Source organism: Quercus robur, chromosome 6, assembly GCF_932294415.1.
Source record: "Quercus robur chromosome 6, dhQueRobu3.1, whole genome shotgun sequence".
In the NCBI taxonomy this organism is placed as follows: domain Eukaryota; kingdom Viridiplantae; phylum Streptophyta; class Magnoliopsida; order Fagales; family Fagaceae; genus Quercus; species Quercus robur.
In genome coordinates, this window is record NC_065539.1 from 31876447 (window position 1) to 31948535 (window position 72089).

Below are 72089 nucleotides of genomic sequence, written 5' to 3' on the forward strand. Positions count from 1 at the left end.
TCTTATAACTAAAGCACATCCGCATCACCAATCTGATTTGACTATATTCTCCCCCAAAAAGGAGGGATAATTTTCAACTTCAATCCATAAATCAATCAGTTGAAAATTTCATTCACATGAAATGTCAATGACTAAAAATCTTATTCACATTAGTGTCTATGAAAAGTTGTATATATACACCTAACAAACACACATAACCATATTTTTAAATATCGAACGGGACTAGCCAATCCAAACAGGTTTACTGTAGATCAATGCCTAGGCCAATTTGGTGTTAAATAAAAACTAGTCAATTTAGGGGAAAAAAAAAAAAAAAAAACTGGTGAAAACCGATCAAACCCTATAGAACCGATACCAGGTTTTTTATAACATACATTAATAATAATAATAATAATATCTTTATTCCTATTATAATAAAAATAAGAATAAATGAATTAAAATGTTCATTTGACTTGAGGATTCTAGACTCGATAAAAGTCAGCTCATGCATTCAATATTTAAAATTATTTGAAGGATTTTTTTTTTTTTTTTTGATGATGAAATATTTGAAGGATTCTACTATTTTTAGATGCAAGAGTATAATGTATTTGTTTATCTTTCCAATGTGAGAATTATAAAACTTCTTGTTAAAAGTTAAAACCTCTCCCTTATTTATCAAGGAAGAATCATAGGTTGTTCCTTCATCCTTTCAATATATATGGGACTTGCAGCACTTATTTTTAAAACATTTCCTCCCATTTTGTCAATAGGGGGCATGGTTGCAATTGTGGATCTCAGGACAGTGGACAAAATACTTATTTGTGAAAAGTTTGCATCATATTTATGTATTATTTTGCCAAACATCTAGCATATATTTATGTTCTTCATTAAATTTCCTTCTCTTTTGGCTATAAGAATTTTCATTTTTATACCTTTTTTCAGGAAAATATTGGCTTTTGCCTCTTTCAAAAAAACAATCCAGTATTTTGCCATATTTCCCAAATTAATTAGGGAAATGTCCCTCTTTTGAAACTCGATTTTCTCAAAATCGAGTTAAGCCCTATAGTGACGTTTTTAAGGATCCTATAGTGACGTTTTAAGGACCTATAGTGGCGTTTTGTAATCCGATTTCCATGAAGTCGAGTTATAGGTAAAAAAAAAAGAAAAAAAATTGCATGTAACTCGATTTCATGGAGATCGGATTACAAAACGCCACTATAGGTCCTTAAAACGTCACTATAGGGCTACAATTTTTTTTTTTTTTTTTATAACTCGATTTTGAGAAAATCGAGTTTCAAAAGAGGGGCATTTCCCTAATTAGTTTGGGAAAGGGGGCAAAATGCTAGATTTTTTTTTTTGAAAGGGGCATTTGCCCATTTTCTCCCCTTTTTTCATAATGGGGGGTTGAAGTAAAAGGATGCATGGTTCGTGCCTTCCTTGTCACCAGAAAGAAGAACACAAATGAACTTCCACTCAACTATTGGAGGATGGCTGGTTTCCATCAAGACAATTCTGGCCTCACCAAGATGAAACATGGATTGAAAATAACACTTCATTGCATTTTCCTTTTTTTGGGGACGTTGGTTTTCCCCATCATTAGAGAATGGAAAAGGAAAAGTGAAAACCAACAAAGGGTGCGGGTCTACTGTTTATATAATTTATATAAATATGATACAAGAATGAATGAAAGCAAATGGTAGATTCAAAAGTAATAAAATAAAAAACAACAAAAAGTTTTATAACTCAACGAACATTTTTTGATGTTCCTAATTGGAAATGCCCATAACATTTATATAAAATAATAATAAAAATTTTAATATAGTATTTAATTTCTATATTTTCTAACATTTTCAACAAAAAAAAAAAAAAAAAATCTATATTGTTTTATGCTCCTCTATAATTTACTCTTCCCATTTTATCTATTTATTTATTTTTGAGGAACATCTATTTATTTATTTATTTATTTTTGTTGAATAAAAAAGATGATCTCTAGTATGGACTTATCAACCCCATGCTACATGACGGTAAAGTAAACCACTCAATTTCTGTCAAGTATCATGTAAGGCAAACCACTTGACGATGGTTTTCTATTTTATTTTTTTATGAAGTCCCACTAAAATGAGCTAGTGTAAACCCATAATTTTCAAATTCCAACACCTACAAAGGTCAAAAACGTAATATTGTTCTTTCTAAAGGTGGAAAATTTACTACTATAAAGTAAAAACTGGCTGATGATATTTGATTCCATACGCTTCTACAATGGCTTAAGTTCCAAACTTCAAAGGATGCATCGTTCAAACAATAAAAAAATTCGAAGAGCATTTATAGATTTATAGAAAGAGAACATTAGTTATATTACAAATATTATTATGCGTCCGCTTGGATTGAACTTATTTTTGCTGAAACTAAAAACTGAAAACACTGTAACAAAATAATTTTTAAATGTATGAATAGTGCTGTGGGACCCATTTTTAATATTTTTAAATGCGTGAACAGTGCTACTATAATATGTGAACAGTAATTTTTGTCTCCTACACAGTAAAATCATGTGATTTTACTGTTCATGCGCTAAAAAAAAATGCTGAATGCAGACGCGCAAAACGCGCAATCCAAACGGGTACCATATAACCTTTATAAATTAATGAATCACTTGAAAAAGTAATTCAAATATTTATTTATTATGTTTGAATAAGTCCATTGACACAATAAATTTCATGATATTTTTTATAATTGTTGAGATGTTAAGTTATAATTGATGTACAATAAAAGTAATATCAATAATGATTCCATTAAAAGTAATATTGAGGGAAAAATAGTAGAATACCAATTATTGTTGAACTATTCAACAAAATACCATTGTTTCCAAAGTATTTGGTAAAATACCACTCTTTCGAAACTCAATATTGTGAAAATCGAGTTCTGTCTATAACTTGATATTAGTAATATTGAGTTCCATGTGTGTTTTGCCACAGTAGCAGGCGTTGATATGGCTATTTTGAACAAAAAATGTCACTAGAACTTGATATTAAAAAATCAAGTTTTGCACAATTTTAAGTGGAACTCGCTATCACTAGTATCGAGTTCTTTGCAAAAACAATTTTAAAAATAAAGTGGAACTCAATATCTATAATATTGAGTTCCATGTAAACTAAAATTAAACTAATAGTCTCCTCTAATTCGAGTTCTGGAAAAAAAAATAATTAAATGCATCTCGATTTTTGTATTATCGAGTTCCTTGCACATTTTTTTTAATAAAAAAATGGCAAATTACAATTTACCCACCTGTGATTTGGCCGAAATTTAAGTTGCTTACCTGTGGTTTGAAATTTAACAATTTACCCATCTGAGGTTAGTTTAGTTAGAGTTTCGTAACCCATTTTTGTTAAAAACAATGCTAAATATGTAATTTTGCTCCACTTTTATGCCTCTCTCCTCCAAAAACACAAAAATATAAGATCAAATAAGATAAAAAATAATCTAGCGGAACACTTGTATCATGGGATTTCAAACCATAGGTAGACAACTTAAATTTCAGTCAAATCTCAGATGGGCAAAATGTTAAATTTCAAACCAAAGGTAGACAACTTAAATTTTGGTCAAATTACAAGTAGGTAATTTGTAATTTACCTTTAAAAAGAAAATAAAATGGAACTTTCATTGAATCAAATTTGAGTGTCCAAGAAATAAATCTGCATTCAACTTGTCAAATATGAGATGCTTCACCAAAGACAATGTAAGAAGTTTCTGATCTCACACAAGCTAAGCAAACTAAAAAAAGATTAGACCAATGCCAGGATTGATATAGTAATATATACCAATATTAGTGGTGACCAGCTTGACATTATTTTTCTTTACTTTGGTTAGGTTGCTTGACATCATTTTTCTGTATTTTGGTAGAGTTGTTAAACAACTCATTTTCAGTTTTTAAACAACATTATACGTATTTTCACACACTTTTTCACCCACACGTATTTCAAAAAAATACAAACAACATTACTCAAACTCCTCTACCAAAACGGCCTAGAATCTTTAACATTCTACATAATTAAGTTGGAAAGCATGAAAAGAAGACATGAACAAATATAGGTTTCACTTAAAAAAAAAAAAAAAACCCTAAGGGGTTTCCAATAAAAATTGCAAGAGGATTACAGAGAGAGAGAGAGAGAAATAGAGAGCTGTGTGAAAACAGCTTAGCAATATGCCAGCCAGGTCAGATTCTTCAAAGATTAATTAAACAAGATGAACATCTCAGCTTGTATATTAGGAGTAACTGAAAGTATATAACCATTAAAATAAATAGAACTGAACATATATTGCTGCTATGGATCTAAGTATCAAGAGAAGGAATAATTTAGAATCGTAGAATTTCCATTGGAAGACTTAAAATTATAAACAATTGGAAGATACTAAAATTTTAAGAAAGTACCATGACGAATATGCTCAAATCTTGGATGACCAATCCATTTTTTTTAAGATTGTCCTTTGATCCAGTGAAGTGGTTATCAACAACAATTACCTGAGTAGAAAAAATTGTGAACATAGTCATCTTCAGTGTTTTATGTGATACAAATGAAATTAGTAGTTGTCATATGAAACATACCATTACACATTTACACTTTGATCCTAAAGCCACAAGATTTAATTTTAAAAGCTAAACTTATTGGCTATTGCCTGAGATCATTCTGGAATCTAAGACATCACACCGTTATCCAAGAGCTATTTGTGTGACACTGCAGTCATGCACTTTTTCAAACCCTCTCCCCCTCCCTCGTCATCTTCAAGATCAAATAAAGTAATTTTGAAAATTGTTTCAATGTTGTGAGAGGGGTGTTTGAGAGAGAGAGAGAGAGAGAGCAGATTGAATCTTACTAGGATGGTTTTGATTTCCTCGATGAGGAGAGTGAAGGAGATCAATCAGATAAAGAGAGGAGAGTGAAGGAGAGAGAGAGAGAGCAACAACAGATTGTACCTTACTGGGTTGTATTTGGGGTTTTGTGTTTCAACATAACTCGATATCCCTAATGTCGAGTTCTACTTTATTTTTATTTTTTAAATTCCATATAACTTGATATTATGAAATTTGAGTTCCACTTCAAAAATAATTGTACATAACTCGATTTTATAAATATCGAGTGCCACATGGTCTTTTTTTATTGAAAAAAGCCACATCAGTGATTGCTACCATAGCCACACAAGCATGGAACTCGATTTTAGTATTATCGAGTTTTACACTGAACTCGATTTTCAGAATATCGAGTTCCAAAAGAGTGATATTTTGTTGAATAGTTTGAAAATAAGTGGTATTTAGCCATTTTGTCTAGTAGTATTACACTAATCACAATTTACCACCAGACTTAGGTGGGGGCCTAGGCCCCACGGATCCAATTTTCTTTTTTCTTTTTTTACTTATATATATATATATATATATATATATATATATATTTGTAATTGTCTCTCTTCCAACACTGTAGGCCCCCTCCAACTAGCGACTATCCAACCCAAAAACTTAACAATAATAATAAAAACATTCACAATGATGATTTTATTTTAGCAAAAAAACTATTTTACCACTAAAAAACCAAAAAACCATGTGTTATTGGAAAAGCTAAAGCTAATTTTTTTGCAACTACATTAAATTGGTATAAAGACCAGTTTTCTGTAGTAAGTTGTTAAAAATAAAATACAATATTTTATTAAGATTATCTCTCTACCTTCAATTAAAAACTCAAATTCTTTGTCTCAAAAAAAAAAAAAAACTCAAATTATCTCTCTTCCTTTATTATTTTAATGAGTTGTTTATATTATTTTAAATGAAGTGTTAAAAAAAAATGTACATTTGATGTTGGGTGTATTGTAAAGTGAGGTGGTAAAAAAAAATACATTTGATGTTGGGTGTATTGTAAAGTAATGTAGTAAAATAGATAAATTAGTTTTTTGAGTTGCTAAAAGTTAAATTTTTTAGCATCACTATTGTAAATGCTCTAACTTAAAAAAAAAAAAAAAAAAAAAAAATCATTGCCAGCATAATATTAAAGAAAACATTATTTTTTTATTTTTTGTCTTTCTTGGTAGATGAATGCATCTTAATGTATTAAAAAAAAAAAAAATTGTGTATTTATAATTTGTTAATACTATATGGATGCTTATTTGAAGTTTTTTTTTTTCTTATTCTCTGGCTCCCTCTAGTTTGAAATCCTGGGTCCGTCCCTGTTTTCCACCTCAACAAGTTGTGAATTTTATTGTGCTTGTAGCATCATTGATTATGTTTTTAAAATACATTAATCACATTTGTTGTTATATCAGTTTGTCAAGCATATCTAATAAAATTTATAATATCTTTAATATTTCCCCTTAAAAAAATAGTCAGTCTTGCAAACTATTGAAGTTCAACGCTATATCCCAACCTCATGATTTTTTTCATGGGACAAAACTTAAGTACAGTACCTTAGGTGTTGTTCCTTAGATTCATCTTTTAAGATTTAGGCATGTGGTTAGTTAATTAAAAAATACACTTCCATCCTATGAGAAAAAATCCATGTGGCAGAATTTTAAGATAAGAATTTAAGGAAAAGCACCTAAGTACTGTACCTAAGTCTTTCTATTTTCATGACCGGAAATAAACTAACTCACTATTGAAGAAAAAAAAAACCCTACAACCTCCATTTCTTAATTCTCATCACTTCAAGATGAAACCAATCTCCTTAAATGCCAAAGAATACCACATAAGAATCTATGTCCAAAACATCAAAATCCAAGCTTTGAATTCCAAGGGGAAACTATTGAACCATTCGAAGTTGCTTGCTATTATGTAGCACATTTGACGTTTTTTTGGGAATAAAGGAAAATCGTTAGTGTCCATTAACCTAATTAGAAAAGTCTCTTAATATTCAAACATATATTTATTATGTAGTTAAAAGTCCACTAATTACATTCATTTATTAAATTAGTTTGTAAGTTTTATGTAGTAAAATTTGGAGTTGTGCATTTTCCTAAAGTGAGCTAGTAGGCAGTAGCACCTAAAGGTAAACTATAAAGTATAACACTCTGTTTGTTTCAACATTAACGTTTTCTGGAAAATAATTAATTTTTCAGAGAGTATTTTTTAGAAAACTATAATCCAGTGCAAATAGTTTGATAAATATACCAAAAATTGTTATAGAACCGTTGACCAATCTGTGTGGAGAAAAAAAAAAAAAAAAAAACCTTATTAAAGAATGGTGTAATAGAGGGGAGAAGAAATAGGGAGAAAAAAAGAGAAGAAAGGCAAATAGAGAGAGAATATGTGGGAAGAGAAGAGGCCAGAGGGGATGATAGCGAGGGTGTGAGAAGAGAGAAAAAACAAAAGGAGGAGAAAAAGTGAGAGAGTTTATTGTGAGAAAGGCTGAATGAGTAAAAGAAAATATTTTTTCTTAGGTCAGAAGAAGATAATATTTATAGGAGCTATGCACTGTGTGAGAGAGAAATTGTTTTCCAATTTTTTTTTTTTTTTTTTGGAAAACAACATATAAAAAATAAGCCTAATTTTTATAAGAATTTTCCGTTGACTAAAGATAATTTTCCGTTGACCAATATTTTTTTATGCTACCAAATAATGAAAAATGCGGAAAACTATCTTTATAGAAAGTTTTCCAACGAAACAAACAGAGCGTAAATTGTATTTTGCCTTAAATAAATAAAAAGAAAAAAAAATTAGTGGAGACAACTATTGTGCCACAACTTTAATATTATGGAGAATGAAACTATTATTTTTTCAAACAAGTCGTAATCTTAAAATAACTCAAAATAAACAAATGAGGAGTCATATTTGACAGGCTACTCGTCTGTGACTATAGTATGAGCCACCCACCCACCCCAATTTTCTTGACGTACAGAATGATATATTAAATTTTTTAAAAAAAAAAGAAAAAAAAAAAAAGAAGAGATTATAGCTAGTATTGACTTTTGCATACCATGGTGCCATTACTGACGAGGGTGGGGTGATGACATAGATGGAGATAGAGACCCTTCTTAGACATCAAATTCAAGGATGATGATTGGGAAATGAAATCCTCATAATCTGGAGGCAGAAACTTCTCCCACACAGCATTTGAACTTGAAGCAGACCTAAAAGCAGGAGAGACCGAGGCGGATCTGCATGCATCACGAGGACGAGGGGTTGTGAAGGATATGTAATATACGAAATGCACTCTGCAGGTAATAGGGAATCCATTTGATAATTTCCATCATTCTTTTGGATTGAGATCAGGTGCAATCGACACCTGGTTCAATAATAATAAATGGTTAAGATTGAAAGTTGATAAATTAAAAAATAGTTGAAATAAGTTAAATTAAGTTAAAGTTAAAAATAAGAAAAATAAAAATTTATATGAGAAAGTAGGGTAATTGCACCCAGTGCTAGGTATCGTACCGGATCAAATCCCCTTTTTTTTTTGCTATTTGGTAATTCTTCCTTGTATATACAGTGTGCGGCTTTGCTTGGCTTTTATATAGAGACAGGTCAGACAAGACAAGACAGGGCACTTTATTAGTTTAATTACACTTTATTATTATTATTTTTTTTTTTTTATAAAAAATACTATCTAACACACACACGTATAAGGGAATAGAATACACTCATACGCTAATAACAAAACTACACTTTAAGTTTACTGGACAAAGTACTAAAAAAAAAAAGTTTTAGAAGTTCTTGGGACCTCAAATCAGCAATTGGGTCGGTCCAATATAGTGACAAATGCTTTGGGCCTCAAATCATTTTACGGATCCAATACACATTTTTATGGGTCCAATTAATACAATTATAACTTCCTTAAACTCATGGACTTTTCATTTTGGAACTCCCATCTTAAAACCAAAAAAAAAAAATTTGTTGTAACTAGAAATTTTTTTTTTTTTGAGTCCAAATTTATTGTAACTAGATAATTGTTCTTTCTAATATTTTCTTTAAAAAATGTGTTTTGAATAGATGTATTTAAAATGTTTTGAAAGTCTGAAACAACAAAAAAAATCTATTTAGTTAGGACCAATAAAAACTAATAAATGTGGGACAAAACTTAATTACAGTAACTTAAGACAAAACTAACATATGAATTCAAATTTGATAAGTATACGGTGTAAATCCTTTGGTTTACACTCTCCAATATCCACCATGCCACCTCAGATTTTTTCAAATTTTCACAAACTAATGAATAGAGCAGGCCAACAAAATTATTTCTCAATATTTTCTTGTTTCAGAAAATCAACTCTCTGATAAAATTAAAACACACTTGCTAAGTACCATTGCCTCCAACCCTGCAAAGATGCCAGCAGAGATAATGCCAGAGCCGCCTTCATGTGGTGGTTATGACCATCAAACCCATCATTTATGTTAATACAAGAATCAAAACCCCCTTATTCAAACAATCCAAACCAATCGAGCCTGCAACCTGCCATAGACGTCACCTAGGAAGACGTCGAAGCCACTGCCGGAATCTGGAAAATGCTTGGGTGCCGCTGTTTGTGTTGTGGTCACTACCTAAACCCATTGATATAAAACCCAAAATCCAAAACAAAAGATAGAAAAAAAATGATAATAAATAAAAACCAAAAGAAGAGATCAAAAGAGAAAGATGATTACGCTTCAGATGTTGGGATAGAAATCATTTCTAGATGGCTTATTGGTGGCAGGAAAATTGCTATTTGGTGATGTGGGTAATAGGAAGGAAAAATACTCTTTGGCCCAAGGAATAATCTTTTTGAACATAACCAGTTCCTACTCTTTGCGTTTGGAGTCGTAGGCTGGTTTCAGATTTCTTGGTGGTTTCTCTAAGTATTTTCTAGATTTTTTTGGTTTCTAACCTCAATGATGAGCTTGACATATGTCAACTAAGGGTAATTAAAGGGTTCACAATAGTTTGGAAGTAATCACAACTGAAAAGTGCTTAAATCGCTTTGAAATCGTGCTCAGATTTCTTGGTGATTCAAGTATTTTCTAGATTCTGGTAATGACCCAAATGTAGACATCGCATTTTGTATCCATTAATAAATTTTGGTCCTAGGCCCCAATGATGAGCTTGACATATGTCAACCAAGGGTAATTAAATAGTTTACAATAGTTTGGAAGTAATCACGACCCAAAAGTGCTCAAATCGCTTTGAAATCGATACTAAAAAATGACACTTGCTCACTATTTTGATCATAACTTTTTATCCTCAAATTATTTCTGAGTGAGATTTGTTTCATTGGAAAGTAAATATCTTGTGCTTCAATTTGAGCACATATTTTGCCTAATTTGAACTTATATTAAGTAAGTTATGACCATTTGAAGTTGGCACAACTAGGCAGTCCGATTTTCTGGATTTTAAAACTTCATTTTAAGGGCCCAAAACATTATGCTTTAATGTGGGTTGGCCCATAGACCCTTGGAATGTCCAAAGAAAATTAAAAAGCCCCCATAATCCTAATTTTAACTTATAAATACTATCTTATGTCTCCAATCAAAATCCTAACTAAAGAGACTTATTTTCTAGCCTCCATCTTCTCTAAAACCCTAATTATCTTTTCTAAAACTCACACACAGCCCCTTAGCACATTTTTTACAAATTAAAAGCCTCTCTTTAGTTAGTTATAAGGCAGAATCTATTTTCCCAATTTGATTTCTCAAAACCTTTTTCAAAACTAATCTTGTTCTTGAGTTGTGATTATCAAAAACTATTGTATTCTTTAATTCTCTTGTTCTCTCAACTTAATCTTTGTGTTGTAGGCATTGAGGGGCCGGTTAAATATCAACCAAGTTGTGTTCTATAAGCAAGGTGAGTCTCTCTTAATGGCTCTTCCTTAATTTGAATTTTTTTTAACTTGTTTCTTGTTGTTCTTAATTTGATTTATTTGTTATACATGCTTAGAAATATGTTTTGCTTTGTTTGATTTTGTTTTGTTGTGTCTTACCATGTTTTGAATAAAAAGTTGAATTAATTAATTAGAAGCATGTTAGGTTTTGTTTGATTATTATTTGATTGTACTTTACAACTATGTTCCTGGGTGTGTATGCGTGCACATGCTTTATGCATGCATACTCGTGGCCAGAATGAAAATGTGTCTATTGGCCAAAATTGTGCTTATTGAATGAAAAATTTGCCTATTGACCGAAAACGTGCTTATTAAATGAAAATGTGTTTATTAACCAAAAAAGCATCCATTGAAAAATAAAAAGGTTCAACTGTTCGGTGTTTTTAAATGTATACGTGGTATTAATTTATGTAGTCATTTGGCGCAATAAGGAGCAGTCAACAAAAAGTCAAACGTTTCAGTTTTATATAATATATAGATATAGATGGGTTTTGATTTATTAACAAGGATTTATTTGGTGTGGCAGTACCTATCCGTTAGTTTGTGATTTGCTAATGTGGCATAGTAAGGGTGTAAAATATGAGATTTAGTTTGTGATTTGCTGATGTGGCATAGTAAGGGTGTAAAATATGAGATTTACACAGGGATAGACCCAAGTGGGGGCCCAAGGGAGCTGGGGCCCCCCTAGCCCAAAAAATAGAAAAATCTTATTAGTTATATTTAGACTTTTTTAGGGTTGGGTCACTCTCTTCCAAAACCTTGGCCCCCCTCCACTAACAACCCAGTCAGCCCAACCCAAAAAATTAAAAGCCCAATTCAACATTTAACCCACATTTACAACTTAACCTAATTTATAAAAATTAAAAAATTAAAAGGAGAGAGAGAGAGAGAGACCAAGGACTAGAGAAGAGAGCAACGGTGAGTGAATCATTCCACCAACCACACCACCACAGACGTCGAACACCCCTGCGAGACACACCTCGTTGCCATTGACCCATACTAGCTAATCAACCCGGTGAGACTAGAGAAGAGGATAACGAATGCCTCTAGTCACCGCTTGATCTACCCACCCCACCTCCAAGGCCAGCCGCTTCAGCCTCTAGCCTTCATCCCGAATCTCGTTCTACTTCAAGTATGTTTTTTTTTTTTTTCTCTCTTCTTCAACTTCAAAACCAAACATTGATTTTGATATGATTTTTATCTCTCCACCCCATAATGTTTGTGAATATGTGATTGTGGTGTTTTTTTTTTTTTTTTTTTTGGCTGAGGAGGGTGATTGTGAACTAAATTTGAACGTGTAAATTTGTGGGAGTCTCTGTATTATTTGTTTTTACAGTGAGAAGTGAGCTGTGAATAAAGTTATAATAGAGAGACAGAGAGTATGCAATGAATATATAAACTTTGACTGGTTATTGGTAGTGGGGCAACAATAGGGAACAAATGAAATGACAAACAGAGGTGAAAGAAGAAGAAGAAGGTAAAGTTAGAAAAAGTAGTGCATTATAATTTCATTGTAATGGGTTAATAGTGTATTTGGAGTTGTAGTGGGTTAATAGTGTGTTTGAGGTAGTGAGTGAGTGACAGTTTGACAGAGATAAAAGAGATAAAGAAAAAAAAATACATAATATAATAAAAATATCACACAAATTTAACAAAATAAAAGCGGGACTTGCCGACATTGCTAACTCATAATTCTATAACTAATATTTTTAAATTAGATAGTTTGTTAATAATATATGGATGTTTATTTGAATTTTTTTTTTCGCTTATCTTCTGCCCCCCTAGCTTTGGGTTCATCCCTGGATGTACACTTCCACTTTGGTCCCTACTTTTTTTTTTTACTGCTTTTAGTCCCCAAAATAAAAAACCGTTCCATTTTGGTCCTTACTTATCTCACTAACAGAAAATAGCCTATGTGCAAACGAAGTGCACTGTTGGCACACATAATGCTAACGTGGCTATTAAAATAATAATAAAAAATTTTATTTCACACTTAAAATTGCCACGTCAACATATAAAATTTTGGGTAAATTGCAAATTACACCCCTAAAGTTTGGGGTTGTTTGAATTTTACACCCCAAAATTTCAGAACTTTGATATTACACCTTGAAGTTTGGTTCCATTAGCAATTCACCCCCATGATTTGTTTCTGCTATTAGGTGACATATGTGCATGTTGACGTGTTTTATTTTTGCTAAATTAGCCCCAAACAGTTCCGTTTCAATAAAGACTAAGTGCAGACAACTATCCAAATGGTATCGTTTTGCCCAAAGCTAAATCACAAAACTCTAATCATAAACTACACTGTTTGAGCCAAATTCTAAAATCCCAAATCACTTGTATCGGCTTTTGCTCAAAAAAAAAAATCACTTGTATTAGCTACTCCCAAATTGCAGAGCAAGACCTCATCATGAAGTGTGAACCCATGGTTGATGTTGTTGGGCATACCAATATCAAATACATATGTGTAAAAGAAAGTCTATGTCTCCAACAAAAGAGTATAAGTTTATCCAAAAAAAAAAAACAAAAAAAACAAAAGAGTTTATGCAGAAACCCATGGCTGAAAGCAAAATCCAAAACTCAAAAATCATCTTGGATTTGTTGTCTATCTCTCTCATCTAGATAGAGCCCCATGTTTGAAAGCCTCAAAGGCTTGTGTTCTTCATCTTGTTCCTCACAATTTCTTCAGCCACAAAAGAGGAAGAGAGTTGGAGATAAAAGAAAGATAACTTATCGTCGCCGGCGCCTAGTGCCTTTGATGATGGAGTCAGTGGTCTAGGTTCACAAGCTGAGGATCTAGGTTCACACTAGCCAAGGAGTTGGGTTAGAGAGGTCTAGCCATCTCGGTTCACAAGAGCTAAAGTGCTGGGTTCGTGGGTCGTGTCTTTGATTTTTGATTCTGGCCGTCTGGGTTCACAGGAGCTAAAGGGTTTTTTTTTTTTTTTTTTTTTTTTTTTTTAAATCTAGGCAGTTGTAAGTTAGTTTTAAAAGTGCAATTACTTGGTTTTATTGTGGTGCAATTTTAATTTTGTTGACACAAAAGCAATATGGAATTTGTAGCCAAAGGTTTTGTTTTTTTCCATTAGTTTCTCAAATTTCCTACATGATTCCATTTACTCATAAAAAGAGACAAATTATCAAAAATATAAATCATGGATTGAGAATTATGAAAATAAATTAGTCATTCTCCATGCCTCTACTGTAACGGGACAAGACTAGAGCATATGATTCATATTAAAGCCAGAGGGTTTGTGTTTTAACTTTTGGATGAAACGGCAACATGTTAAAATGCAGGTCTACTCTTAGTTGGGTCTGATTTGGCAAAAATAAAACATGTCAACATGTACATGTGTCACTTAACAGCATAAATTAACCGTAAGGGGTGAATTGCTAAAGGAACTAAACTATAAAGTGTAAAATCAAAATTCTGAAACTTTAGGGTGTAAAATCCAAACATCCTCAAACTTCAAGGGTGTAATTCATGGTTTTGAAACCCGGACTGGACCGGACCGTACGGTCCGACTGGGAAAACCGTGAACCTCTCAGTTTTGTGGTTTTTTTAGCTTCAAGAACCGTTCTATGAGAAAAAAGCAGGGACCTGTGCGAACCATGGTCAAACCGTACGGTTCTGAGAACCGTGATTGGTTTTTGAGGTTCAGGCGGTTTCTTTTTGTTTCAGTTTTTTCGGTGAATTTTGGCCAATACACCGGTATGAAGTTATGATTAGATCTAGAAGAAATGAAAAAGAAATGAAAGAACACGAAGAAGAACAAAGATTGGAAGGAGATTTGATAATTTTTAGAGGTGCTTAAGCTTCACTGATTCACAATCTTCAAATCTGCTGCAGAGAGAGACAGAGACCTCAACACAAAAGAACATAAAGGAGACTGATTGAATAATGAATTATGGCTTCAGCGGCCAAAAGTAAAGAAATATAAGTGGTAGTAGGTGGGGTAGGTGGGAGAATATATTGGAGTTGCCACATTTTGCTTTGCTAGTGGTTGAAGTTTTTAACTTTTTATGTTTTGCTTTTTATTTTGGATTTTACTAAATAGGATACCATTTTTGAAAAAAAAAACTATTGGAAATTGAAAAAGTTATAAATTTTTTTCAAAAACGGATTTGTTAGTACCCTTTTATTTTAAAGAAAATAATTGATTCTTATATTCCTAGTGGGCCACCTTGTAGACATGCAATGCAATAAAAATATCATCCATCCGTTCATCACTTAAAAAAAAAAAATTTAATGCATTCATAATTTTATAAGTGCCACGTTGCGGACACGCAACACAATTGCACAAATACCATTATATATATTTTTTATTCTAATTGTTATTGATAGTGTATTATAATACACAACTCCAAACTCGTCCAATGCGGTCGTCTAAAGTAAACGAGGTGAACGAAATAAATGTACTCGTCCATGGTGAGGTCATCCATCCTAGGAATTACCTGGACGACCTTCCTGGATTCTAGATGTCTCTCCCCATGCAAGCTTAGGGCAAGCTTGTGACAGTCCGGAATGCAAAGGTCAAGGTACATCACCCTAGCCAGTTTCTAATGACAGTTATAGAAAATAAGCCCAAATAATGTAACTTTCATAGCAGTTATGAAAGTTACCTCCGAATCTTCTGAATTCCTAGATGATAGGGGAAGTTACTAAATAAGTAACTGCCCCATAAGGCGTGCTATATAAGCACTCATCAACAAGAGGGTAAGTCATTCAGACACTTCCATAAAAATTGGAATTCCAAAAATACTAACTTTACCATAGGAGGATTCTTGGCCGGTCTTCCTCGATCGCCTTTGATTTTGTGTTTACTTTTTCAGACTTTCAAGTGCTCTCTGATCATTAGCGCCCAAGACATTCAGCCACTGATTTCACTGTGTTCATCAGTTGGCGCCATCTGTGGGAAGAATTTGTCTTACGATTTGTCCTACGACAAAAGGTTGAATGGTTCGGACCAAATCGAGGGCTACCAGCCCAAGTCATCAGGAGAGTAGGGATGCTTCAAGTAATCCTCATCACGACTGTTAGTCAGCACCAGTCATGCAACCATCCTCTGTTCAACATGTGTAGTCCATGGCAACCGCCATGGCGGAGCTAACCCGTCAGAACCAGGAGTTGACCAGGGAGATTAATTCAAGAAGGCAACGGCATGAAGAATACATTGAAGGACAAGCCCAGAGTCAAGGAGGTAGAGAAAATGTTAAGCCCGAAAGCCAATCAAGAGGTACCACTTCACGAAAGGTGCCACATTTGGAAAGGGAAATGGACCAGATGAGGAAAGTTATGGACGAAATGAGGGAGAACATGAGAAGGGCAAACCCCTTAGAAGATTTAGTTCACCAAACAGACACCCCCTTCACGACTTCCATCAACGGTCACCCCTTGCCTCCAAAGTTCAAAATGCCTTCTTTGGATTCGTATGACGGAACGCATGACCCTTTTGATCACATTGCAACTTTTAAGACTACAATGCACCTTCAAGGGGTTCCAGACGAGATTATGTGTAGAGCCTTCCCTACCACTCTCAAAGGACCAGCGCGAGTGTGGTTCAGTAAGATCCCTCCTAACACAGTGAGTTCTTTCGAAGAGTTGAGTAAGTTGTTTGTCAATAATTTTATTGGAGGACAAAGGCATAAACGTTCCTCATCCAACTTGTTAACCATTGAACAAGGGGAGAATGAAAGCCTACGGTCCTTCATTACTCGTTTCAACAGGGAAGCCCTGACAGTGGACGAGATGGATGACAAGTTATTGTTGGCAACCTTCCATAATGGAGTTAACTCTGACTTATTCATCCACAAACTTTACGAGAAAGAGCCTCAAACCATGGCCGAACTCATCCATTCAGTCCAAAATTTTATGAATGCGGAAGACGCGATTATAGCCAAGAAGAGGAAAAGAGCCGAGAGAATGGAAACTGATCGTCCATGTCATCCAGAACAAGGTCCTTGTCCAAAGAAGGGATGGACGGGAGAAAAGAAAGATCAAGATAACAAGACAGGCCCGCCGATACGGAATCAGCAGTATACGCCCTTGAATACGCCGCTTGAACAGGTTCTTATGCAAATCGAGGACGATGCTTCTTTGAAGTGGCCGGAGAAAATGAAGGGAGATCCCAACAAGCGCAATAGGAACAAGTATTGTCGCTTCCACAGGGACCATGGGCATGACATGGATGAATGCTACGATCTGAAACAGCAGATTGAAAATCTCATCAGACAAGGAAAGTTGAGAAATTTCCTTGGATGAGAGCACAAGGATGAAAAGTTGAAAGGGAAGGTAGAGGAGTCGTTGCGATCCCCGCTTGGAGAAATAAGAGTTATTATAGGAGGAAGTTCAGCAGGTTAGTCATCCAAGTCCAGGAAGACATACCTGAAAGTAGTGCATAATGTTTAGCTCTCTGGACAATCACCGAGGACGAGAACCACAGACGAGAAAGCAATCACATTCATGGACGAGGATGTTGAAAGAGTTCACCACCCCCATGACGATGCCATCGTTATTACTTTGCTTATTGCTGACTATATAACTAGAAGGGTGTTGGTGGACAATGGAAGTTCAGCAGATATTTTATATTACCCTACCTTTCAGCAAATAAGGCTCGGATGAGACCAACTTCGTCCAGTAAACTCGCCTTTGGTAGGTTTTGGTGGAATGAAGGTGCAACCTGTGGGCACTGTTACATTACTTGTGGTGGTGGGGGCATATCCACAACAGGTAGCCAGGGACATGAATTTCTTGGTGGTAGATTCTTCATCCTCCTTCAACAGTATAATTGGAAAACCAACTTTAAATAGTTGGAAAGCAGTTACGTCTACTTACCACCTGTAAGTCAAATTTCCAACAGAGCATGGGATAAGACAAGTGCAGGGAGATCAGCTGATAGCAAGAGAGTGCTACCTGGCTATGTTGGCCATGGACGAGTAGGTTCAGACGATGAATATCGAGGAAAGGAGAATTGTCGCAAAGCCTACCGAAGCATTAGAGAATATTTCTTGGACGAGAATAACCCTGAACAGTGTACCAGGGTTGGAGTAGATGTAGAAGAAAAAGCCAAGCAGGATCTCGTCCGTTCTTTGACGAAAAGTATTGATGTGTTTGCTTGGAGTCATAAGGATATGCCGGGCATAGACCCTAGTGTCATTACCCACTGTCTGAATGTATATCCTTCCTCTAAGCCTGTACGATAGAAGAAAAGAGTATTTGCCTCTGAGAGAGACAATGCTATTAAGGAAGAGGTGCAGAAGTTGGCCACAACAAAGTTTATTCGAGAGGTTTATCATCCAGACTGGTTAGCCAATGTAGTAATGGTCAAAAAAGCAAATGGTAAGTGGAGAATGTGCGTAGATTTCACCGATCTAAACAAAGCTTGCCTCATGGATAGCTATCCGCTGCTGGGCATTGACCAGCTGGTAGATTCTACTGCAACTCATTAGGGCCCACTTTGTGGGGTAGTGTCTCCAAGCCCACACAGGGTTACCGGGCTAGCTCTGATACCATATGTAACGACCCAAGGAAAAGCGCTAGTCACATCTGCGCTATACCTCAAAAGGACTAGTCACAATTGAGGCTCCTTGTAGTTGTTAATAAAGCCCAGATCTACCTAGTAAATACCCGATATGGGACTTATCACACACCCACACACATCACACAATTAATCAAATTGGGGCATCACATAGGCAGTACAACATGAAGTTGAACCCCAGCAAATGCGCTTTTGGAGTATCGTCGGGGAAATTTCTTGGATTTATGGTTTCGCATAGGGGGATTGAAGCAAATCCTGATAAGATTCAAGCAATACTGGATATGAAGCCTCCGTGAAATATCAAAGAAGTTCAATCTCTCACTGGACGAGTTGCTGCCCTTAACAGGTTTGTCTCTAAAGCTACTGACAAATGTTTTCCATTTTTTAAGGTTCTTAAAAAAGCGTTTGAATGGACAGACGAGTGTTAGAAAGCTTTCCAAGATTTGAAGACGTATCTTACTACGGCACCTTTACTGAGTCCGTCCGTGTTGGGAGAAGAGTTGTATTTGTACTTGGCAATCACCCCGCATGCCGTAAGTTCAGCATTGGTGAGGGAGGAAGGAAAGGTGCAAAAGCCTGTGTACTATACAAGTAGAGCACTGAGGGGAGCAGAAGGACGATATCCATTAATAGAGAAGTTGGCTTTTGCATTAATAATAGCTTCCAAGAAGCTAAAGCATTACTTATCCAAGCTCATGTCATCAATGTCATGACGAACATCCACTTAAAAAATCAATGAACAAGTTGGAAGCCGCAAGACGATTGATCCAATAGGCTGTTGAGCTCAATGAGTTTGACATCAGGTACCAACCAAGGCATGCAATAAAGGCTCAAGCCCTGACAGATTTCATTGCGGAGTTCAAACCGAATTATGATGACTTAGGTGGAATGGAGGATAGTAAGAAGTGGGTCGTCCATGTGGATGACTCGTCTACACAATATGCAGGAGGAATAGGGGTGGTTTTACAATCCCCAGAAGGAGATAAACTGAAGCACAAGGTCCATTTGCAATATCAAACAACCAACAATGAAGTCGAGTATGAAGCCCTTCTCAAGGGGCTGGAGTTGGCTAAATCAGTGGAAGCCAAATCAATACTCGTCTTGGGAGATTCTCAGCTGGTCATGGGCCAAGTAAACGGAACATATGAGGCTAAGGAAGAACGAATGAAGAAGTACCTTGATAGGATGATAAGGCTTGTGAAGAGATTCAAGGAAGTTAATTTTGTTCAAATCCTAAAGGAAGAGAACGTAGAAGCAAATATTTTAGCAAAGGAAGCCTCAGCGAATGAAGCCATGGACGAGTTTGATGAAATTCAGTATATACCAAGCATAGATCTTCCAGAATTGTAGCAGGTAGAAAGCGAAGGAAATTGGATGACCCCAATAGTGTCATACCTGAAGGACGGGAAGCTTCTAGAGGAGAAAGAAAATGGCAAAAAGCTCAGAGTCAGATCAGCTAGATACATCCTTATGGACGAGGTATTATATAAAAGAGGTTGTTCTCAGCCTTATCTTAGGTGTTTAGCTCCAGACGAGGCGAACTATGTACTAAGGGAGGTTCATGAAGGAGCATGTGGTAATCACTCAAGAGCCAGATCACTTGTCCATAAGGTCATTCGTGCTGGATACTAATGGCCGACTATCCAAGCTGATGCCAAGGCATATGTCATGGTTTGCAATCAATGCCAACGATTTAGTAACGTCCCCAAACAGCCGTCAGAGTATCTCACCCCAATGACGGCCCCATGGCCCTTTGCACAATAGGGACTAGACATCTTGGGTCCCTTCCTACTAGGTACAAGACAGATGAAGTTTTTAGTGGTTGACATTGATTATTTCACTAAGTGGGTGGAAGTGGAACCCTTAGCAAATATCACACAGCAAAATGTCAAGAATTTCGTCTGGAAAAACATTGTGTGTAGATTTGGGGTGCCCAGAGTATTGATATCTGACAATGGACGACAATTTGATAACGCACTTTTCAAAGACTTCTGCAAACACTTCGGAATTCAAAATCATTACTCCTCATTTGCCCACCCGCAAGCAAACGGCTAGGCCAAAGTTGCAAACCGATCCTTGTTGAAGATCATTAAGACTCGGCTTGAAAGGGCAAAGGGAGTATGGCTAGACGAGCTACCAGGTGTTCTGTGGGCATATATGACGACGGTGAGAACCTTTACAGGGGAAACTCCTTTCAAGCTAGCCTATGGAAGTGAAGCAGTCATATCTGCAGAAGTGCATATGGCCAATCACAAGGTGATGACATATCAAGATAAGGATAATGAGGAGAAACTCCATTTAAGCCTTGATCTAATAGACGAGGTAAGAACAGATGCGAGCAAAGGACAGCAAGGTACAAAAACCTCATGGCTAGGCAGTATGATGCAATGGTGAAACCAAGACGGTTCAACATAGGAGATCTCGTCCTGAAAAGGGTTTCCTTGGCAACCAAGAACCCGGCTCATGGGAAATTGGGACCTAATTGGGAAGGACCCTACAGAGTTATCAACTGCAAAAGGTAAGGATCCTACTACTTGGAGGCCCTAGACGAGAGGAAATTGGAGCATCCTTGGAATGTTGAACACCTGAGACGGTATTATCAGTAAAATGCTAGCATGGACGAGTATTATCTCGGACAAGCTTAAAGTGTGTTTTACTTATCTACATATTTTTTAGTATTATTGTGTGTGGGTTATGGATTGTTTGTATTTGTTATTCCCTAAAAGGCATTAGCTTCTAAGCATATGCCTCGTCTATGAACAAATATTTATGTTATGTACATAATGTTGTGAATTCCTAATTTCCATTTTGTTTTCGTTTAAATTAACCCACTAGAAGGCCAAAAGCCCAAGACGAGTAAATTCTCTGGACACAGAGATGTAACGTCTCAGCTTTCCTAAGGGCAAAACAAAATGGCTCAAGGCATATTCGTCCAAATAATGGGCGAGACAAAGCCATTAATACTTTAGTCCAACCCATGGATGAGTAAATGCATACATAAATGCTTAATCTATTAAATAGGATGCCAGCTAAAACAATCCAATTTATGGATGAGTAAAAAGTTGGACCCTAAAAAGAAACTTTAGTTGCCAAGTCTAAGGACGAGTAATGCTGAAAAAAGTTCTTCCCATCCGCAAAGACGAGTTATACTAGCGAAATCCAAAGAATGGTGAGAAATAATCATGTTAAACATGAAAGAATTCCTACCATGGACGAGCTAAGGTTGAAATCAATGTTATATGAATAAAATAAAAACTCGTCTACACACTAAGAAAGAAGATAAACATTCATTCAATTGTATAAGGGTGGACGACCAACGTCCAAACACCCTTATGAAACTTAATTGTTTGAAAGCCCATCCTGGCACTATGGACGAGCTGAATGTATTTAAGTTTCATTAAAAAGTCCCAAACAATGGACCTTAAAAAAAAAAAAATGAAGAAGAAGAAAGAACACAAACAACAAGGATTAAAGTTCATTGAGGGGGGTCATTTCCAACGTCCTGAGCAGGTTGAGTAATGGCATCGTCTTCAATATTGACGTCCTCGGAGCTAGTATGAATGAGAGAGCTTGTAGCAGCAGTAAAGTTAAGCTTAATGGAGCTAAAGTCCACTTCAGGGAAGTTTTCCATAGCATCCATTCTAAAATCTTCAAAACTTGTTGCATAATTGGCATCAGCCACTGCATCTGCTTTCTCTTTGGAAAGAAGGGCACTCAACTTGTCATTCTTCTTTTGAAGATAGTCAAGACGAGTATCCTTCTCAACCGCGTCAGCTCTTAACTCCTCAATCAGATTTTGCGAGTCCTTGGCTTCATTTTTAGCTTTGGCTGCCACCTCAGCCTAACCCTTGCAGTCATCTTTAATCTCTTGTATCCTCTTCTCCCAGAAGAATCCTTGTCTTGTCCATTTCTGTAGCTTGTCTAGACGCAGCTATGAACTTTGACATGGCCTACACGTGATTAGAAAGTTATGGTTAGTCAAATATACACATGTTATTAAAAACAAGACGAGATAAAAGGGTACCTTAAAAAGATCATAAACACCAGAGTGCTCAAACTCTTTCAAGGACATGTCGTAGCATACGGCCACGTCCTCACCAGTTACAGCTTTCTCAAACCTCTCCTAAGCCAAGTCTTCATTCTCCAGGAGATTCATGGGGATCCTCTGGGAAGGTTGGGACGAGGTAGGAGTAGTGGTCTTGGATGAAGGGGGAGCAACGGTCTTGGCAGGATTATCAGCGGGGACGGACGGGTCAATGTCAACCATTTGGATGGACGGCTGAGAGGAAGGAATAGACTTAGCAATCTCAGGCCTAGACGACCCATGTTTCGCTTTCTTCCCACAACGACTGGGAAGATTTCCAAAATCCAGTGTCTTGGGCAAAGATTTTCTTTTGTCTCTAGCTGAAGAACGAGTCTGAGATTGGACCCCAAGCCTAGCAGCCTCGTCCACAACTTCTTTCCCTTTGTTCTCTTTCATTGTGGCCATTCCTAAAAAGGAAAACATAAAGTTTTAAAAATAATAATAAAATAAATGTATGTATACATATGTATATATAATGTAGAAAATTTCCAAGTATAGAAAGAACTCACGTCTGCGAGTTGTAAGTTCGTGAGCAAGTGCTTCCACAGACGGCTCAGGACCAAGTCTCCACGTGAACAGACGTTGAAGAGTCACCAACGAGTGAAAACTTCTATCAATGTGTAGACGAGCCTTGTGGACGTGATCACGATGGAATTTACTCAAAGAAGGACGTTCAACAGCTACAAAACAAAAAATAGACAAAGGAAAACAAGGTTAGATAAATACAAGCCAAAAATTAAAACACTTACTGGAATAATAAAGTAAAACAAAATATGAACATATCTTCAGGACGAAGGTTTCGTCTTCCAGTTTCTGTCAGAGGTAACTAATGATTTAATCAATCTACAGTGTTTACCCCTGGCTGTAAACTGATAAAAGCCAAGGGACTGGTTAATTTCGGAGGGTTTGTAGCAATAAAGGAATTCATCCACAGTAAGAGGATGATCCCCATTAAACACCTCTCTCCACAAAATTTTCATAGAGACGATGAGTCTCCACGCATTAGGGTTAAATTGACAAAATCCTAAGCCTAATCTAGTAAGAAGCTCTCTGGCAAAAAGCATTTAGAGGTAACCTAAGTCCCCCTAGAAGATAGACCTCATAAATACCTATCCCGAGACGAGGTTAACAACACCAATCCCCACGGACGGCTAACCTAGGATTGAGGTTGTCGGGGATTTGGTACCATTTCCTAAGTAAACCTAACTTCCTATCGTCCGTCTTGGAAGGGATTCCTATGGCACAACTATACACGGTTTTTACTTCATCTGAAGGAGGAGACGAGGGAATACTCAACGAGGTGCCAGCCCCTGAAGCTACCCTCATCCTAAGCTGTTCCTGAATAACCTCAAGGGGGAAACCAACCCAAAGGTGTATCCCTTGTCCATGGAGCTACCATTACTATTGCTATCACTATTAGAGCTACTATAGCTAGAAGCGTCACGATACTCGTCTATAGCTTTATCTACACTATTGCTAGACGAGGAAAGAACGACTTCAGACATTTTGTAATATTGAAGGAAAACCTAGAAAAGAAGGAAAGAAAAATACCTAGCTCTAGACGGAGAACTAAGGACGAGAGGATGCTTCTAGACGAGGCTCTAAGACGAGGGAAGTTAAGGAAGGAAATTTTAGAAATGTGAAGGGTAATGAAGGAATTCTACTATTTATAGGTCGTAGATTTAGGCATCTGAAATGACACAGCGAACCAGAAAGTGACACGTGGCATGTTTCTCGAAGAAATGAATCGACACAGCTGGTCACCAATGAGGTTGTAACACGTGGCACAATCTAATAAAAAACATAAGCGCGTCCTTCCAAGGAATGACATGGGACCACACGTTTCCTTGAACGACTCATGGACAAGGGGGCAACTAATAGTATTATAATACACAACTCCAAACGCGTCCAATGCGGTTGTCCAAAGTAAACGAGGCGAACGAAATAAATGTACTTGTCCATGGTGAGGTCGTCCGTCCTAGGAATTACCTGGACGACCTTCCTAGATTCTAGATGTCTCTTCCCATGCAAGCTTAGGACGAGCTTGTGACAATCCGGAACACAAAGGTCAAGGTACATCACCCTAGCCAGTTTCTAATGACAGTTATAGAAAATAAACCCGAATAATGTAACTTCCAAAGCAGTTATGGAAGTTACCTCCGAATCTTCCTAATTCCTCAATGATAGGGGAAGTTACTAAATAAGTAACTGCCCCATAAGGCGTGCTATATAAGCACTCATCCACAAGAGGGTAAGTCATTCAGACACTTCCATAAAAATTGGAATTCCAAAAATACTTACCATCGGAGGATTCTTGGCCGGTCTTCCCCGGTCACCTCTGATTTTGTGTTTGCTTTTTCAGACTTTCAAGTGCTCTCTGATCATTGATGCCCAAGACATTCAGCCACTGATTTCACTGTGTTCATCAATTATATTATTAGATATTATCACAAATTTAACTAATCAACATAAAAAATACTAGGATTTAATATTTCTTAAAGTTATGATATAGAAAATACATTTGAAAGATAGATCTCTTTGTTTCTATAAAGGAATAATAGATTTCAATTTTTTTGAGTAAACAGTAATACTTATTAGAATACACACGAAAATAGTAATATTAGTGTTTTAAACCAGGTTAATAGATCTCTATATTTAATTGCACTATTTTAGTTAATTTTTTAAATATTTGTACTAATTTAATATAATTATTTATATTTTCAATAATTATTAAATTAATTATGACGTCATCACAGATCGACCTCAGTTCAACCTCAAAAACCTTGAACTTCTCCCTTTTACGGTTTAATGAACGGTCCGAGTTTCAAAACCATGGTGTAATTTGGATTTACCCTAAAAGAAGTTTTAAAAAATTTATCAATTTTAACTAAATAAAAAAATTAAAAACAAAATAAAAAATCACATGAATTGAGATCTAAGTGGATTTTGAACAAGAACACAAACCCAAAAATTTTAAAACGCAAAAAATTAACATAAGATCCAAACCTAAACACTATTCTCAAACTGGCCACACACTTTTTCTTTTTCCTTTTTTCATCTCAAACTCAAACTCTATTCTCTCATCTCAAACTCAAACCACACGACCACACACTATTCTCTCATTTCAAACTCTCTCTTCTCTCATGGCCGATCCATCTCATGGCTGAAGACCATGGCTGAACCCCATAGTTGAAGACCCAAAGACCCATGGTTGAAACCCACGCCTATCATCTCATTCTCTCTCTCTCTCTCTCTCTCTCTCTCTCTCTCTCTCTCACATCTAAAACTCGGGCTTCTCTCTTCTCTCATGGCCAATCCATCTCATGGTTGAAGACCCATGGCCAAACCATTTCATGGTTGAAGACCCAAAGACCCATGGCCAAAATCTCATCATCTCTCTCTTTGGCTAGGATCGTTTAAAGGAAATCAAAACTGAAATTGATGAGGATTGACTTGTGTTTTGGTATTTTTGGTTTTGTGTGGTTTTGTGTTTTTGATTTGACCATGGTTTGGGTTTTGTTATTTGATTGTGTTAGAATTGTTGAGTTTGATCATTGTTTTGTAGGTGTTTTTGTCTGTTTGGTTGCAAAGAAAATGCAAGAAAATAGAAGAAAATCTTGAATTTTTAATTTTCTGTGCAACCATGTTCTTGGAGAAGAACATGAAGAACAATCAAATATTTAAATAATTAAATAATAACTAAAATTTATTTTATTTTAAAATAATTAAAGAAAAGGAAAAATAATGATGTAGCTTTTTTTAATATTTAAAATGCCGACATGTGCACTCCGTTTTCCATGTAGGCTATTTTCTATTAGTGAAATGACGGTAGGGACCAAAAATTGAACAATTTTTTTTTTTGGGACTAAAAGCGGTAAAAAAAAAGTAGGGACCAAAGTGGAAATGAGGTGAAAATGTAGGGTCGAAAATAGTATTTTTGCCTAGAATTTAAACTGTATGTATATACACACACAAGTTCATAATCCGTGCAATGTAAAAAAAAAGTAACCTAATACAATTTTACTTATTTATCTAAACATGATGTCTGACCATTATGATAAATATTATTATGTATTTATTATGACAGTGTTTGTATATGGAGAGATACATTATAATAGGCATTTATTATGATTGTGTTTATAAATAGAAAAAAATCTAAATATATGAGAATTATAATGTGTCAAATTGTGAGGCCTCAAAAAGTATTATTATTTGGTTGTGTGTTTCCCCAATTAAAAAAAAAAAAAAAACTTTTTGACGAAACATATTTATCAATAAATTACATTATATATCATTTTTTCAACTTCTTCCACTTTGTCCTCTCTATCTCGCATGAGTATAAGGTGTACTCCTTTTCAAGCATGCTTTATATTGGGCTAACACCTTCAAATGGTAGTATCACCTCTCCTTTGTCATCATTGCACTTTTTTCTTCCTGTGTTAGTATTTTTTGTGATGAGAGTGGTGGTTTTTATGTATGAGTTTGAAGAATAAAAAATACGTCGTTAATTTTGGAGATTTTGAGGGTGTTTTGATTATTTTGAAGATTGATTGGTATTTTAATCATCTTTGAGGTTTTGAAGGGTTGTTTTAGTGATGATTCATAGTTATCTTATTTTGATAGCTTTGAAGATTTGGAAGTACTTTGGAGACTTTAGAGGCATTTTGTGCATTTGATGATTTCAATGGTATTATTTTGAATATTTCAAAGATATTTTGGTCATTTTGTAGATTTTGGGATTGTAGGGGCGTTTTGTGCGTATTGTGCGTTGGGCTGGGCTGCCTCCTGCGGTAATGGGCCTGAATGTTTTCTGAGTAAGGGAGTTGGGGCCGGTCCAATTGTAACTCAACTTGGGCCGGTTTGTGCACAAACTTATGCCTTGTCTGCCAGGAGTAGGCTTACGGCAAGCAGAATTGTTTCAGATGAATTACAACAGACAGATATAATAATAATAACAAAAAAATAGAGTACTCTGACTATTTAAATAAATGGCTATGTAATCCCTACTTATAAAGCATGATTACAGTTGTGATAATGTCATTCACAGAGAAAGTAAAGGAGAAAGAAAATAATATGAACCAATCAAGAATGGGCATAAATCAAGTTTTAAATTTGGTCTGCTGAAGCAAAGCCAAATAGGGGAGAACGCCTCTTCTCAATGCAAATAATCTCCCAGGAAAAGATCCTGCCGTGGGGATTAATGGTTTTGAGGGAGTCGGACCTGAATGGTTATTGCCCAAAAGGAGTCCTTGTTACGTTTTGGAAGAGAGTAGGATTTGAAGGGGGAGAGAGGGAAATCAACCTACTGGTGCATGCCCATTGAACTATCTCTCTTCTTTCCTCAATTTCCTCTCTTTTCTTCTCTATTTTCTTTCTTATCTTTTTTTTTTCTTTTCTTTTTACTCTGTTTTTCTTTTTTTACTCTGTGAATACTCTGTTTTTCGATCCCCTTTTCAGGGCACGACAAGGGCCCTTTTATAGTGCTTACTGTGACCAATGTTTTACCACTTTGCCCCTTAACCGCATTTGTCTGGTCTGGGTGTACTTGCCGACTACCAAGTCTGTGCGACATTCACCCTTGCCAGACAAAGGCAGGTTTGTTTCGTTCCTCAATCTACCGTAGCACTTATTTCCTGCCACGGTATAAATGCTTTCTCTCTCTTTCCCTCAAGGCATGCACCCAACGGTTCCCCCCTTAAACTTGCCTTTTTTGGGTGGACTGTCATCTCAACAGGATGTACCTCCTAAAAGGGCTTGGGCAGGAGCTGCAAAATAGATCTTTTCCCCTCTCCCCACCACCAAACCATACCCCCTTTACCTCTTACCTCTGGCTCATGGCCCCACCACGTCCTATATTGGCTGGGTACAGGTTGGTGGTGCCTGGGCCTTACGCGTGCTTTCCTTTCAGATATGTCCAAGAGTCTGCCTGCTACTCATGCGTATGCCGTGATCTGGAGACTCTCCGTTTGTGTTTTCTGACCTTTTACGTGGGCTTTTCTTTGGTTTCCCGCTCCATTCAAGAGCTGGGCTTTGTCTGATGATGGGCCTTACATTTCTTTGGTCCACTCTTGATTTTCTTTATTTCTTGCAACGTTGAACTGTTATTCCTGCCGTAACAACTTAATCCTGCTGGACCTCTTTTGGGCCAGCCGTTTATTCCTTTTCTCAGTGGCTTGTCATGGGCACTGTTTTGGTTTCACTTATGGGCTCCTATGTCCCTTTGGGCTTTCCTTTAGGCATCCACGGCCTAATCGCTTTCTTTGGACTTCCTCGGCCCGTTTGCTTAATTCCACACTCCTATGGGCTTTTTACTAACTTCATTGGGTTTCCCCAACCCAATAACTTTATTCTCATCCTTGGGGTTCATGGGCCTGCCATAAACCCCTTACTCTCTTAGTTTGCATTGCCTTGGGCCTGCGGCAGCCCTTTCTCACTTTTCTACCTCATACATTGCCCATGGGATGCTATTTCTTTTTGTCCTGGCTTCTTTGAGCCCGCTTGCCTCTTCAAGACCCATTTGTTTATTTGTTGGGCCTGTGATCCATTATTCCTGCCGCTTGGGCCTAATGGTTTTTTGCTATCTACTTTGTCAATTCTTTGTTGCCCTTATTATTGGGCTTCCTTTCTATCTGCCTGGGCTTTCACAAATGGCCCTTAATAGGGATATGAGTGTATTTTGATAATTTAAAATATTTTGGTGTATTTCACTAGTTTTTATTTATTAGTATTTTCATTTAATATCTCTCTTTCTCTCTCTCCTCACACAAAACACGGTAAACACATATCTAATCTCTCACCTCTCACCACCGCACACCCTTGGTGCTATGGTCATTCCACAAGTATAAGTGCTTGTAGGGTGTGGGGGATAAGGGCCTGGGTTCAAGTCTCTAGGAGGAAGTTTCACACACATATACACTTAGATTAGGCTAGAGTAGAATTTCTATCTTGTATAAAAAAAAAAAAAAAAAAACTCTCACCTCTCACCCCACTTTCATCCAAACCCACAATTTTTTTTTTCTCTCTCAACCGCCGCACCTATTTCTTCTTCTTTTTCTTTGCTCAGATTAGCACTCCCTCGTAGTTAGATCACCTCTCCTTCTGTTCAAACCCCAAGCCTCCATAAGCATCCATCTCCACAAGCAGTATCAAGCATAGAATGTCAGAAACTCGTTCCAGTCGACCCACAAACACCGACCTCCTTCACAAGCAACGAGACATGTTCCAGTCGGCCTTCAAGCATCGACCCATAACCACAAGTTTGCAACAATACTCTCTGTCTCTTTTGGTGTGTCTGTGTTTGATTTTAATTTCGTTGATTTTGAGGTCAGATTATTATGTATTATAATGTTGTGGTGGTGGTGGTGGTTGGGTTGTGGCGATAGATGGATAGATTGATCGGTTGTAGAGAGAGAAAGTGAGATGGAGTAGAAGAGTGTAGAGAGACAGAGTGTGGAGGTCTAATGGGGAGAGGAAAAAACTAATAAAATATTAAAATGCAAAATTACAGTAACAATGTATATATACACAATTATTGTAGCATTTATTATAAACCCACTTGATGTGAGTACTCACAGCTATCGGTGCATTTTGAAACTTAGAAAATGAAACCATGACAAAAGCCCAAAAGATGATAATTTAACACACTATTCTCAAAAAAAAAAAGGAAAAAAGAAAAGAAAAAGAAATTGGATTGGGAATAGTGGAATAAATTTGGCCTAATGTTAAGGGCAAAAGTACAATTTAGGAGAGTAACCGGGAAACCAAACATTTCAATTGTCGCAAATATTTCAAACTGTTGGCGCTCAAAACTCAAAAGTATTAAAACGAGATAAAAATAGAAGAAGAAGAAAAAAAAATAAAGGTTAAGAAATGAAACCAAAAGACGCTTGTTCAAGTTCAATCACAATCAGGGCTTTGGGGCAGCGCTCTATCGCTTCCTCATTTCTCTCTCGCTCTTCTAATTCGTACTTATTAAACCAAATACCCTTAATTCTTTTTCTTCATTAATCCATTTTGATTAATTAAACTGATGCTAATTTCTTTATTTATTTTTTGTTGTACATGAAATTAGTTCAAATGATTTTAAAGAAGGTGTTCAGAACAAAGCTTCGAAGAAGGGCTCACACGTGTCGCTCGCGGACTTCCTTGACAGGAAACTGCATACTACTTCTGTGCCACCCAGAACGGTTCAGGTATTTTAGTCTGTTTGATTGCTGTGAAAATATAAGCAGATTCTGGGATTTATTTATTATTACTCGCAATCTTTTGTGCGTGTTTGTTATATGGACAAAAAAAAGAGTGATTTTAGTCTCTATGTTTTGGGTTATCATTTTTAATTTTTTAACCAAATTAAACATGTTATCATTCTATTAGACGTATTAGAGAAAAGAGATCACTTTTAGTTTCAGCTTGTTATATATTTGACATTGTTTGTTTCTTTTTTAATAAAAAATTGTATCAGAATTTGAATTGATCATAGCGTTGTTTTGTGACAGGGAAAGTCGAGGCCTTTTTCATCATTGCTGGGTCCAAGTCCAAGAGAATCAAGTGGCTCCATTGATGGCCATAATGGGGCCAACAAAGGTGGGGAAGCAGAGACAAATTGTGTGACGGATAAAGTGTTTTTTGAACAGTTCAAGCATTCTGGTGAAGACACAGGAGATTGTGGAGGTTCATGTAGTGTTGGTGAAGTGGAAAGTTGTAACATAGATGAAGCACAAGAATCAAGAAAAAGGAAGAACCCATTTCAAGGTTTGTCATCATACCTTACAGCAATTTTTTCTTATGTTTCAATCTGGTACCAGTTATTACAATGTGTTGGTGATTTAAGTCTTTGGTTGGTTTTGTAAATAGAAAATTTAACAACTGCTCACTGGTCTATTATGTTTTAATTGGTTCTGCTTTCGTGGACTAGTGAAAAAGGAAATTAAAAATATATATCACATAAATAATTCAATATAATCATTAGTCACTCAGCAGGAAAGTAGAGAATTAGAAATTTGTTGCACTTACTGGATTATGAAAAAACCCAAATGCCTACACCTTTTACTTTCTCCTTTGCATATTATTCTGCTGGAAAATGGATCATTAGTTTCTTTGTGCACTAGCCAATATGAAGCAAAGATTTTGGTACGTTTAGCTTGAGTATTAGTATTAGTAGAATTAATGATATTGAATTTTTATTTTTATTTTTTGTTTACATGAGCTGAAGGGCTGAAGGATACTGAATTCATGTTAGATACCATTACCCACAAAATCTTAATTTGTAGACTTGTGGTGATGTGTCATGTGACTCAACAACGTATGTCAATTATCAACTATCAAGCAAATCCTAATAATCTATATAGGAATTAGGAATCAGTTTAAATTTAAATGATAGATTCCTTTATCTCCAAATGCTAGGATGCAGTGACACAGTTGTGTTGTCAATGTGGTAAATTTGTTTCTTCTACGGTTTTTTGAACTTCCTAGACTTGTTCCCACCTCTTTTTCAATGAAATACTGAAATGATAACAAAAATTTTCAGGAGCTGGAGCCATAATGCTCAAGTATTCTAGAATTTTATCTGCTTTTACTTTCAGTAGGATTGCATTCATAGTCAAATGTCAAGTATAACAACAAAAGTTCAAGGAGGCCTGAAAATTCTGGGAAAAAAGGGCCCTGAATAACTGAATCTTTTTGAAAGTTTAAAACAATTGTATTGGTTTTTCATTCTTAGATGGCTCTCCTGAGGGACAGACAACAAGCAACCTAGGCCAAAGAAGATCCCAGTATTTGGCCTCTCACGTTTTTGCTTTAATAAGTTATACACAAATTTTTGTGCAAACTGTTCCAAAAGTTGCAGGAAGTTTGAATGGTGAGGCACACGTCTTAGGAACTATGAGGTCCTGTGTTTCTATCTGGACTCCTCAGATGCAAGGTCCTTGTGTGTAGGAACATGTATCCACCCTCTGAAAGGGATGGGTTCCTCATCATAATTTAAAAACGAGAGGCTGAGTTGAGCTGGGTTATTGCCTAGTTTGTATGTAATTCATAATAGTACTAACAGAGGTTAAAAGGAATTCGTAACTGTTTTGCAGATTGCTACAGAGCATGTGTATGTGCATACATCCTTTAGGATGATCCCTGGATCTATTTGAGTGTAATAATCAAAGAAGCATTTGCAAGGTTAGAAGAGCATAAAAAGTTTGGAAATGAAGTAAATGCATCATGTGATATGTGTTTTCTATCATACTCCAATGTAATTATAATAATTAATATATATATATATATATATATATATAAGATCTACAGGATATTGGTTAAAAAAGAAAAGAAAAGAAAAGTACAGAAAAAAAAAGATATCTTGTGAAATTATTGGATCAAAATTGGCATCCAATTAAAGTAGGTGGTAAATGATCGTTTGATTTTCCAATTTCATCTTTGGGTTCTGAACTTGACTTTAAATTATGTGGATATCAGGTGCAGGTGGTGACGAGAAATATGTTGCTCGAAAGCATTTGTTAGTTCTTGGAGGTGATCCAAAACCGAAGGAAAAAGGAAAGGATGAGAAATATAATAGCAAGAAGAAGCGAAGACCTCTTTACAATCACTGTTAGTCAGCTATATCTTTCTTTTTCAAATCTTTTATTAAATTTATATTCTATTTTGAAGGCTTAGTTGTTGTTTTATCCTTAACCAATTAAAGAAAATTTTGGTATCTCTATCTGCTTGCAGATGCCAATGGCTGTGGCTGGTGGGATTGCAACATGGAAGGTGTTGACAACGAAGAAGTAGGCTTCAGTGAGGTATGGGAAGGGGTGGGCTCTACCACATTAGGAGGAATAGAGTGGCATTGACTTTGATTGTCTTTGACCAAGTATTTTATGATATGATACTAAGACTAGAGAATGTTTATTTATTTATTTTGTTCTGTATGCTGTCCCTCGTCTGTGGGTGTGTATTAGCTCATCAAGCCTATTTCTTAAGCTAAACTAATAACATTACTTGTGACTTTTAATGAAATCGTCCATTCCGATATATAAAAAACGAATGATTTGAAAATACCGTAAAAAATGAACTGTCACAATCTTTTTTTATATATGTCTAAGTGATGGAAAAGAAATAATATCCTTCACGTATCTTAAAAAAAAAAAAAAAAACTCCTATAATGGATTGTACAATCATTGGAATTATGCCAATGAAGAAAAAAGGAACAACATAAGCCACACCATGATATGATCAAGAGCTTGTGAGAAACGTATTGTTTTTGGTTTAACGGTAGTGGAAGGTAACAAAATATTATGATCGCATGTCAGAATTGGGCTGATTAAAATTGGAAAGCTCTTTTGCTATATTATTATTATTATTTGTTTTAGAAAGTTTCAACTTATAGCGTTCGTTTTTAATGATAGTTTTTTATCATTAGATCTAGATATCAATTAGTTTTTGGTGTAGGTGAGGATTGAATCTTAAATCTTTTATACAATTATTAGAAATTTTATCAGTTGAGTTGTCTTATTATTTTACGTTGGAGGAAAATGCTAAAATCACAAATTATTTTATAAGTTTTTTTACAAATTATTGATGTGGTGGATTATTATTGAGAAGTAAAAATGTAATGCTAGTGGTGAATTTAAATAAAAACTAGTAAGAAATTGTCATATCAATAGTTTGAAAAGATGTGAAATAATTTGTGTTTGTACCATTACTCTTACGTTGGGTGATGATTTAAATTTCTTCAAACGGTTAGTTCCAAATGTAGACATATCATAATAATCATTTTGCAATTAAAAAAATATTAGATAACCATTCCACATTTTTAGTGCGATAGTCACTCTATAAATATAAGTGCTTGTGGGGTATGGAGGGAAGAGTTGGGATTCAATATCTTTAGGAGGGAGTTTTACACGCATATACTTAAATTAGGAGGGAGCTTCACTCTACAAATATTGGTAATTTTGGAAGTGTAAAGGTATTTGTGTCATTTTAGGTATTTAAGGGTATTTTGGTAATTTTGAAGATCAAGAGAGTATTTAAGTAGTTTTAGAGGTATTTGGATTATATTGGATTAAATGGGTAGAGTTACTAATTGAATGGGTTAAGTTGGTTATAGATAATTAATTTATATATAAATGGATCATAAATGGATAAATGAATAATTACACACCCAACCAATTTATGACTCAACTCATCCACTTGTCACCCCTATCTGTTGGAAAGTTAGAGATAGGTGGCTTTCCCTTAAAATGAAGATCAAAGCCAGATGATCTAGCACCGTATTGATTGATCCCAGAAGTCCACGTAGAACTGAAATAGCAAAGAAGGTACATAACAGGAACAGGAACAGGAAGAGACTTAGAAATTAGAATGTACATCGTCCTCTCGCAAATACCATAAAGTCGTATTAACTAAAACATACATATTAATTGTTATTTAGAAACATTTCATCATGCAGGCAAAGCGGATGGGATGGCACAGTGACAAGTGATAACCTGAACAATATTCTTTATTTATGTTGGAATAATAAGTAAATTAAGCCAATAGACTAGAATGATACTTGCACACCAAGCAACGCCATGAACTGGGAAATGAACTCTGGATGCCCTGGCCATGCAGCTCCAGTTACTAGATTTCCATCAGTGAAGCAACGATCTATTGGATCAGGTTCCAACCATGTAGCGCCTGACAGGACCACATTAAGCTTCACGGCTGGATATGCAGTACATTTTCTCCCCTATTTTATGACCATGAACAAAAAAGTTCAGATGTAAAGATAGTAGTATTCAAGAATTCGACATTTTTTTTTTTGTGTGACATGGTAGAGACAACATGCTGAACAAAAAGCACCAAGATATATTGCCAATTTATGCAGCAGAGGGGCATATGACAAAACTGGAATAAACATTATATCCCATTTTTCTGTTAACCTTATCTTTTCCCTGAAGTTAAGAGATGGACAAGCGAGAAGTCACCAGTACAAAAACTAAAACGTGATGTACTACTAATCATAGAATTCCAATAATATATACTCTGGGAAAAAAATAAAATAAAATAAAATCATCTTGCAACAATGTGGTAAACACCAACAGGTTTCAGTGGGTTTCCAAGAAAATGTAACAACATGATAAAGAATAATTTTTGTACTAGAAATAAAATTTTATTAAAAGGAAAATGGGGAAACCCTACTTAAAAGAAAAGGGGAGTATACAAGAGCCCCACCTAATAATTAACATCTAAAATTACAAATATCTAAAGAAACAATAAAAGTAATAACAAGCAAGATTCCTGATATCCTTTTGCCATTTGAATAGAGATCTCAAAAATAAAAGGTGACTCAATTGAAGCACCAATGTCTCTCAACTCCTAACGTCCTAGAGTTTTGTTCCTTCCACATGCACCACATTAAACATAAAGGGATCGCATTCCACATGTAGGAATGGTAAAGAATAATTTCAATATGCTGGACACAGTTGTGAATGAGATGAGATCCAACGAATGGTTTTTGGGAGGAATTTTGAATGTAGTTTTGACAATTAAGTAATTCCATCTTTCTTACTTAGAAATTCATCAGCCATGTAAGGTATCTAGCACCCTTTGCGCTCAAATTTCCTCTTTCCAATGAGGTAGCATCTCACTTACTCTTTGGACATATGCACCAGATTCCAAACAAGGAAAATACTATTGAATATCTCCCTAGAAACATAACAACATAGCAAATTGAGGTCCAATTAATTTATCTTCAAATTTCATCCCCAAAGAAAACACTGCTCTTGTACACATAATACCAATCAAGAATTATTTAATCTCTTGAAAAGGTTATCAACAATAAGGATATTGTGGAAAGCAACAATCCAGGTAAAGAAGGCTACCTTACAAAGCACCTCTGGCATCATAGTTTTTCCATGGGAACACAGATTTGAAACCCTTTGAAAAACCCCACAGGATCAACCCCCCATCCCCTCTTTCCTTCTCTCTTTTTCTCCTCTCAACATTGTCTAAAAGATTTAAGCACAAACCTTCCATTCCTAGGTAGCTATTTTTCTCTTCAACAGAGCCAAAGATCCCAGGCACCCCACCAAACAAAAAAAAATCCACCGGCTTTAATTTCTAATCCTGCCCAATACTTTTGATTCTCAAGACACCAATAATGTTTCCCACCTAACCAACCCACAGCTAGGCACCCAAGCATCGTCCTTCATGATTGAGGACAAATATGCAGTTGAGCAAACAAATTTTAGATATGCATTGATGAAATTGTACACCAGATATTATAACAGAGGAGAAGTATAGTCCCATCTCCCCATGGCACAAAACCAAAACATTGCCAGACCATATAAACATCCAAAGTCCACCTCTCTCTAAGAGAATTTTTTTGGAAAAGTAGATTTCAAAAATGTATTCTGACAGCAGATTCATTCTCCCTAACCAACAAGTATTTAAATCCAAGTGGACCCTTACCGCTCCACTGTCCACCTCTATCTGAAAGAATGGGACAGCAAAATGAAACCAGCCTGGGAAGTAAACTCTGCACTGCATTTAAACCCACAGACACTACAAATCTATTAATTTTAGACAAAATAAGACTCCTGAATATTTGTTCAGGTAAAACAACCCCTCTAAGGGAAAGTCCAGCAACTCATGCCTAAAAATAAAATCTGAAAACTCCAGTCATAGCTGAAGAGAACCTACCAAAGCTCAATCTAGTACAAGAGACTCTCACCACATCAAAATCCCTTCCAATACCCAAGCCTCCCCACATCTATTACTAAAACTGACCAGAAGTCCCACAGATAACATCTTCCTCTATCTCCATTTAGTCCATAGACACCTCTTAAAGCTCAAATGGAAATGTTTTCCACATTACTAAAACTGACAAAAAGTCCCACAGATAACATCTTCCTCTATCTCCATTGAGTCCATAGACACCTCTTAAAGCACAAATGGAAATGTTTTCCACATTAAAAGGAATAACAATGGGACAATAAAAACCCAATATCCACCTCCACTGCTAACTGCCCTCTTATCCCACCTAAGTAGAAAAATAAATTTTATAGCCAATTAATTAGTTCATCACTTATGAAGAGTGTCGATTATTTTGCCATTGCAACTGATACAACATGGGACAGATTAGGGGTAATCTGTCCACATGTTTGTGATGGCCATTAGGATAGGAGAAGTTATGATCTTGGCATTTGCTATGGAGACAGAAGGCTTTTGGGTTTTTAGATTGAATCCAGGTTTGATTTGGGTTTGCCAAGAGAGAAGAAGAGGGGGAATTTCGTTGCTGTTTAGGGGTAGCATAAGCAGTGATATCAACAATATTAAAACACAACGTGCTTCAATACTCAAAACACTCATTATTCCACCAATCAACCTGAATTCCTTGGTGTAGTGACTACATGGAGCACATTTTTAGACTCTTAGACCTCTTCCTTGATCTTTATTGATGACACTCTTTTCAAATCTATGGGCCTATCAAAATGATTATTTCAAAAAATATACAAATCTCATACACATAGACCAAGCCCATGTGTATTTTTTTCTAAGGGAAAATTTGGGAGTCGTGGATTGGAGGACAAAAAAGGATTTTTCTCATCTATCTTGGGTTTAATGGAAAACTTTGCAAATGGGCTTAGGATATTGCAAAATCCACCAAACCCAGGTATAGACCAATGTGCATAAAGCCAAACACATGGTAGAACTTTTTGTATCTAGTGAATTCTTTCACACGCCAAACTCAGAATCTCCATAAATGCCAACCTGATCTCAACCACTGCTTATTTTTGTAATCTCTTACATTTAGCAGTTCCAGGAGGCATCATTTTCTTTAGAGAAACAAACCAAACCAAGCTAGATTTACCGGATAACCTCAATTGTTATAGGACCAGATCTGTCGCATTGCCAATTATGCTGAACAGCCTGCAAATTCTACAGAACCTACTGTCCAAGGCTGGAATCAAGCAACATTCCACTGCTCAACACCTGGAAACCAACTCCTAAGAGCTAAACTATCTTACAAGCTAACTTTGTGGTGCCTTTTTTTTTTTTTTTGTGTGTGTGGCTAAAATACAAAAGGGCAGCAAGAGAGAGGGCTGGACATAAAAAGGGACACTGGGCTCAGGGAAAAGCCAACGTTCCTATTCAAAGGAACTTTTACATTCATTTTTACTTAAAAATCTCCCATACCCATTCTCTCTAATTTAGCAAGTCCTGGAGGCTGTGCTTCCTTTAAAGAAAGGAACCAGATGGGATAGAGCTAATCAAACTACTACAATCTACATAAAACCAAAACAGCCTCAAAATCTCCATAGATTCTAGGCCCATCACAATCCAATGCTGATTTTACAATTTCACAAATTAAGCAAGTCCAGGGGGCTGTGTTTCCCGTAAAGGAACCATCCGGATGAGGTCTGACTGATAAAATTGCTTCAAAAGTCATAAAACCAGAACAACTCAACTCTTTATGAAATTTCACGTCTCTAGGCTGGTGTTTTGCTAGTACCCACCACATCCCCAACTTGAACCTGGATCTGAAAGCCAAACCAATCAAAACTCAATGCATGGCAAGGTAACAAAAATGACCCCAGCAATGTTCTAAAACTAGGACTTCTAATTTCACTAGTAAAATAAAAATTTTGTAAGGCAATAAAAGACCGAGGGAGAATAGATTGGGGAATTTGACTACATATGTTTGTGGTATGCTTAGAGTTAGGAGAATATTTGGATATAGGGTTTATAACTTTAGAAAGAAGGGTTATGGTTAAAGAATGACTAGGTTTTGGTAGGGAAGGGAAAATATCTAATTCAAGGTTGCAAAAGAGGTGAGAAGATAAAGAGATCGAATCGATCCACAAGTTGTGAATAGTAACGGTATAAAATAGAAAAAACAATGTATGTGGACATTAACATAAATAGTGACAGAATGCCAAAGAAGAACAGAAAAGATAGAAAGAGAGAGAGTGAGTGAGAGAGTGAAAAAGAAAGAGAGAGAACATGCTAACACCAATGTGTTGAAATGCTCAAAACTCTCAATTTTTCGATCAGTCAAATCTCTCCTTATTTGAGTAGAATGACAAACTTATAAGCATTCTAGCTTTAACACTTTCTAATAGCAATAGAACTCCTACTTTGATTAGTAAGAAAACTACTACCGTAAGTGGTCCAAAATTCCACATTTAAAAGCCCATAATCTAAATTAGACTTACCTATAACAAAAAAAAAAAAAAAAATCCCTTAAACTTTGGCCAACATGCTTCAACACTTAAAACACACAATTTATCCATTAACTAACTCTCTCTTTAATTGAGTGAGTGACACACCTTTATATCTCTAGGTCTTAACTTTTCCTAATAGGACTTAACTCCACTTTAACTAGTAAACAAACTCCTAATTGAATAAGACTAAAGTTGACATATAAAAACCCATAAAATAAATTAGACTTACTAATAAAATAGAATCCAAGGCTCACAACTATGAAACACAAACAACAATTACAAATTACAAAATGACCCTTGACTCTAAAAAAAACTCAAATAAAGCTTAAAATAAAATAATGATGAATTAATTTATTACCACTTGATCTTTGCCTTGATCTTAGGCTTTCAAAGAAAATACTTATTCTCTAGCCACACAATCATTGCACACCTTGCTTAGAAACTCTTATAAAAAGTTCTAGACTTGAATCAATTATCAAAATACCCTCAGCTCGTAGGAATTGAAGAAAAATAACACATCTGTTCCTCTTTACAAAACTAACCATTATTTATGAAATAAAAAATTAATTTAACCCTGTACTACTCATGAGACAATTTATTAAACCACAAGCCCTGCCTCCATCTACATCCTACAAGAGCCCGACACCACAGAAACATTGCATTACTAAAATTGAGATAAAAGTACAAACAACGACTAAATCTGTTTTTCCATGGCTGCATCAATGTACAAGAGCACAAATATAACATTTCATAGCCATGCTACCAATTAAATTAGTGTAGAAAAAATGAATCTTAATTTCCACAATCCACAGGGTTTATGACTACTTATGACGCTATATCTGATCTAATGAGATTTTCTTGTAACAAATGTATAGCATGCCCTCAAAATAATGAAGTAGTTGAGATATATACAAAATGAAATTATTATAATAGTATGGAGTTCCTTCTTAAAGGATAATGTCAAGTTCTCAACAAAAACTACCTTAAGAACGTTAGCAGCAGATAAAATCTGCTGCCCATGGCAGATGGATGCAACTGGCTTCTTGATCTCCATAAATTCCTTCACCAAGGCAATGACTGACTCATTCAATGCCAAATATTCTGGAGCTCGACCTCCAGGGATTACAAGACCATCATAACTTGAGGTGTTTAAACCTTCAAAGCTAGCAGTTATAGTGAAATTATGGCCTGGCTTCTCACTATAAGTCTGGTCACCTTCAAAATCATGGACAGCAGTTGGGCAGGCATCACCAGCCTTCTTCTTTGGACAAACTGCATCAACATGGCATCCTAAGGCTTGAAGGGACTGAAAAGGGACAGTTACCTCATAATCTTCCATGTAATCCTGCAAATAGGAGAAAAAAAGAACAATGACTTAACTTATTTTTATTGAGAAACAATTATATGAACAAAAATGTGGCATGATAAAATAATATAAGATTGACAACCATACTGGCCCAGCCTTCAAAATGTGTATAGTTAAGAGCCTGTTAGGCAAAAGCTTTTCATTTAAATATCAGGATGCATCTTGTAAATTAAGAATGTAACATCAAATATGTATATGTATGTAAAGTGTAGGTCACTTTTGTAATTAAGACTTCTTAAAGGACTTCACTATTTGTTGAAGACACCAAAATTGCAGGTTGGATCAATGAAGAATGGACACCTTACTAATAATTGTCTTCTTATACGCAAGGTATATGAAAATAGTTGCCTAAAGTCTGGAACTCTTTTCCTTCTATGCAGAAGTATGCAACAAGAGGTTGATGACCTTCAGTATTCCTTTGAGTTCCCAATTTTATATGTAGAAATAAAAATATATCTTCATACACATCACATATGCTAGTGTATGCACACAATCAAGGGTTTTGGTGCACAGTTAATCATTTTGCTCATTTTCTTATTTGTATAACATGTGTTCTACCTCTGTAATTCATTATTAAGTCAATTAGAATCTAGAAAGTATGGATACTTCATTTGGGGTGTTGTACCTGTGCTGTAAGGGATAATAAGGGCTAATTTTTCAAAAAATGTTGTTTCATCGTGTCATATCCGTACCTATACCTGTAACCGGGCTTCCTAGGTGCTAATTGACTTTATTTTGAATTACAGAGGTAGAACACATTGGCATTAGCATATTCTTGTCTGTGAAATTAAAAAAGAGATATCAATAACCCCAGTGGGTCAAGGCTAAGTAATGATTTTCCTGATCTGCTATTTCTAAGTTGAACATACTCAACTTCCTGATCAGGAAGTTGCAACCTACCCCACAAAGAAACAATATCCTCTTATCTGAGCCAGTTATGGTGCCTCCTAGTGCCTTCACAAAATGCTGGATGAACTTGGGATGCCCTTCATATGTAGCTGCAGTAATGACATTGCCATCAACAACACATGCTGACATGGTTTCAGGTTCTACCCAATGAGCACCTGCAGCAACAAGAACAGGTCCCACGGTAGGGTAAGCAGTGCACTTCCGACCTTTAACTGATCCTGCAGCTGCCAAGATCAATTGCCCATGGCAGATAGAGGCAATTGGTTTCCCAGAGTTGGAAAAGTTGCCGACCAAGTCTAAAACAGCTGAATTCATAGCAAGATATTCTGGAGCCCGTCCTCCGGAAATCACCAAGCCATCATATTTTGTAAATTCAATTTCATCAAATGTTGCATTGAGTGTGAAATTGTGACCACGCGACTCAGAGTAAGTCTGCAGCCAATAGAGACAAGAAAAAGATAAAGATTAGAAAGAAGGAAAATAGGAAATGAAAACTATATTGTTTAACTCAACAAGAAAGTGATAAGATCACATATTAACTAACTTACAAAGAAAGTACCATACTCAAGCATATATAGTATTACATATAGAAGAAATAGATCATTGCTCTTTAACTCTCAATAACTCGTATACATTAAAATTGTACTTTTGTCAAACCCAGGCAAAGAGTCTCTCTCTCTATCTCTTTCAGTAAGTGTCTGAAATACATGTGGCTGACCTTGACTAGTCTATATATGATCCATTGCCAACCTTTAAATTTTGGGACTAAGGCTTGCTTGTTGTTGAGTTAATTAAATCCAGGCCAGGAGTCAGTATGTTTTAATTCTGAAGTCTTGAAGAATGTTGGAATTAATCAAACCCATTAATCTTTGACCGTAACATTGTATAATTAGTGCAAATAGTTTTATTAGCAGCATATATATGAGTGTCAAATGTTAAAGAGTTATTTTCTAAAACATTACGCACAATGTATATGAAATAATTGGATAACCGATGAAATCTGTAAATGACATATCTAACCCTAACAACAACAATATAAACCAAGCCCTAGTATCAAAATTTGGGGTCAATTATGAATCCTCAACAGACTAGTTAATGTCAGTCACATGTATTCTTTTCATCCTTCTATTCTACTTGAAGTCCCATGATTCACATGCCTTTCTTACTACTACTTCTATTGATGTATTTTAGGTCTTCTCTACCTTTTTTAGTTCTCTCAATTTGAATCAACTCATTATTTCATATTGGTGCATTAATCACTCTCTTCTCCACATGACCAAACCATCTTTTCTCCACACTTGCTAATGTCAGCTGAAATTAGCTAACTGCTGACAATAAAGTTATTAACTAAGATTTTTTTTTTTTTTTGGAGAAATGAATTGGTTTATGGTTATAAATACAAATACAAAAGAGTACATAGTTAGCAGAGCACAACAAAGCCGAAATTTGTATATGCAAAAATCTCATAGAAAAAGAACCCAAAAATTAAATAATACAAAGGGAGAGAGAGAGAGAGACCTGATGAGCAGAGGCCTGATGAATAGCAGTGCGGCAAATATCACCAGATTTCTTGCCTGGGCAAACGGCATCAACCGACACTCCAAATGCCAGCAATGCTTGAAATGGAACCATTGCCTGCAACCATAAAAAAAATTAAGAGTTATATAATAAGAAATTAATCATACCCAATAACCAAAAAAATAAAAAACAGATAGAGAGATTGATGCCTCATAATCTTCCACGTAGTCACCGCATAGTAGCAGAACTCTTCTCTGAGCCTTGGTATTGGAATTCGCCATTGTAATTTGCACTCACACAATTTAGATTAGCCTTTTTGTGAAATGAGGAGTTGTTGATGAGAGTTGAGAGTTTCAGATGAGTGAAGCTGATTTTTATATATATCACAATCATTCTCTCTCTCTCTCTCTCTCTCTAATATATATATATGACAAATTGCTACCCACTTTTTCATAATTTTTTGGACGAATCCCATGAGATCTGCTGTTACACCTTGGTTTTGTCTACGGGCCATTTCATCGAGACATTTTATAATAAACAATTAAAAAATATGCATTTTTCCAAGAAAAAAATAAAATAAAATAAAACCCAGAAAGCCAACCAGGAATTTCTCAGTAAATGTAAAGCGCTGTGGAATGGTCTACACTGAAAACAACACATTGTAGTCCTAACTCGTAACTGGTGAAAAGCGAAAACTACCTGAGTTGTCATTCTTTGAGTAATGATTCATATATGAGTTGGTTTTGAAAATTTAAGTGTCATCAATTAGAAAGGAATAAATTTTTTTTTTTTTTGAGAGAAAGAAATAATTTAAATTCACTAATTAACAATGTTTTATATAATAAAACGTATAGTATATTTAGTATTTTTCTTTATAAATTAAAGTGCCAGTTGGTGATTTTGATGGGATGCATCCAAATGTCTATGAAAGAAAGAAAATCTAACAATATTGTTCATAACAGGTGTATTTTGAGTTGTGATGTAATTTTTTTTTTTTATATAATTATTATATTTTATTTTATCGTGACTTGTGATGAGCCAGGTTTTAATTTATTACAAAAATGTTGGGAGATTTTATTATAGGAAAATGTAAAATTATTACAAAAATTTACTAAGCACCGATAAAGAATGCAATTGATAGATTTTGACTATACAGGAAAAGAATGTTAGAATTGTTTTTTATTATAATTGATAACTGTAAGGACACGATTCGTAACGAACCACAACAGTGTTAGGCTCGCTCGTAAAAAAGCCTAAACAATATCATTTGTAGAGCATGGGTTTGAAAGGTTAGGCCTTGGTCACCAGGCGGTGGGTTTTTCGTGATATCCGTACATGATTAAGTCGTCTTCGCCCCTGGAGTCTTTCTCCTGGAGGCGGGCTGGGAGGCTCTGGTTTTTGGCCATTTTTCCCAGCCTCTTCTATGAGTTACTTACTTTTCCTTTTATACTAGCCTGTGTTTTTTTATCCTTCGTCCACGTGTAGGATCGACATTCCAAGACTGATACTTGTCCCATCAGCCCATACCCGGAGTGGTTGGGGGTGGTTGAAAAAACTGGAGAGTATGGCTCTGTCAGGTGCAGAGTATTGAATGGCAGTAAGGGCAGCTTTCTCCGGTTGTTACACTTTCCAGCATACCCCTTTCTATTGGTACAGATATTTTAGATTTTTTCCTAAGTTGTTTCTATACCATTTTTGCCCTTTCTTCCGAGGAGACTTCGGACAGGCTGAGGACTGAATCGTCCTCGGCTGTATCCCCATGCTATTTTGTACTTGCATTACCGTGCCTGGGCCATAACCTTCCTCGGCTTGGGCCTTTGGGTTCCAACGAATAAATGGAGTTGGCCCAAAAATTGTTCGGCCCTACAATAGCCCCTCAAAACCCTGCTGTCTGACCTCTTGGTTGGAGAGGAGGGTTTTGGTAATTCATCCTTTCATTAATGTTGGCGGTTCTCCATCTGCCCAGGAAATGTACCGGTCTACGAGACATTCTTTTGAATTTACTCCTGACGCGTTCTCGCCGTTTAATTATCCGAAACGCGCCTTTAATGACTTCTATTTACGAGACTACTTAAATTCGATGGTTTGTTTGATGATGTGGGGAAGTGGAACAGGTACATCCTCGTTTTACAAATTCTCTTGGAAATCTGGATAAATTAAATACCTTCCGTTTTGCCCTTCATATAAGAAGAAAAGTAGGAGGCTATTGCTCTTGTATAGAGACCCTTTTTATCTTTCTGAGATCTGAAATCCTTAGCCTCCTCTAGAGTTTACTTTACCCGCTAGTTATACATTAAATTGTGATACGTTCGCCATAATAATAAGTAATGAAGGAACCATACCCCTCCCAAAAACACCATGTTCTAATAAAGCTCGAAATGGCTCGGTCAGGGCAAGGATGACGGAGACTCAAGATCTTTCTCACCTTCCTTTCAGCCAAAATTCGAAGCAGGGACTCGTCACGTCAAACTTTCGGCGTGACTGAGCCGAGGACACCCATTATCAGTACCAGCCGCTCTCTCATGAGCATAGCTAACATGGCACCAGTGTGTTAGGAGTCAGGACTGACGTAGGGACTAAGTGCCCCCGCTTCTTCCTTTCTTCGTTCACTGGTACCTCCTTTTACCTCTCTTTCTTCTTCTTTCCACCGCCAGATCCATCCTGGCGCTTTTCCTTCTTCCTCTTCTTCTCCTCCTTCTTTCCTTTCATCTCCTCCCTCTTCTTCTCCTCCTTCTTTCTCTTCATCTCCTCCATCTTCTTCTGAAGAAGGTCCTCCTCTCAATATGGGCGCTACTGGGGCAGAGTTCGGAAGGACTTTGAAGACGAGAGAAAAGGACATCGGACTGTTTACTTGTTATATTGTTGTTGTTTTTCTTTTATTATTTTTGTAATTCACCTTCTGTATAGGCTTGTTTAAGCCCTTATTTGTACGTTGTAATACCTCTTTATATTAATAAAAATTGTTATTGCTTTATTTCATATGTTCTATCTCTTTATTTCCGAAATGATTACGCCGTGAATAGATATACAATCTTGTAAATTCTTTTTATTTTTACACTTTGACCGACGTCTAGGACCGAAATCCTAGTTCATAAAAAGATCTTGTTTTGTGTTTATAGAAATTATCCGACTTAATCATACTGAATCGAACAAGTGATACTTAGGGCTGAAACCCCTATTAGGAAGAAAAAGAAAGGACATTATGATGAGCTTATTGAGTCGGCCTGGCACAACACCACCGACCTTAGAGCACAAGACTTAGGGCTGAAATCCCTTATCAAGGAAAAAGGCGCTGTTATGGACTTTACGAGTGCTGTTCAGCACAATAATGTAGACTTGAACTAATGACACTTAGGGTCAAAAACTTTTGCTAAGGAAAAGTTATTATCATGAATTTAATCAAAGTTGCTTGGCACAACACTGCCGACCTGTGAAAACAACACTTACCCCAAAATAGCCAAGATAACAACTGAATGCTATGTGCGGTGTAGGAGGTAATCATCCGAAGACATATAACCCGGAAATGAACAGCCCCTCCAGGTTGCTGAGTAATAAGGTGTTTTATCATCCTCCTAACAACTTTAATAGCTTTAACCTTTTATAGTATTTGAGCTGAGGATGAGCAACTTAGAATCTTTATTAAGTAGCTGACCTTACCATAGGTTTGAGCTCATCTAAGTAGTTGATTTTTCCATAAGTTTGAGTCCGAGGACCATACAATATCTTGGTTCTGTCCAAAACTCAGTTTTCTCATCTAAGTAGTTGGTTTCCCCATAGGTTTGAGTCCGAGGACCATACAATACCTCGGTTGTGTCCAAAACTCAGTTTTTTCATCCAAGTAGTTGGTTTCCCTGTAGGTTTGAGTCCGAGGACCATACAATACCTTGGTTCTGTCCAAAACTCAGTTTTCTCATCCAAGTAGTTGGTTTCCCCGTAGGTTTGAGTCCGAGGACCATACAATACCTTGGTTTTGTCCAAAACTCAGTTTTCTCATCCAAGTAGTTGGTTTCCCCGTAGGTTTGAGTCCGAGGACCATACAATACCTTGGTTCTGTCCAAAACTCAATTTTCTCATCCAAGTAGTTGGTTTCCCCGTAGGTTTGAGTCCGAGGACCATACAATACCTTGGTTCTGTCCAAAACTCAGTTTTCTCATCCAAGTAGTTGGTTTCTCCGTAGGTTTGAGTCCGAGGACCATACAATACCTTGGCATGGGACCTTGGCTCTAGGGGAATTAGCTCCTCGACCAAGCCCCTAGAACCATCCAGGCGATTGACGCTACCAAGCGTAGCCCCTAGTCAAGAATCCCCTAGCGGAACTTTACACTAGAACTCTATAACCAGCTGTTAGAAATGACAAATGAACTCTCTCGACCTACCGCCTATGCCAACACACAAGCCTTTCCCACAGACGGCGCCAATTGTAAGGACACAATTCGTAACAAACCACAACAGTGTTGGGCTCGCTCGTAAAAAGGCCCAAACAATATCATTTGTAGAGCATGGGTTTGAAAGGCTAGGCCTTGGTCACCAGGCGGTGGGTTTTTCGTGATATCCGTACATGATTAAGTCGTCTTCGCCCCTGGAGTCTTTCTCCTGGAGGCGGGCTAGGAGGCTCTGGTTTTTAGCCATTTTTCCCAGCCTCTTCTATGAGTTACTTACTTTTCCTTTTATACTAGCCTGTGTTTTTTTATCCTTCATCCACGTGTAGGATCGACATTCCAAGACTGATACTTGTCCCATCAGCCCATACCCGGAGTGGTTGAGGGTGGTTGAAAAAGCTGGAGAGTATGGCTCTGTCAGGTGCAGAGTATTGAATGGCAGTAAGGGCAGCTTTCCCCGGTCGTTACACTTTCCAGCATACCCCTTTCTATTGGTACAGATATTTTAGATTTTTTCCCAAGTTGTTTCTATACCATTTTTTCCCTTTCCTCCGAGGAGACTTCGGACAGGTCGAGGACTGAATCGTTCTCGGCTGTATCCCCATGCTATTTTGTACTTGCATTATCGTGCCTGGGCCATAACCTTCCTCGGCTTGGGCCTTTGGACTCCAACGAATAAATGGAGCTGGCCCAAAAATTGTTGGGCCCCACAATAACATATTTGTACCAAAATTTTTAAAGTCTCTTTGAATCCTATTTGTCGAGTTAGTTAGAAGAACTCTAAAGTCCAAATATATATATATATATATATATATATATATATCAAAGGAGCAACATTTAGGTTGGTTTGTTTTTTCCTGAAATTTGTTAAATTGTTGGAAGAGGATGGGTTGTTAAATACTACTTATAATATTCCAATATTTAAGTTGGTACCAAATAAACCGTGAACCAAGAACCTAACTGAAGAGTGAAGAGAGAGGCCAAGCTTGAAAAGAGGGAGTGACATCCGTTGCAGTAAGGCTAAAAATAGATTCAACTTCAAAACCATTAAACTACTCAACTTTATTTGCCTCCTTCCAATTCCATTCTGCATGCAACTCCACAAAATTTTATAAGATTTCCATTTCTACACCCTCTTTGTGTCCACATTAAAATTTATGATCAATCTCCGGATTTTCAAATTACAGATAAAAAAAAAAATATTCATGAAGAACATCGATCAATCTTGAATGAATGTAGTATATGATATAGATTTCTAAAGAAGACATATATATCACATAGAAAAAAAAAAACATCAAGGTAGATGGCAACTTCATCAGGGTCACCAAAAAAATCATCATCATCATCATCATCAACGGCAAGCCGGCCGCCTAATCAGGGCATCAAATTTGCTCGACGCACATCAAGCGGCCGTGTTGTGAGCTTGTCCCGGGACGATGACTTGGACATGTCAGGCGAGTTTGCAGGGCCAAATGACTACATCAATTACACGGTGATGATGCCACCAACACCAGACAACCAGCCCGGTGCAGATTCAGAAACCAAGCCAGATGGTGGCCCCCAAAGGCGGAGGACCGGAGATGAGGAAGGCGGTGGTAATGCCACCGCCACCGGAGCTGCAAAGATGGACAGGAGGGTGTCAGTGATGAAATCTTCCAACAACAAATCAATGTTATTGAGGACCCAAACTGGGGACTTCGATCACAACCGCTGGTTGTTCGAGACAAAAGGGAAGTATGGCATTGGTAATGCGTTTTGGTCAGCCGAGGACGATGATTATGGCTCCGAAACTGGTATGAGTATGTCTGATTTTTTGGACAAGCCATGGAAGCCACTCACTAGGAAGGTTAAGATTCCAACCGCTATTCTTAGTCCTTACAGGTATATATATATATATTCTTTTTCTTTTGGTGGGTAAGAATAAGATTAATATGTTCATATATGTCATTCTTGTAACAAAAATAATTAGAAAATTTTCATTATTTATATGAGTTGCATGAGCTTTATTAGCCAATCAAACTGCGGGGAGAAACAAAATGGGAAGTGGGTTTTATATAAATTGTAATATTTGACTGTGTCTGATATGTTTCTTGTACGGAGAAACCTGAGAGCTCAACCTTAACGAACTTAACTAATTGGCAGAAAGTTAGCTGAGCCAGAGGGCTGATACAATAGAAAACAAGTTCAGAATTCTCAAAATTTTGTTTCCATCTCTCAATCTAACATTTCTCTTTATCTAAAAGTAACTCTTGCAACTAGTGGCCATAAAATCTTTCACACAGACACAGGTAACCATAAAACACTCACAAATACACTTCCTTTTTTCTAAAAGTGTCTTTTGTTATTAATGAATCATCATCGAACCACTCTTCTTATTTCTTATTCCTAAACTTACTCGCATCGATCGTATATAAAATAAATAAGTTTTCTTTATATTTTGTATGTTATGCTTTAATATAATTGATGTGAAAGAATCAATTATAAATTTGATTTTAATTGTATCCCTACATTAAAGGTTAAGACTTTTGAATGGTTCTATTGTTAAATTTTTTATTAGCATGCAATAAGCAAAATGTAACTAAAAATCAATGAACAAGAAAATGTCTAATTTAGAGTTAATCACATTAGCCCTAAAGTTATACCAAGTCTCCATATTATCTGCTCAGCTCATAGAAAGCAATGGCACAAGAATGACTGATACGTACATGTGCAACCGCGAATATCTCAACTCCAACTTCATTTCCATTCTTTCAAAAATTAGCTCAAGTGTACATCAATGAAATACTTTTTTCTTCAAACTTTCAAATCATATACGATGACTCCTGTTGTGAAACATTACATAAGACTTTTTTTAATTGTATAAAATTACAGAAGTTTTTCTCTTTGAACAGGTTACTAGTGCTGATCCGAGTAGTAGTTCTAACTTTGTTCCTCACATGGCGTATCCAAAACCCCAATCGAGATGCAATGTGGCTATGGGGTATGTCCATTGTGTGCGAGTGTTGGTTCGCCTTCTCATGGCTCTTAGACATTCTTCCCAAGATCAACCCCATCAACCGAGCCACTGACCTTGCTGCCCTCCGTGACAAGTTTGAGCAGTCCTCCCCATCCAACCCTCATGGCCGCTCTGACCTCCCTGGTATTGACATCTTTGTCTCCACTGCCGATCCTGAGAAGGAACCTCCTCTTGTCACAGCCAATACCATTCTCTCCATTCTTGCTGTGGACTACCCGGTCGAGAAGCTTTCATGCTATATTTCAGATGATGGTGGCGCCATACTCACATTCGAGGCCATGGCCGAGGCTGTTCAATTTGCCGAGGTTTTGTTACTTACTATCTTCATCCAATGTCTTCCTTTTTTGAACTTAAGACCATCTATTCTGATATCATATAAATTAACTATTATCTCAAAAACTTAATTGTTTAAAAAAAAAGAAATTAATCATTTGATACTTGTTTAAACACATTTATGAAGGAAATAATTGTGATCATTTTTAACTGTCTTTGCTAAAACCCAAAAAAAAAAAAAAAAAAAATACAAATGAAAATTTTATTCTTTAATATCATTGTTTCTTTTGGAAGAACCTTCAAACAAACCATTGTTAAGTTATATAAAGAGCCCCCCCTCTTTTTTCCTGAAATTCGTGAAAGGGATTTTCATGGAAGGAGCATTTTCCTTCTTATGAATTTGGCAAGCATTTTAGCAAAATTCAAGCAAAGATCATTTTCATTTTTTCATTCTTTGTTAATTCAACATAATGACATTATATTTACATCTTTCTAGCCCAAAAAATAATGCAAATTAAGATTTATTCATGTTTGAATGATCAAATTATACAACACAATTGTATATTTCTATAAATGTGCAACTACCATTTGTTAATGTACAGGTTTGGGTGCCCTTTTGCCGCAAACACAACATTGAGCCTAGGAATCCAGATAGTTACTTTAGCAGCAAAACTGATCCCACGAAGAACAAGAAGCGTCCTGATTTCGTCAAGGATCGGCGTTGGATCAAGAGAGAGTACGATGAGTTTAAGGTTAGGATAAATGGTCTCCCTGAAGCTATACGTAAGAGGAGTGAAACGTATAACTCAAAGGAGGAAATGAAGGAGAAGAAGCTTGCCCGTGAGAAAAATGGAGGTGTGTTGCCACTGGACCCCATTAGTTTCACCAAGTCTACGTGGATGGCCGATGGCACTCACTGGCCGGGGACCTGGCTCAATCCTACGGCTGATCATTCAAAGGGAGACCATGCTGGAATTTTACAGGTGATCACTCAATAATTGCTAGCTCCTTGTATATATTCAACACCATCCTTTTTAACAAGTTCTTTTAGGATATGTTAAGTTGTCAAGGTATGATTAGAGTAACACTACAATCACCGCAGACACTACTTTTATCATGTACTAATCACAACCAATCATATCAATAGTTGCAGAAAAATACTCCTTAGACTTGTTTTTATAAATCCCAATTACTCACAAATATTTATTATATTAATATCTACAAGTGCAGATGAAGCTTTGTAATTGTTTAATCTGTTTCATTTTATGCATTATTATCCTATTCTTAACATGAATCCCAAGTTAACTCACAAATGTTATCTATGACTACAAGTTTAATTGAAGCTTTGAATTTGTTTCAAATGTTAGAATCACTTTGTCTTTGTGCATTGTTATCCTCTTCTAAACATGCTTTGGTTTTCTTACTTTATATTCTTTCTTATTTTTTCTAATAAGCATTTCCAATATTTTTCTTAAGTCCTCAAGTCTAAATTAGTTCCTAGCTGAATGCTGATTACTGAAATTGTGTAATTTATGACAATGCAGGTGATGAGTAAGGTTCCAGAAAATGAAACAGTGATGGGTCATTCAGACGAGAAAAAATTGGACTTCACTGGGGTGGACATTCGGCTACCAATGTTTGCATATGTCTCAAGAGAGAAGCGGCCAGGATATGACCACAACAAGAAAGCCGGTGCCATGAATGCCTTGGTTCGAGCTTCAGCAATACTGTCCAATGGTCCATTCATACTCAATTTGGATTGTGATCATTATATCTATAATTCTCAAGCTCTGAGGGAAGGGATGTGCTTCATGATGGACCGTGGAGGTGACAGGATATGCTACATACAGTTCCCCCAGAGATTTGAAGGGATTGATCCATCTGACCGATATGCAAATCATAACACTGTCTTTTTCGATGGTAATATTTGCAATTTATTTGCATCCAAATTATCTTTAATTTTTTGTTACTCTATATTTTTAAGTTTCACCTCAAAAATAAATTAAGGTTAAAACTGCGTATCAATTACTTATTTCAAGCCCATAGAAGCAGCAACTTTATTCACTAAATGCGACTTCATATTTTTTTTAGTTTCAAAAGGAAAAACTCACCATGTATGTGCATTAAGTATGAACTTCATGGAAACTAGGCACTACATTTTGGGTGACAGTTAAAACCAGTCAAACATCCATGCCATTTGTAATTCCTTAAAATATTAAAGGATAGGCACTACATTTTGGGTGACAGTTAAAACCAGTCAAACATCCATGCCATTTGTAATTCCTTAAAATATTAAAGGATTAGACTCATTTGATACTATTTGAGCATCTACGATTCTATTATAAGTAATGTTATAATCATTACAATTTTCACAATAATTTTCATAATAATTGAGTTGACAAATATTTACTGATTATTATCAAGATCTATCATTGACGCCATTTTCTTTTATCTACCATTAGCAACTACTATCTCAGCAATTGCGAAAATTTTTTAATTCTAGAGTTATTATTCGGTTAGTGTTGTGTGCTATTCCTTGCTTTTTTGTTCCCCTCATAATTCAAAATTCCCATTTTGCATAAAAGGAAATATGCGAGCTCTAGATGGTCTTCAGGGCCCGGTATACGTGGGAACCGGCTGCATGTTCCGGCGATATGCACTCTACGGTTTCCACCCACCTAGAGCAAACGAGTACTCAGGCATGTTTGGGCAATTAAAATCCCCAGCTCCCAATATTTCTGCAATGCAGTCATTGCAATCTGATCAGGAAGAGGACTTAGACACACAGCCCCTAACATCACACCCTGACTTGAACTTGCCAAGGAAGTTTGGGAATTCCACTGTGCTCACGGAGTCCATAGCTATTGCAGAGTACCAAGGAAGACCACTTGCTGATCACATTTCTATTAAAAATGGTAGGCCTCCAGGGGCACTGCTCCTGCCCCGCGCACCACTGGATGCGCCCACTGTTGCTGAGGCAATTTCTGTCATCTCTTGCTGGTAATTCCTCACTCATTTCAATTTCTTTGCATTATATTGTTTTCAAAACATTTAGTGTGGCTATCAATCTAATCTTCCCGAACCTAACACTGTTCCTGCGCCATAGACTTAAGTGGCACATAAAATCAAGTTTCACATAGTTTTATTTAAGATTCTGGCTTCATAATGTTAGGATCACAACATTATTTTTCACAATTTTTTTTTTCACAACTATTGGTATGTGTGATTATAGCAACATCACTTTCACCTAGGTCCATCACTGATGCCACTCTTGTTAAATGCAGCAATTACAACAGTCATGTTAGCAGTTGTGAAAACGCATTTGGTTGCTTAGAAAAAATTGATTATAATGTTACTTGAAAGATGTTTCAGATGAAAAAATAAGGAAAACATTGGATAACAATACAGACATTTTCAAGAACCAAACTCATCAAAAGAAGTAACAAATTTGAGATAGAGAACATGATGGCTGTAGAAGACAAGATTCATCAATGTCTAAATGGTTAGTAACTAATTGTCTAAATGCAAACGCAGGTATGAGGACAAGACTGAATGGGGTGACAGGATAGGTTGGATTTATGGATCAGTGACAGAGGATGTGGTAACTGGCTACAGAATGCACAACCGTGGGTGGCGATCTGTGTATTGCGTCACAAAGCGTGATGCTTTCCATGGCACAGCACCTATTAATCTCACTGATCGACTGCACCAAGTCCTTCGATGGGCCACTGGTTCTGTTGAAATCTTCTTCTCTCGGAACAATGCATTTCTTGGAAGCAAACGCCTCAAGTTCCTACAACGCATTGCATACCTCAATGTTGGTATCTACCCCTTCACTTCCTTCTTCTTAGTTGTATATTGCTTCCTTCCCGCGCTTTCTCTCTTCACAGGAAATTTCATTGTTCAAAGCCTAAACATCTCGTTCCTTGTCTATCTCCTTACCATCACTGTTACTCTCACTCTCATCTCCCTCCTGGAAGTCAAGTGGTCTGGTATAGGCCTTGAGGAATGGTGGAGAAATGAACAATTTTGGGTCATTGGTGGCACAAGTGCTCACCTTGCTGCTGTGCTTCAGGGTCTCCTAAAAGTTATAGCCGGTATTGAAATCTCTTTCACATTAACCTCAAAGTCTGGTGGTGAAGATGAAGATGACATATATGCTGATCTTTACATTGTGAAGTGGACAAGTCTATTCATGATGCCATTAACAATCATGGTAGTCAACCTGGTTGCTGTTGTTATTGGATTCTCCAGGACATTATACAGTGTGATACCACAATGGAGTAAACTGATGGGAGGATTGTTCTTTAGCTTCTGGGTGTTGGCTCACATGTACCCATTTGCCAAAGGTTTGATGGGGAGGAGAGGAAGAGTGCCCACAATTGTATACGTGTGGGCAGGGCTGGTTTCAATTACAGTGTCTTTGCTTTGGATATCAATTAGTCCTCCAGATGATACTGCCACTACCTCAGGTGGAGGTGTTCAGATATAATATAAGTTGGTCAGGATATACGAAGGATTAGAATCTGATATGAAAATTTGTGAGTTCAGTTATCTCAACTGATAAAATTTGATGGTTGAATAGGAGATTTGGGGTTCAATCCCTACTTACAACAAAAATCGGTCGGTGGCTTGGTTTGACGATAAAGAGCACAACAGTGGATGCCATAAATTCAAACTCTATTAAAAAAAAAAAAGAATCTGATATGAAAATTCAAAACAGTAAAATACATTAGGCTCTCTCCCTCTCTCTTTTTGACTGGTTGGATTTCAGAATATAAGCAAACTTTATGTGCTAGGTGTACCATGACAAATGTACAATAGATTTTCTTTTTCTTACTTGTACGTGTCTATTTTTGGTTACTGATGGAAGGAATGGGTAGTGTCAGCCAATTTTTTTACAAATGTTGTCTTCTATTGACTAAATTTTGAGCTTCTGGTTATTTAAAGGAATTTTAAGATTATGATCCCAGTATTTTGCAAGGGCAAATTAAGTTGCTTTGGAAATGAATTTCATTCACCCATGTAAATGATTCCTTAAACTTATTTTTATAATAATTTTCTTTTTAAAAGAAATATTATTTACCTACCGGCTACCATATTGTTCATAACTACGGGCTGTGCATATAGCCTAATGAATATCAGTGACAGCGTGACAAGTATAATCCCTTCATAACCAGTGATAGTTAACCCAACTTTACACGATCGATTCTCAAAAAATAAAAATAAAAAACTTTACACGATCGAAAAGGACATGGCTTTTGTCCAGTGCATTAGTGCACTAGACACATTGGAATACTGACATGTGTTCATTTTCTAACGTGTCTAGTGCAAATGTGCAATTAATGCATTGAATACAAGCTCTTACCAATTGAAAAATACTAAACTTACCACCACACACCCTTGGTGCGATGGTCACTCCACAAATATAAGTGCTTGTAGGGTGTGGGGGGCAAAAGTCAGGTTTCAAGTCTCCAGGAGGGAGCTTTCACACACATATACATTTAGATTATGATAGAGTAGAATTTCTATCTTGTATAAAAAAAAAAAAAATACTAAACTTCATATAAATTTTACTTTTAAAAAAAAATTACAAATTGAGATAGTAATGAATGTGATTAGTGCATTTTAACAAGATAATAAATGAGTATTTGAATTGTTTCTTGCTATTGATAACACATTAATTTGTAAAACCTATGCAGTAATATTTGTACTAGCCCTAGCATCAATTACACACTATATTATAAATAAATTGTTCACTATTTAAAGAATAGTTCTCCTACAACCATTCACTTTGCCCCAACTTGATGATATGGTTGATTGTGATTAGTAAAATATGACTTTCACTTGAATTTACCACTTTTTTTTATCACTTAGAATCAACTAAATCATAGTTGTGGCAAAAGTTGCATCCATCAACTTTCTCTTAAAGGAAAGTAAACCGTTGAGGAATTATACAACCAAAACACTTTTAACATAATTATTTCAAATGAAATTGTACGTGTTATACAAGAATATAAAAAAAAAATACGGAATAAAAAAAGATAAATGACAATTGGCTAAGCTTGTAGTTCAATTAGTTGGTACCTCTTAGCGTTTTCAATGGAGACATTTAGGATTCAAATCCCCCCTCACTCGTTATAACCAACTCCAAAAAAAAAAAAAAAAACCCCTACCTTTACTGCGTAGCATTTAGGGTACGTTTGGTACACTAAATGTGGATTACAACAGGAATGATAATCTTTATTACCAGGAATAAAATGTATTGTAATGGAATAACTAAACCTATTCATTAGTTTGATTGTGAGTTGTAACATTAGAATAAAACTTATGATCTATTTTAGGAAATATCTCATTCATACAAATATATTTTCTAGAAAATAATATATTTTAAATTTTAGAGAGATGAGTTATTTTTTGATGATTTTTATTTCCATAATTGTTAGGTGGATGTGAAAATTTTATTTATTTGGAAATATATTAATGTTAGAAATTATTATATTTACTAAGGAATAGCTATTACAACCATTTTAGAAAGGAATAGTTATTCCTCATTTTAAAGAATAGCTATTCATAAGGAATGACTATTCTCTGTAATAAAAATATAACCAAACTATTGAATAGCTAAACCATAGGAATAATTATTACATTACAACACCTATTACAGTCTACCAAACGTGCCCTTAGGTTTAGGAGCAGTTTAATTGTTAAATTGGATTGTGTGGGAGAATTTGATACGTTGGATGCTATCATGACTATTCTCTTATGAACCTAATTTATTATAATTAGTACTAGATAAATAATGATAGAGATATATATTTTATTTATTGAAATAAATTATTTTGAATTGAAATTAGTTAGATTAGTTTGGATTATGGTGAATTATGATTGGTTTTATTGATAGATTATAGAAAGTTAATATTTATCTTTTATCTAATTGGAAATTTGTAGTTATGATTTTCTAAGTTACCAATTGTCAGTTAGTCTATTTGGAAGTTTAGACTTCTTTGAAGTAGTCTACTTATCAAATTTGGAGTCCTTGGTTTCTTCAACGCATCCAACAAAACAAATTGTTGTCCATAGGAATGCAATTTGGAGCGGCATTGGGCCATATTTAGCATTGCACTACGTGTTGCGGTTTTCTTAAAACCCTCACTGCGCCTTAATAGATCAATCACGGATTCATGGTGCAGTGCAATGCAATGTCATTTGGTCGATTTTCATATATATTCAATATATATTACAAATATATACTAAATATATTTAATATATTCTAAATATCTATTATATATATATATATATTTAATATATGTTAATATTTATAAATTTTATATTAAATATAAAATAAAACTTATATATTGATAGGTACGGTGGAGTTTTAATATATATATATATATATATTTTAATCAGTCTAAAACACATAATTATTTTATTTAATAAGTCTGAAATGCATAATTCATATCAAATGGAAAACCCTAAAAATACAACCAAGCCTAAAACACTAAATCTAACACCCTAACATGCATTTTAAAACATACAAAAACGTAAACCAAATCTAGATAGACATATTAAAACATATTATAGCAAGAAACAAGACAAACAGCAAAATTAAAAGCATAAAAAGAAAAGAAAAGGAAAAAAGAAAAGTTTAGACTAATACTTCAAAGAAAAGCTCTTCAAGCTTTATTTCTTATCATTTCCCTCAGTCAAATTTATTCAAAAACCAATAAGAAAGTGATTAGTAATCTTAAACTCAAAAGATCAAGGTCAGAAAAGGCCCTAATCAAAAGAAAATTGACTTGAGAATGTTTTGTGAAAAACTCTCTCTGTAATTCACTATTTTCAGTAAATCTTAGTGTTTTCCTGTGGGATTTCTATGTGTTTTGAAAATATACCATGTAAAGCTACTTATAGTGTGAAAACAGGGGTTTGGAACGATCCCCAAACAATGTGGGATTCGTTCCAAACCTCAACATAAATGCAAAAAACTTATCTTGTATAGTTTCTGGGAATCGCTATGCGTGCGCAGGCTAACTCTTATGTGCACATAGCGAGGGTTTCCTTTGGCCTTATTTTTCAAAATTTGATTTATTTGCTCATTAAAAGTTACATTTTTCATTTTAACACTTCTCAAGTCAAGTTAACTTCTAATTGGGCCCTAAACCAACCTTAGGTCTTAGAATTCACCATCATGGAAAGCGGGGGCTCCAGTCATAAGGAGTATAAAATGTGGTGTCTACACCATGCCAATCAACACTATGGAAGTGCTAAGCAGCACTTGCCAAGTGCTGGTTGGCACTCTTGAGTGCTAGGCCCAGTTTTCTCTTTTGGTTCATTTTGGACTCTTTTTTAGGGATTTCCTGAGTCAGGAATTGCACTTGGACATAAATCCATCTTAATTAGATAATCAGGTCCTTCAAATAATAATTATCTGAAAGATAATTATTTTAAAAATCTTAATTATCAACAACTCCCTTTTAATATAAATTATCCATTTTATTTCTATGCAACCAAGCTTATTTTTTTATCAAATCCAACAACCAATCACATAAATCACTTAATTAATTTTAATTGTTTGACTAATCAGAATTAATTTCAATTAATCACACGTGACTAGCTTCACCCAAATAAGATGCATGCAGACCATGAAACTTGATCTTGTGAAATCTTTCAATCCGACAATTCGATTTGGGAATTGGGCATATCGTCATGATCGTTAGAGTTTCAAGATCATTTTTATGATATGTGATAAATGATTTAATGCATGAAATGCAATTATGATTTTTTGGTATTCAGAACAATCATTTTAGTCATCATCCAAGATTAAATTATAGGTGCAAAATTGAGTGTCTACACACACCAAAAAACCTTCGATTTCTCTCTTTTCCCAACAATCAAGAGGTAGTGTTCTTGAACTCTTTTTCCTCTCCTTGGTCTTTGCACCTTGGATATGAGGTTTTAGGGCTGTAAATGTAGCTTTTTAGTATATCTACACTCATTTATTTTATTGCTTTATCTTGCTTTATAATATGCTTTATTGCTTTCCATAGTACATCTTTTGCTTTATCTTACTTCCTAGCATGCCTTATAGCTTTCTAGCATGTCTCCTTGCTTTCTAACGTGTTTTATTGCTTTGATGATGTTGGCCTAGCCGTCTTGGGCTATGATATGTCTAAATACCTTGCTTACGCTCAAATCTACATGTCTCCATGCTTCTTGCCATGCTTATGCTTGCTTTTATGCTTTATATCCATGTTTGTCTAACTAGATCTAGGCTTTTCCATTGCTTTTTTCCCTTTGTGGGTTTATGCTTGGTCTTTGGGGCCACCTACTTGTTTGGTTGCATCCGTCCCTCTTGTGGCTTGTTTGGATGTAACCATTTGTGAGAACACATCTCCGTGATGTTGGTTTGCACGATGCATACCCTCCTCCACCCCGGGTGATGACATGTTGCCTTGCTTGCTTTGTGCCATCTCGTTTGGCTTTCTTTGTTTCTTTGCATCTTTGCACGTTTGCCTATATGTTCATGCTTGCATATTTGTGTGTTGCTTGTTTGTGTCATCCAACTTAGTTCCTACAATCTCATGCGAGTTCACACCCGTTCTTGATACATGAGACCCTGGGTCCCTTTTAAGAACTTTGCTTGATGGCACATGTGTTGTCCATAATCCAATCTCATGGAACTATGGATGCTAGATCCAAACCTACATTTTGTCCTCTAAGGACAGCCCCTTTGTTTGATATCATGCTTGTTTGCCTTGTTTGGCTCTCTTTGTTAGTTTGTCATTTCACATGCTTTCTTTCTAGTTGTTTCCTTGCATATCTATTGGTTTCATGTTTCTTTTGTCATTGCATGTGCACACTTGGAGCTAGGATGCTTGGAGCAAGGATGCAAATTCTGAGATGCAAGCTAAAAGGGGCAAATGCAAGCAAGAAGGCGCAAGCCCAAAAAGGGCAATGTTCAGTAGATAAGAGACTTAGCCTCCCCGAATGGTTTCCTTTCTCTCTCTTAGCCTTTTTCTTTAGAACCTTGTTCTAGCTTTAGGCCGCATTCCTAGGGTATGTCAATGTCTACTTTATATTTCCTGTACATTGCTGGGCCATACCCTATAGATGTAGGCATGTCATTTTATCTTTTTTGTACCTTGCTTGGGCTACATTCCTTGGGTATGGCATGTCTTATTTACATTTCCTGTACCTTGCTAGGCCATAGCCTTGGAACATTGGCAATGTCTGTTTTACTTTCCCGCTTTGTGTGCTAGCAATGTGCAGGATATGTGTGTGTGTGTGCGTGCGCCTGTTTGTGGGTGATCGTGCATTTTGTATGATGGACTCTCATGGTTAGGAGAGTAACCCTCTTGTAATCATGGGTGCACTTGACCTTGTAGTGTGGGTATATGCTCAAGGCGACTGTTGTAGGTGCTTATTCACGCTACATTGTGGGCATGATCATTGCGGTGTGATTATCTCGATCCATGTTAGCTAAGTAACATTGGTTTCCCCGTGTATGCGATATGTATCAACGTGTTTGATGCTTTGGCTTGCCCTAGTACGAACACACTGTCGCGCACCATATACATAGGCACGAAACTTTGCCGATGCACCATAATGCACCAAACCTGAAACTCTGCCGAATTTTCGCAGTGAAAATGGGGTACCTTCGTTGCCGTATTCTCATAGCAAAAGCTGGGAATAGTGTTTTGTGTGCTATGACACACCTGAGGCGAAGCACTGCTGGATTTCCACCATGAAAATAAGGCGAAATACTGCTGGATTTTCATCGTGGAAATTTGGCAATGACTCCAAAATATACTAGTGAAGCATCGATTAAGACCACTTCCTTTTCGAATCCTAACCTCAAAGCCCAATTCCATTAAAGCCCTAAAAGCTAATGTCAATAGCTCAATTTTAATTATCAATGTCCGAAAATTAAGATTTTACCAAAATAAAGGACTGTCTACGAACAGGCGTTGTGGAGTGCCTAACACCTTCCCCACACGTAACCAGACTTCCGAGTTCAAGAATCAAGATTTTTTTTTTTATCCGTCCATATTAAATTAGGAAAAACAACCTTTTTTCTTAACCTAAGATTAGTAATAAAATCAAATTGAGTCAAGTGACCAATCACACCTTAGAAAAAATCCAATGATTGGTGGCGACTTCACTTACCTTTGGTAACCCATTTAAAATTGACCCAATTCAGTCACACACACCAAAGGTCCTTCACCTTCGTTCTTCAAAGCACTCGAGCTCCAAGGCCTCGCCCTCAAGGAGGGCCAAAGCGCGAGCGTCGCCACGATTGGTGGTCAACCACTGCGAGGCATCGACATTCTCCTACAAAATTTGGACCACACACATGACACTTCACTTTCTCATCTACAAATTTTTTTTATACACTATGGATAAAGTATGAAATGACGATGTTTTTATTTTTTTTTTGTTATTTTGTTATTTTTTATTTCATAGTTAGGAGAAGGTGAATTTGAACATTGGATGTCTTCTTTGAAAATGCCAAGAAGTGTCAACCAATTAAAATACAGGACTCTTGGCTATTGTTATTGTAATAACTAATAAGCCTAAGAAACTAGAATGCCAAGAAGTGATATAAAGAAAAAAAGTTATTAGAATAGAAAATTTAGAAGGGATTGTAAATTTTAGAGATGATGAAAAAGATGTCAATGAAGAAATGATACAGCAATATTATGAAAATGATGATAGCATTGACTAAAATATAAAAATAACTCATCAAAAAAAAATATATATAAATAAAAAGTTAAAAGAATGTTAAATTACAAATTACTCTATGACTTTATCTGAAATTCAATTCAGTCTTATAATTTCATTTTCGTTCAATTCAATTCTCTAAATTTCAACTTTATTTAATATAGTCATATTGTTAATCTCTTTTCGAATTGCACCATTAGTAAATCCTAAAACGACATTTTTCGGGTTTCGTTTTATGACACGCTTAACAACAAATTTCTAATGAAAATGGACAAAAAAACTGAATTGAAAGTGAAGTTACAAGACTAAATTGAATTTTAAGAAGAAAAAAAAAAGTTGAAAATGTAATTTGTAATTGGGAAAAGTTAATAGATATTCTAAGTGCATGCAGTTATAAAATATTTTTAAAGACTATTTATAATAAATAAAAACTGAACCCTTTGTAATTTAGAAAAAAAAAAAGAGAAAACCAAAGTCGTAAAAAGTCTAAAACCCTAGCAAAAAACGTACAGAAAATCCCAAATCGAAAAACCCTAAGAAAAAACAACAGAAATAGCAGCAGAAGAAAGGGAAAGCCACATTGTCCATCCAATGCCGACGACAATCAAGAAGAAGAAGAAGAAAAGTAATCAGTCTCTCTCATCAATTCAATCTCTCTTATTAATTCAAACTTACATTGGTTGTTTTATTTTTACACAGTTAGTGGAAGTGGAGAGTCTTCCGATGGAGTTTTGGTTAACGAGCCAACGATGGGAGAGAAGCTCGCAACTCTGAGTCTTATTACAGATTCCAAGCAGCAGCAAGAGCCTTCTCTGGTTGCAGCGACACAGCCTCAGCCTCAGCCTCCAAGTGCAGACTCAGTTCAGGTGCTGCTTAGACAGGCTTTACGCGCCGATGATCGTGTGCTCTTGTTAGATTGCTTGTACAACCGAGACGAGAAGGTCGGCTCAGGCACTTTTTCTTTTCTTTCTCTCCTCGTTATACCCGATTGATTTTCAAGAAAAAAACAAAAAAAAAAAAAAACAAACTTACTCTATCCCTGAAGGACGGAGTGTCTGATCATTTCATTTGGTGCAGAGTGTCATTTCTTGAAAACTGGGTATAACGAATTGTATTTATGAGTTTATTTTATTTTTTTAATATTGCTTTGGTTTGGTTTGGTTTTGTTAATGGCTGACTTATTAAGTTTGTGTTTCTGTTTGCAGGTTATTGCGAAGTCGGTTTCGTTGTTGAGTCCGGCTGATGTGCTCAAGCTTTTGCAGTCTCTGATATCAATTATTCAGTCGAGGTATAAACCAAGTGTGGTGAATGAGTCTGTGAAATTGGTTGACCCATTTAGCAATGCTGAACCAATTTTTGGTTTCTTAAAATAGTGACTAGAAAGAAGTTGAATATGCTGGACATAAAGTTCTTGGGGCTCTTTGTTTTGCAACAATAAGACTAATGGCACAACAAATTTCATAACATTTTTCACAATTGTTGAGGAGGTAGGTTGTAATTAGTGTACAATGAACTGCTTAGCTCATCATGGTTGAATGCCTCTGAATTACGCAACAATTGGTTCTAGAAGGTTGGGTCATTTGCCTCTAGGTTTTACTAGCTAGAGGCGAGTTCAAAGGTTGTTCTCTAGAAATGTTCCCTATGTTATCAAAAAAACTAATCACAATCTGCCACCTTAACAAGTTGTGAATTTATTATTATTATTATTATTATTTTGTCTCTAGCATTGTTGGTTTTGCAATGGATGTTCTTTCTGGCAATTGGTTTATGCTAGTTTCCCTTTTCTTTCCAGCTGGTGTTCTGGAGTATAACAGTCCATACAATATGAGTTTAACGAATTTTTGTGTTGTATTTTCACTCCAGGGGTGCGATTTTGGCATGTGCACTTCCATGGCTAAAAAGTCTACTTCTTCAACATGCAAGTGGAATAATGTCCCAGGAATCTTCTTTAGTTGCCCTGAATTCTTTATATCAGGTAAGAAGTAGTTAAAAAAGATTGCGATGAAACCATTTTACATAACACCTGACATGTTGACTCTCTGCATGTTGGGATATCTTTCACGTATGTACCCCCCTGATGGTTTCTATGCATTTTCTTTATAAAAAGTCGTTTGGCTTGATGGATATAATATTGTCTTTAACTTGCTTATAATAAAATTGATATGATTTGTACATTTATAACAATTACAATGAGTTTATTACCTGTCATATTAAGGATTTCTTTAAGTGACATAATCTACATACTTATCAAAAAAAAAAGTGACATAATCTACATATTTCCGTTGCTTGAAAATACTAGACTATTTAGTACCAATGTTAACAAATTCTTGACTTTGGAAATGTGTTACCTTGACATGCTGAATATTTATTGGATCCAAGAATAGAATAGGAATTTATCACTGGTAAAAGCATAAGAAAGCTTTGTGAAAATTTTGGCTTTTAGTCTATTTCCTTGACATTGTTCTGCATGATGAAAACAATCTTATGTAGCCTTGTAATATTATGTGCAGCTCATCGAGTCTAGAGTCTCAACTTTTGAATCAGCTATTCAACTATCGAGTTGCTTGGACATCCTTTACACAGGGGTAGGTGTTAAAATTTTATGGTATAGAGTTCAGCAAGAGCAAGTATCAAGGCTTCCTTTTTTTTTTTTTTTTTTTTATAAAATTCAAACCTCTTGAACACAGGTTGTGGATGATGACATAGAGGAGAATGCCACTACGGTGCCAGTAATTTATGAGGATGAGGATGAAAGTGATGAAGAGAAATCTGAAGATGCCATGGAAACTGATCAAGATATCAATGATGAGGAAGCATCAGTAGCATTTGATGGTGTTAGTGACATTGAAGGAAGTGATGGCTTGAGTGACTGATGTGAATCTAATGGTAGTTAGGGTTGTATTTCCAAATTTTGGGACAAATTGTATCTTGATCGTAGTATTTTCTTGGAAATGGAAATCATATCTGTATACAATGTTAGCTCTTCAGCATATATATGCTTGATTACGAAGTCACTAAGAAAGGTGCGGGGGGCATCTTGTTCTTCTCTTCTGTGCTGAAGTCAGAACTCTAAACACAGTTTTGTACTTTTTGTTGCCTGTAAAGGCTGTAATCCTTCATGATTTTTGAAATGCACTATATCTAGCTACCAGCCTTCCTAGGTGTTGATAATTGATATGTGAAATTGTGATTGCGTTGAGAAACTTTTAAGTTCAAAATCTTTAGAATATGGGAACACGATCCCAAAGTGTGAAGAAATTGAAGATGCCTTCATTTACTTTGGCCCCACTGTCTCTGAAGTTCCTTTCAAACCAAGCCCTCGGCACATACGCTACACAACATTCAATGCTCCCTTGGCTCTAACTGCAGAATGGTTTGATTCGGTTTGAAGAAAACAACTGAATTTCTGCTCTGTATCTATTATGACCTTTGGTAATATAAAGCCTCAATAGTTTCCTATCAAGTCAATTGACTATCTGCATTTTTTTTCCCCGAAATTCACCAGATTTGCTGTAATAATAGCCAAATAAAGAGTTTCATATCTTCCTTCGCTTTGTAACAATTTTCCCGTATAACCAATGGTTCTTGCATAAAGCAAGAAAATTAGAAAATAAACTGCTTTCTAGTGCACTTCTGAGTTGTGACAGTATAGCTTGAAAACGGGGAGATTCAAAGTTTCAAACACCTATGGGTTGTAACAATCCTATGCACCATAGGAAGCAAATATTTAAGTCATCAATTACAATGTGAAAAGTAAATAATTGATAAAAGAATATAGTCAACACACCACGTATTGGCCGTTTATTGTTTATAATAATAAATAAGATTTTGGGTTTAGATGTTAACAAATTATATATATGAGAAAACTGGGTAGTTAGGGTTTGTGTGCAAGTTGGATTTGTCTCAATTGATATGTTTGCTCTCAAATAAGATTTAGAGAAATGCTTTAATTGAATGAGTAATCTAACTTCCTTATTACATAGTTTTGAACATTCTAAAATTGTAATAGGAATTTACGTAGCTATTAACATTCCAAATGAGGTCAAAAGAAGGGAGGATGATTGCATGTTTATTGCACGATACATTATGCAAAAATATACTTTATATTACAAATTAAAAATTACTTTATATGCTATTCATTACGAATAGGTTTTAGTATTCGGAAAGGAAAGTCTAGATATTATAGTTGGTCAAAGAATATATGGAAGGTGAATTTTTACGTTCAAAGGAGGGTTCTAAGCTAGATGAAGATTCTTGTGAATAATAGATTGGAGACAAGAACTAGTCACAAAACATTTATTCATTTTATAGTTGAAAATAATATTTGGACTTTAATCCAAGAGCATAGTTATTGACTTGTATAACCATCGAAAAGACATTTGTTAAGATATGGTCATCGTATTTCAAAACCTAAGTGAGGTGCAATTGATTCTATAGTGAATGCGGGTAAAACCGTATAAGCACAGATACTTCTTATTCTTATCTAATAAAAGAAGTCGAAGAGAGTAAGAATTTGACTTTTACTAAGGTAGCGTTTGGATTGGGGTTGCATTTTGCGTTTCAGTGTTTCAGCCTTTTTTTTTGTTTTGGTGTTTTTGGTGTGAACAGTAATCCGGAAATTATTTTTTTTTATTGTTTTTAGTTTTTAGTTTTCAGTTTTCAGCAAAATATGCAGTATCCAAACGCACCCTAAAAGTTTTTTTTTAGAATGGACTTTTACTAAAAGTGATTGTTATAACTGTGTGAACAAGCAAAAGATGCAAAATAATTAGCAATGGAGATTTTCAAAACCCTTTGAACATTTTTAAACATAAGCATACAAAAAATCACAAGTTCTTTTACATAGTTCAAGTAGATTAAGAGAGTTGTATAACTATTTTTTTCTGGAAAGATGAGAGATCAAAGATCGATTATGAATGCTTTGGAGATGCGGTATTTGATACCATCTACCCACAAATACCGCAACATCTCCAAAATAATCATAATCAATTCTTGATCTCTCATCTTTCCAAAAAAAAAATTAGTCATTCAATTTTCTTGATCTACTTAAACAGTTAAACTGTGCAAAAGAACATGTGATCTTTTGTATGCTTACATTTAAGGAGAAATTACATTTTACCACTCTAAATTATACCACATATTACACTTTGCCTAAACTATGATTCTTATTACACTTTGCACTCTGACATTAAGTTTGGTGTTAATTTGGATGGAAAAATTCAAAGTTTAGGGTGCAAAGTGTAATAAAGAATATAGTTTAGAGTGGTAAAGTATAATTTTTTATTTGTTTTTAATGGATTGAGAAGAGAGGTAATTAGGTCTTTTACATAGTGTCATAATTTTTCATCCAAGTTAACATCAAACTTAACGTCAAGGTGCAAAGTGTAACAAAAGTCATAGTTTAGGGTGCAAAGTGTAACATAGGGTATAATTTAAGGTGGTAAAATATAATTTCCTCTACATTTAAAGTGGTTCAAAGGGTGAAGTCATGGGAGCAATGTCAGCTAAAGGACTAGGGGTAGCGGACAACTTGGAGGCAGAAGCTCTTGCTTGCCGTAGGGCACTGGAATTTGTTGTGGACATTGGCTTCTCTAAACTGGTCATCGAAGGGGACTGTGTACAGGTGATCAACCCAATCAATTCCAACAAGGCTAACTTATCTCGACTAGGCCTTGTATATGAAGACATTCAGGTGCTCATCTCGGGTCTAAGGTGGGCAGAGGTACACTAGGTGAAGAGGAGTGCAAATTTGGTTGCCCATAGTTTAGCACATAATGCAAAAACATTTCAGATGATGTAATTTGGCTGGAGGATTCTCCGCCACCAACTTTGGATGCCCTGTATCATGACTCTTTATCTATTATTAAATGAAATTTGGTTCCAGTCTCAAAAAAAAAAAAAAAAAAAAAAAAAAGTGGTTGAAATGGTTTTGAGAATCTCCAAGCACTAGTTATTTGAATATTTTGCATGTTTGCATAACCCACATTCTCATTCGCTCTAATTTCTTCGCTTATAAAAATAATATTCTTTGTGCTTATAACCGCATTTAGCATGGAATCAATTGCTTATGCCTTAGGTTTTGCAATATGACGACTATATCTTAACAAATGGTACAAGTTCATAACTATATGAATTAAAGGTAATAACCTTCTAAATGCTCTGAATCGAATAAATGCTTTGTAACCAATTCTAGTCTCAAGTGTATTCCTTTTTTTTTCTTCACAAGAACCTTCAGCTAGATTAAAACACTCTTTGGAACATAAAAATTCAAGTTTCCTTATATCCTTCGACGCACTATAATATTTAGACTTTCTTTTCCAAATAATTAAACCTATTTGTTATGCATAATCATTATATAAAACTAATCGTAAACCTGCACGTTGCGCGTGATAATTTTTTTTGGTAATCTTATTAAATATATTTTTTAGAACCTTACATATAATTTTTTTTTAAACCTTTACATATATATATATATATATATAATATGAATCTTTACATATACTTTTAAGTAAACTCTATATATTCCATTTCTTTAGATGCATAAAACCATAGACTACTACTCCATAATGATAGTTGCTAATTAATATTATAATTTTTTTAATGATCTCATTTGTAACACTTCTTGCCATTATCATATATTTACTAACTGATGATTTGCATAACAAAGACGTTAAATGAGAGGTAGCATTGTTCATTAGATTTTGAAAAAGTAACAGTGTATGAAAATTATATATATAAGGTTAAATGAAATGTCAAAAAAAGGATTTTTAAATTTTATTTTTTATGTAATTTCTATTATTAGTGGAGAGTAACACTTTTATTTAATTTTTGATTATTGATTTAAGTTTTTTAAGTGAATGTAACGGTTTATTTTACTACACTGTAAAAATTTTAATACTCTCTAAATCGACATCTCTATTTTATTTTTTACTTCTCATTATAGCCTCTTTGTTTTCCAATTAATGTCTACTAATGATGTTTGATTTTTTTTTCTTTATCTACTCTTTATTACTTTGTATTGTTTTTTTCTTTGCCATCTCTCTCTCTCCCCATTGTCAACCTATCGTTTTCCAAAATTTGATGATGATTCTATGGTATTAAATATGCATTATTAGTTTCTTCTTTATGTTATATTTGGTTTGATATCCTCATTAATTTTTTTTAATTAAGTGTTTCTAAATTGACATTTGTTTTATATTCCATTTTTCCTTTAATGTATTGGGCGTGAGAATGAGTGTTTCCCTAGCATGACTCCACTTTATGAGGACACTTTTATTTATTGAATTTAAGTAAAATATTATATGTTTAATTTTTTAATATAAAAAAGTAGAGAAAATATAAATAATTTAATGATATGGAGGATGTAGCTAAATTTAAATGTTGAATAAAATAATATGAGAAGGAAAAAAAAGTAAAAATAAAATATATAACAATAAACATCAAATTATCAAAAGCATGCTATGTAATTATTTATAATGCAATATGATAACATTTAACAATCAAAGTGAACCCAAAAAAAAAAAAAAATTATCAACCTAAAATAAAGTTCTAAAGATCACAAAAATTTATCAACCTAAAACAGAGAAATAATCTTTTTTGTGAGGGAAAATTATGCATAAAATGGAAGAGTGAATAACAAATTTATGCTAAGAGAATGATAATAAGAAGAAATAAAATAAATGAAGATAAAGAGAAAGAGGAAAAGTGATATTAAGGTAGAGGGTTTGGGGAGATGAAAATGTAAAGGGAATGAGAAAAGTTGGAGAAAATGTAAAATATTATATTTTAAATTTTTTTAAATAAAAAAGATGAGAAAATATAAATAATTTAATGATATGGAAGATCTCACAATAACAATAAAAGATTATTGTTATTTTTGAGAAGAAAAAAAAAGTAAAAATAAAAGATATAACAATAAATACTAAATTATCCAAATCATGTTATGTAATAGAATAATATTATTTTTTTATATACTATCTTTAATTCTTCATAATGCAATAGGATAATGTGGGGGCCAGATAATTAGGAAGTACTGTTAAGGCAGTATTAACTGGGCCTATAGCCCGATCCGAGGACGTTAGACCATCCGAGGAGGTCCAGACAAGATTATAAGGAGAACGGAGTGAAGAGAAGAGTAGAGACAATATGAGATAAGTCCAACAAGCGTCTGAGGATAAAAGCCATCTCGGCAATATATGTCCGAGGTCAGTTCAAGTGTCATTTCGTCATGGACTTACTTCAGAGTTACATCATCACTAAGAGTTAAACGTCGTACAAGGGAAAAGAAAAGAGAAGGGCAACAAATATCTTCAAAAAGCTGCTACCTCCGCATTAAATGACTCTCAACCAACTCTTTGGCCGCATTAATGTGGAAGTGACGCCTGAACAGTGATCAAGCAGTCTTACAGCTACTAGTTGATAGTTCTGGGAAGTGCTAGATGGGATAGGAAGGAGTTCCCCGAATCTAACCTACACATGTGTGGTAGGGGCGACACCAAGACTGGAATATATAACATGGAAAGAGGTATTAAAAAAAGAGAGAGGAGGGATTGTCTAAGAATAGGACGGTGACTCTTGTATAATTTTATTGTTGAACAAGACAACATAATACAAACTCCTTGGGCCATTCCGAGGACAGATTTTCTGATCTTACTTGTGACTAACAGTCTCAAACTACCAAGTTTAATCGTTTTTCTCCTGGAATAAATCTAGTTCTTCTATCCATGCTTTACAAATTTATTGTTTGGGCCGATTGGCTTTGAGCCCAATCTTGTTTTGGGACCAACCCAATTTTAGTCCTTACGAATAACATTTAAGAATCAAAGAAAAAAAAAAAAAAAAAAAAAAAACCTTAAAGAAGAGATGCAAGAAAAAAAAATCCACCAAAAATTTGAGGGAGAGAGAGAGCGAAATAACTTTTTTGTGAGAGAAAACTATGCAAAGAATGGAAGAGAAGATGGCAAATTCATAGTAAAAATGTGTAAATAAGAAGATATAAAATAAAGAAAGATGAAGGGAAAGATGAATAGTGATATTAAAGTAGAGGTTAGTGAAGAAATGAAAAGGTAAGGGAGGGAGAAATGTTATGGTAAGTATAAATATTAAAAAAATAAGTGACTGTTAAAAAAAATTGTAGGAAAATTGGAAAGAAAATAGGATAATGACATAGACGCTGATGTGGCTTAACTAGAGCGTGGTAACAATAAATGCCATGCTTCAGCTTTTAAATATATATCGATATAAATGTATATTTGATTTACACTAGATACCACCTTATCCAACAACTT

The 72089-nt window shown here is 35.6% G+C and overlaps 4 protein-coding genes across 4 annotated transcripts; 3 read left to right on the forward strand and 1 right to left on the reverse strand.

The window, feature by feature from the left end:
* Nucleotides 1–30262: 30262 nt before the first annotated feature.
* Nucleotides 30263–33338, forward strand: LOC126688441 (uncharacterized). The gene is made up of 5 exons (XM_050383139.1): nucleotides 30263–30386; nucleotides 30494–30614; nucleotides 30918–31173; nucleotides 32884–33015; nucleotides 33139–33338. The coding sequence occupies exons 1-5, from the start codon at nucleotides 30292–30294 to the stop codon at nucleotides 33258–33260; spliced, it is 726 nt and encodes a 241-aa protein (XP_050239096.1). The 5' UTR covers nucleotides 30263–30291; the 3' UTR covers nucleotides 33261–33338.
* A 1399-nt stretch (nucleotides 33339–34737) lies between these two features.
* Nucleotides 34738–43828, reverse strand: LOC126688442 (protein DJ-1 homolog D). Its single transcript, XM_050383140.1, has 5 exons — nucleotides 43620–43828; nucleotides 43411–43527; nucleotides 41884–42324; nucleotides 40600–40962; nucleotides 34738–35137 (listed from the first exon to the last, which is right to left on the reverse strand). Exons 1-5 carry the CDS (start codon nucleotides 43689–43691, stop codon nucleotides 34949–34951), a joined length of 1182 nt encoding a protein of 393 aa, XP_050239097.1. The 5' UTR covers nucleotides 43692–43828; the 3' UTR covers nucleotides 34738–34948.
* Nucleotides 43829–49092: 5264 nt separating this feature from the next.
* Nucleotides 49093–55952, forward strand: LOC126688443 (cellulose synthase-like protein D1). The gene is made up of 6 exons (XM_050383141.1): nucleotides 49093–49670; nucleotides 50681–51110; nucleotides 51681–52061; nucleotides 52623–52998; nucleotides 53664–54078; nucleotides 54613–55952. The coding sequence occupies exons 1-6, from the start codon at nucleotides 49093–49095 to the stop codon at nucleotides 55568–55570; spliced, it is 3138 nt and encodes a 1045-aa protein (XP_050239098.1). The 3' UTR covers nucleotides 55571–55952.
* Nucleotides 55953–63254: 7302 nt separating this feature from the next.
* Nucleotides 63255–65973, forward strand: LOC126688444 (uncharacterized). Its single transcript, XM_050383142.1, has 6 exons — nucleotides 63255–63427; nucleotides 63502–63743; nucleotides 64008–64090; nucleotides 64666–64777; nucleotides 65313–65387; nucleotides 65490–65973. Exons 1-6 carry the CDS (start codon nucleotides 63394–63396, stop codon nucleotides 65673–65675), a joined length of 732 nt encoding a protein of 243 aa, XP_050239099.1. The 5' UTR covers nucleotides 63255–63393; the 3' UTR covers nucleotides 65676–65973.
* Nucleotides 65974–72089: the final 6116 nt, after the last annotated feature.

Bases quoted from the DNA above. Each gene is read 5' to 3' on its own strand.
- LOC126688444 (XM_050383142.1), top strand. From the start codon at position 63,394: ATGCCGACGACAATCAAGAAGAAGAAGAAGAAAA. The intron at 63,744-64,007 runs GTCGGCTCAGGC...TTCTGTTTGCAG, and splicing joins TGTACAACCGAGACGAGAAG to GTTATTGCGAAGTCGGTTTC. The intron at 64,778-65,312 runs GTAAGAAGTAGT...TATTATGTGCAG, and splicing joins CCCTGAATTCTTTATATCAG to CTCATCGAGTCTAGAGTCTC.
- LOC126688441 (XM_050383139.1), top strand. From the start codon at position 30,292: ATGAAACCAAAAGACGCTTGTTCAAGTTCAATCACAATCAGGGCTTTG. The intron at 30,615-30,917 runs GTATTTTAGTCT...GTTTTGTGACAG, and splicing joins TGCCACCCAGAACGGTTCAG to GGAAAGTCGAGGCCTTTTTC. The intron at 31,174-32,883 runs GTTTGTCATCAT...TGTGGATATCAG, and splicing joins AAGGAAGAACCCATTTCAAG to GTGCAGGTGGTGACGAGAAA.
- LOC126688443 (XM_050383141.1), top strand. From the start codon at position 49,093: ATGGCAACTTCATCAGGGTCACCAAAAAAATCATCATCATCATCATCA. The intron at 51,111-51,680 runs GTTTTGTTACTT...GTTAATGTACAG, and splicing joins AGGCTGTTCAATTTGCCGAG to GTTTGGGTGCCCTTTTGCCG. The intron at 54,079-54,612 runs GTAATTCCTCAC...ATGCAAACGCAG, and splicing joins ATTTCTGTCATCTCTTGCTG to GTATGAGGACAAGACTGAAT.
- LOC126688442 (XM_050383140.1), bottom strand. From the start codon at position 43,691: ATGGCGAATTCCAATACCAAGGCTCAGAGAAGAGTTCTGCTACTATGC. The intron at 43,528-43,619 runs GCATCAATCTCT...TTATGGTTGCAG, and splicing joins ACTACGTGGAAGATTATGAG to GCAATGGTTCCATTTCAAGC. The intron at 42,325-43,410 runs GTCTCTCTCTCT...TATTGGCTGCAG, and splicing joins ATCAGGCCTCTGCTCATCAG to ACTTACTCTGAGTCGCGTGG.